Source organism: Protopterus annectens, chromosome 9.part0 (assembly GCF_019279795.1).
Source record: "Protopterus annectens isolate FY-2018-M chromosome 9.part0, PAN1.0, whole genome shotgun sequence".
NCBI classification, from domain to species: Eukaryota; Metazoa; Chordata; order Ceratodontiformes; family Protopteridae; genus Protopterus; species Protopterus annectens.
In genome coordinates this window covers 1,433,185,815-1,433,257,903 of record NC_056743.1, presented here as the reverse complement: position 1 = coordinate 1,433,257,903, position 72,089 = coordinate 1,433,185,815, and positions in this window count along the sequence as shown.

Sequence of the window (72,089 nt, the reverse complement as noted above, 5' to 3'; positions counted from 1 at the left end):
GTTCTAAATAAGACTGCAAAGGAAGGTAAAACACAAAGTGATAAGTCCATTTCTACTCATGATGTTTGCAAAGGCCACGCTGAAAAAGCAAGATCCAGTATCACACCTCAGTATTTCTTCAATACAGTGTGGACTAAACTTTGCCTTGTATGTTCAGTGGTTGCAAGCAAAGTAGCAGAGTTTGTGGCATTCACAGTCATCTACTTTGAATGAAAATCCATTAAAAATAAACATTTTCCAAGGAAATGACCAGTTTGTTCCACATATAGTTGAAGCTATGACTTTTCAGAATATTCCCATATATTTAAATGTGGATTCGGTGGTGATTTTCTATTTAATTAGCATGTGCCATATATCTTAATTGTTTTTCAAATTCTAAGCCATACCAGGGTACTAATCTTATGATCTGGCTAAGATTTTGTTCTAGATATTTCAAGATAAATTTGACATTACATTTTCAGTGTTATAAAATGATCTTGTCAAGGCACTTTGACTCTAGGCCAATACCACAGCACACATCGGTCTTGGACACTTAATGCAAGACTTATTAAATAATGAAGCATAAAATTGTTACTCACTTATTTTAGATTAGCCTTTCAACATGCATTTATGCATTTATAACAGAGTTACATCTTTGGCAGTCCATTATTTAACTTGCTAAGTACGTACTGGTACATTGTCTACAACACTTAATATTAATACTTGATCAGATATATCATCATCTTTGGCTTTTGTGGAACAGAAAACCTATTTAATGCATCAAGATTAGTGTAAGGAACTGCTCCGGATCTGAATGATAGGTCTGATGAATGCCAAATATAGTGGAATCTGCTGGAATGTGAATACTAGACTTCACAACTGGATGGAAAACCATGAATCCATGTCTTGTGCATGTGAAAATAATCTTCATACCAGGGGTTACTAATATGATTTAAGTACCGATGGGAGTGATGGCTAAGTTTCTTGATGGCCCATCTGCCATACACTTGGTATAAACCTATAAATCTGTTTCAAAAAAGCATGAAATTCATGTAATTAGTATCTTATTCAGGCTGGTTCTTATCCCATCCTCATCACTGTTATTTCTGACATGACTGCTGTGCATCGATGGGTTTCTCCACTACTAAATTATACATACACTGCTTCAGCTACTGTTGCTGTCTTCTTGAAGTTCATAGAGTCATAGGTGTTTACTAAGCTAATGATCACATGAGCCTTTTTAAGCCTAGCCATGCATCACAAATCTCTGTCAAGTTCTTGCACCCTTTATTAGCGTAAGCAGAGGATCTGAAATGAAACATTTAAAAGCACAGGCTGGGTTGATGAACCATTTACAGTCTGTGTCCATTAGAGACATGCATACCAAACCAGGGATGAATTTCCTGTCCCCCATCCAATTGTCCAAGTTACACTTGAATTGAGTTAGGGAGGAACTCTGCTTCACCTGGATCGGGAACCTGTTTCACAGAAGGGGTAGTCTCTGGGAGACATACCTGTCTCTACAGTAGGTCCTATTTATATCACAGGCAATGTTTATGTCTTTAGAACTGGTAATTATGGTGCTGTTTCTTTTGTGGATATGTAGGAGGTTCATCAGGGTGGGGTCTGACAATGCCTTATATGCAAGGCATAGCTCTCCCCTCAGCAGCCTGTAGGAGACAGAATATAGAGATAGAGCTTTGATGTTGTCTGCGTAGGAATGCATTCTTTTAGTGAGGAACCTCTGTGGATGTTCTAATTGTTAAATATTGCTGGTTAGGTACATACCAAAGGGGGCACTGTATTCAATGATAATTCTGATAAATGACAATACAGTGGAATAATGACTTCCTTGGACCTAGATGTCATATCTTTGTTTATAAGTTGCACAACACATAATTATTTTCTCACTACCATGGACATGTGATTGTCAAAGACTAGATTACTGTCTGTGTGTGTCCCCAAGTCCTTTACTACTGGGTCAACTCTTAGAGGTGTGTTGTCAGTATGATAGTTACTGGGATGGATGACTTCCTGAAGGATACTATTATGCATTTCTTACAGATTCATAGGTTCATAGGTGATTACTAGGCTAATGGCACAAGGGCCTTAACAAGCCTAGCCAATAATACCCAGGATATGACAATGTTATATCTTAATTCCCCAGGTATGGGATGGGGTATCAGGGTAGTGAGTCTTTGGATGTTGGAGCCCTGAGTCATTTTATAGACTGCCTCTGTCCATAAGGGACATGGGAAGTACATCAGAAGTGAATTTATGGTTTCCCATCCATTTATCCAAATTTTTTTTAAAGAGAGTTAGGGATGCACTTTGTTTTATGAAGATGGGAAGGTTATTCCATAGACGAGGTAGCCTTTGAGATATGAATCTGTTTTCCAGTAAGTTCTGTTAGAGTCACAAATAAGATTCAGTTCCATGGAACACATTACACTTGTATAATTTTTCTTCCGAATATGTAACATTTTCATAAGGGCTGGATCACAGAATGCCTCGTAGGTCAGGCATAAGTCCCCTCTCAATAAACAATATGAGACAGAGTAAAGGGATAGGGCCTTTAATCGGTCTGCATAGACATGTATCTTACACTTTGCATTTTTTTAGCGAGAGACCTCTGGGGCCACTCCAGTTGGTTTAAGTGCCTGGTTAGGTACATGCAGAAGGGAGCATTGTTCTCCTTTATAGGCCTGATGAGGGAACGATACAATGGCACTGTGATTTCCTTTGATCTTGATGCCATGCCTTTACTTATAAGTTGCACCACACAGAAGGATTTCTTCACTACTGTGGCTACCTGGTGGTCAAGGTTTAGGTTACTGTCTATCTATCTGTGTCCACAGGTTCCTCACCACCGGGTCTACTTTTAGGGGTATGCTATCAATATTATAATTTGAAGGGATATCTGATTTACTGAAAGGTATGATTATGCATTTTTTAGCATTTAATCTTAGACCATGCTTTTGACACCAGTTGTTTGTGATTTTTAGGCCTGTTTGTAGGATGTCAACATCATTTGGGGATTCAATGATTGCTCTCAGCTTACAGCTGTCAGGGAACTTGGTGAGCCAGAGGCTCCCAACACTGGTCTTCACCTCACCGAAGTATATACAAAGGAGGGGTCCCAACACTGAGCCCTGTGGGACACTGCTAGTAACAGGTTTCTTATCATTAGTGGATTCACCTATCCGGAAAACATGAGTCCTGTCAGTAAGCCAGTTGGCTATCCATCTGATAATGTAGAGATTTATGCCTAACTCAGTAAGTTTATCTATGATCTCTGAGTGGGGAATTGTCTCAAAAGCTTTGACCAGGTCTAGATAAGCAGTGTGCACTGTTTTACCCTCATCCCTGGCCCTGGTGACTTTCTCAAAGAAGTCCACCAGATTAAACAGGCAAGACCTCCCTTTGACAAAGCTAAACTAGGTCTGGTCCAGTTTTTAAAGAGTTCCTATGTCATTATTGATCAGGTCCATGATAATACTCTTCATGGCCTTGCAGATAAGACTGGTCATGCTTATGGTCTGTAGTCCCCTGGGTCAGTTAATGGGTCCACCATGTGCAGAGAGAAGACTGTTGCAGTTATCCACTCCTCTGGGACAAAGCCCGTTTGGAGGCTGTGGTTAAAGAGGATTTCTAGTGGCCCTGATAGATTCTGTTTTAAGCTATTTAAGAAGCATCCTGGAATGTTGCTGGGACCCATGGAGGCTGTGTTTTTGACTTTAGCGAACACAGTAAGGACCTATTCCCTTGTAATGACTGACAGGAGGATGGATGTGGGTATTTCTTTGGTGCGGTAGGAGGTGATGGGGGGAAGAAGTTTGAACTGAACTTGTCGGCCAGAAGGTTTGCTATAGTTTCAGGCTGGGTGTAAGTGTTGCCTTTCATGATTAACTCAGCACATTACTGAGTGTTTCCTCTGCGGTTATACACATAATTAAAAAAAAGCCTTATAGTTATCTATTAACCTGAGAGGCTATCTTTGCCAGATTTGACCAGCTCTCTGATTTGTTTGTTTAGACTGCTGAGTGTCTTTCTGCACTAATTTATCTGTTCCTTCTTGGCTTTGGAGATTATTTTTTTCTTTTGTTCATAGGTTCATAGGTTCATACTAGGCTATCTGCCCTAGGGCATTTATAAGCCTAGCCAGAGTGTGTTTGGCTTTCGCCACCCATTTTAAATTAATTTTGCTATGCCCTTTTTCGAGGTTAGTATACTGTGCCTCTGTCTAACAGTGACACAGAAGTGATACCCGGGGTAAACCTACGATCTCCCATCCACTCATCAAGATTCCTCTTGAAGAGAGTCAATGAGGGACTCTGCCTAACCTGGACTGGAAGTTTATTCCAGAGTGAAGGGAGTCTCTGGGTTATGAATCTGTCCCACCAGCATGTCCTATTTATTTCACTGCTGAGGTTCAAGTCTCTCAAGCGCGTAGCTCGATGGGATTTGGATTTTCTGAGGTGCAGCATGTCCATTAATTCCGGGTTGGACATGGCTTTATACGTCAGGCACAGATCACCTCTGAACAGGCGTTATGCCACTGAGTAGAGCTGGAGTTTCTTTAACCGGGCAGCATATGGCATCTGTTTGAGCCCTTTGATCCTCTTGGTGAGGTACTTTTGGGGTCTTTCCAGTTGCTGCAGGTGTCTGGTAAGGTACATCCCAAAAGGGGCATTGTACTCAATTATGGGCCTGATGAGGGATGAGTAAAGAGGCACGATGACCTCCCTGATCTAGATGTGAATCCCTTCATGATTAGGTGGGCTATATAAAATGTTTTTCTAACCACTTTGGCCACGTGGTTGTCAAATGAGAGATTGCTATCAACTTGGGTCCCCAGGTCCCTAATTACTTCTTCTGTACTTAATGGATTACCACCTATGTGGTAATTTGTGGCACTTTGTTTTTGCCAAAGGGGATGACTATACACTTTTTGGCATTTAGCTTGAGGCCATGGCTCTGGCACCAGTTGTCTGTTTCTATGAGGCCCTTTTGGAGGATGCTTGTGTCGGCTGGAGAGTTGATTATGGCGCCCAGTTTGCAGTCATCTGCGAACTTGGTCAGCCACAGTCCTTCCATGTTGGCCTGTACCTCCGAGAAATATATACCGAACAAGAGGGGTCCCAGGACTGAGCCTTATGGGACGCCACTTGTAACTGGTTTGGAGTCTGACATAGCTCCAGCAATTCTAACCATGTGGGTTCTGTCCTTGAGCCAGTTTGCAACCCATCTAGTGACATAGGGATTTATATTTAAGCTGGTGAGCTTATCTATAATGCCCGAGTGGGGTATTGTATCGAAGGCTTTTGCGAGGTCCAGGTAGGCTGTGTGGACCACCTTCCCCTCATCAATGGCCTTGGTGACTGTTTCAAAGAAATCGACCAGGTTTAAGAGGCAGGATCTGCCCTTAACAAAGCCGAACTGGGTAGGATCCAGTGTCTGCAGGTCCACAATATCTTTATTTATGAGGTCCATGATGATCCTTTCAGTAGCTTTGCAGACCAAGCTAGTCATGCTTATGATAGTTTCCAGGATCCGTTGAGGCACCACCTTTGTGGAAAGGGACCACTGTTGCTGTACACCACTCTTTGGGTACATATCCTGTAGTAAGACTGAGATTGAACAGTAGTTTTATGTTTGGGTTTAGCTCTTCTTGGAGTTCATGTAGGATGCAGCGCGGGACACCGTCTGGTCCCATTGATGCTGTGTTTTTTGCTTTGGAGAGGGCGGCTCTTACCTGAGCATCTGAGATGTCAGGGGGGCAGCACTCTGCTGGGATAGATATTTGCCCTTTTGGTGGGGAGGGGGGAGAAGTTTGCACTGAACCTGTCAGCTAGGATGTTGGCAATGTCTGTGAGTTCGGTGTATTTTTTGTCATTTTGGACTAATTCTGAGCATATCTGGAAATTCCCACCCAGGTTCCTAACATAACTAAAGAAAGCCTTGTGATTATCCTTAGTGTCCTGTGCAATTTTTCTCTTGAAGCTGGCCTTAGACGATTTTATGAGTGCCCATAGTTTTTTGCTAATACTGATCAGAGATGCCTTCCCTTTTTGGGATTTTGTTCTATCATGTAGTAGCTTCCTCCTTCTATTGTATAGTTTATTTATGGCTGGGGTCCACCAATCAGGACGTCTGCCTTTGGAGGATTGGGTCTTGGTTTTATTTGGGATTGCATGATCCATGCATTCCTGAAGGTGTTTATAGAATGCGTTTATAAAGGATTCTGCAGTCTGGGCCATATTTTCCACAGGCCCGGGGGCTTTGAAGGATTCCACCTTGGTTTTGAGGAGTGTAAAATTTGCTTTAGAGAAGTTTTTCACTGTGGTTTTCTGGGCAGGGGGTGGGGTCGGGATGTGAATATCCAGTGAGATTAGTTTATGGTCTGATCTTACCAGTGAGGGATACACTTCTGGTCTGGAGCATAGAGTCCCCATGTTGGTGTTGATCAGGTCCAGTATATTTTCCCCTCTTGTGGGAGTGGTAACAAGTTGTTCCATAGCATTTGCGTTTATAAATTCTAGGAACCTTTGGGCTAGGGTGTTGGAGGTAGAGTAATGCTCCCAGTCTATGTTTGGGTAGTTGAATTCGCCCAATATAATGGTGTTTGGAGAGACTTTCATATTTTCCAGTGTTCTTAGGAAGGCCGAGTGGGGTTCCTGGGTTTGGGAGGGTGGTCTGTAGCAGGCTATAAACTGGAAGGCAGTTTTACACACTGTTAGTTGTACATGGATAGTCTCTGATGCTTCGTGCTGTGCCACCAACCTGGAGGTGTGGGTATCTTTGACGAATATTGATACTCCCCCTCCTTTTGTGGTTTGGTCCAAGTTTTGGGGCCAAAAAGCATGGTATGAGGTATAACCTGGTAGTGCTGGGGTGCTCTCGGAAGCCTTGAACCAGGTTTCTGTTACTGCACAGATATCGATGTTCTCCATGCTAAGGATAGTTTTGAGTGCATGCATCTTGAGGTTTAGATGTCTGGCATTGAGTAGCATTACTCTTAGTTTCTTATCCCTTGTGATACCTATGGAGGTGGGTTTGTCTTTTGAGCCTTGCCTAAAAAAGGCACTATGGGGGTAGCAAGAGCCTTTGCCAATATCCGAAAGCCCAGGGGTTGTTGAGCAGCCAATTTATCCTAGGGGTCCAACAGTGTGGTTTATTTTTGTCAGTATCATAGGTTTGACTTGGACAGGTAACTCCTCCTCTGTGCAGCTATGAATGTGGCTGTACAGTGCTTTTGTATATAGGTCAGAGTTGGCCTCAGTGTCATCCAGGTTCAGAGGGGCTTAGAAGTTTAATTAGCTGTCACTTAGTTTAAGGTAATTGGCATTAGCTAATTTCTTAACAGGTTTTGGAGTTTGATTGGGGTTCTAGGTTAGTTTTAATATTAAAGGAGATCATTTTTAGGTCAGATCTTGCAAGGGAAGAATTAGTGCATGGGAGGGAATAGCACCACCTCATGTTTCTGAGTACTAGGTCTAAGATATTTGTACCTCTAGCCGGGGAACCAACCAGGGTGTTTGCATTGACGAATTAAAAAAAAAACCTCTGAGCAAGTGAACTGTGGGTCATATAAGTCTCCCAGTTTATGGAGGAGTAGTTGAAGTAACCCATAAGTATGATGTTAGGCTAAATGTTAAGAAATTTCAGTATGTTTAGATAGGAAGTGTGGTTTTCCAGACTCATATTAGGGGATCTGTAGCTAGCAAGGATATGATAGGGGGTCAGACCTATAGTTAGTTGAGCATGGAGCTGCTCAAGGAAGACATGTTGTTGTACCAGTCTAGCAGTGTACTTGTTCTTTATGAACACTGAGACACCTCCTCCCTTTGTTTTATCCTGAGCTGTGGGGGGACTGCACACTGAGACACCTCCTCCCTTTGTTTTATCCTGAGCAGAGGAGAATCGAAATGTATGATAGGCATTGTAGCCTTAGATAGCCAGGGTGCTTTCTATGGTTCTGAACCATGTTTCTGTGACTGCACATATGCCTGTATTCTCCAGGGTGAGGAGTGTTTCCTGGGAGTGCAGTTTTTTTTATTTAAACTCCTAGAATTCAGCAGCATTACCTTTAGTTAGTTTTGAGTGATTTTTATTATGTTGTATGGTTTAACAACTTTGCACGGCCTAAAAAAGATACTATGGGGATAGATAAAGTTCTTGACAGTATCCAGAAGCCAAATGGTGACAAGTGCAAACCATCTCTGGCAAAGCATTGTGGTTTGTCAATGACATTTCTCAAAGCTGACAGATTTTGGATCCCCTCATTGTGACACCAGAAAGTAAGCTGATTGTTGAAGTCAGTCACTTTTTGTTGGTACTGTGGCATCATCATAGGTGAAGGTAGAATTCTACTCAAGGCAAGATTCATACCCACCTTGGACACATATGCAGAGAGCTCCATCATGTCTCTCTTCAAATAGTGCAGTGAGATTAGGTTGTTTATGCCCACATGGACTATGACCATGCCATACTGGTACTTGTGGTTTAAAGACCTAAGTGCACGCGTGATCTGGCAGATCCTGGCTCCAAACATACAGCTCACTGTAATCTTCTCTTTGTTTAGTCTGGTAAAGGGGACATCAGTATGTCTTACAATGGAATCCCCAATAATTAGAATGTTTGGCTGTGTGGTGAGTTCCCTTATGGGCTTGGAAGTGGGGCTACTATGATTTTCAGAGTTATGTGTTTTGTGAGGTGTAATCTTTTTTTGAGTGTGTACAGGGCCACTGAGAGATGCTTTTAGGAGGACTTGGAGGTTTGGGTAGATTACAAGTGAGTACCTCTGCATATGTGTGTCTATGTGTTTGTTCCTTAGTGGCGGTAGTGAGTGTTTTGGGTGTAACGTTAACAACCTGATTTGCATTTTTCGTGTGAATGTGAGAGCTTTACCTCCAATGACACTGTGTATCTACACCTCTTGCAGACTGTCTTTGTCTGTTCTAAAATTAAATGGTTATCAGTGAATATGAGGCAGTTGCTACACTGCCTCAGGATGCCCATATCCACCAGGCCAGAAACAGAAATAACAGGGAAGTGCATAACCATTATACCAGATCCTTCATAGATGGGAAGGAGTGGAGGAGAGTCACTTAAAGGTCAATGAGAGAGTGTTTAGTAGTACACTATTAGATGACCTGCATTGGCACTGCCCTCCGCCCAAACTGGCAGCTCTTCAAGCAGCTGGGAACAGTGGGAGACTATGGAGAGCATTTCCTATATATGGATTTTAAACTGGAAAGATCTGCTTGTACACAAGGTACAGGTAACCATGTTTGTGCAGGCTTTTATACCAGCAGGGTGTGAATAGTGGGAGACTATGGAGAGCATTTCCTATAGAGGATTTTAAACTGGAGAGGTTTGCTTATCTACAAGGCACAGGTAACCATGCTTGTATGATACGCAAACTTGAGGCTTTTATACCAGTACAGTGAAATACTTTTACAAAGTTAAGCCCTCAGGCCAGTCAGATAAAAACACAATAAGCTTTCCACTAGCAGTTCCCAACTCATATGGGTTGAATCAGCCCTTAGCCCCTCCCACCAGAGTGCAGAATAAAACCCTCTTAATGTAAAACAAACTGGTTTTGAGTGCAAGTGCAGTAACAAATGGTTTACAATAAAAGGCAGACAAATGCTTTACAACAAAAGGCAGAACTCCTGCAGTATCGGGAATTCTTGGAAATAACTTCACAAACCCCATGAAATGCTCACAAATACATAAAAAAGTGCCCAAACATAGGAAAATTTCTACAAACACAGAAAAACTTTGCAAAACTTAGAAATATTTTTGCAAACTCGGGAGAACTTTGGCAAACTCAGATACTGTTAAAATAATCTAACAGCAGTACAGAAACAAACAGATGGCATTTCTTTAACAAGGGCAAACTGAAAAAATAGTGATAAGTTCAACCAAATTATTAAATGCAGCACAGAACTATTAAGTAGCACTGAGATAGTTACAGCATGTGAAAAAGGGAGTATTTATATCAGCTTTGCAGGTCCATAGATGACTTTAGAAGCAATTCTAGGTCTTGTAGTTACAGGTGTCCAAGCCAAACACAGGGAAGCTTTGAATAAATGAGCATAGTCTCACAAAAATGTAAGGCTTATACACCAGAATGATGTCAAACATTTACACAGTTAAACCCTCAGATCAATCAGATAAACACACAATAAGCCTTCCAACAGTAGTTCCTGACTCAGATAAGTTGATTCAGCCCTCTGCTTCTACCAGAGTGCAGAATAAGATTGTCTTAATGTAAAATGAACTGGTGTTGAGCTCGAGTGCAGTAAAAAATGCTTTACAACAAAAGCAGATCTCCTGCAGTATCAAGAATCCTTGGAAATAAGCACACAAACCCTGATAAATGTTCCCAAATACAAAAATACCAGTAAGATGAAATACTTTTACACAGTTAAGTCCTCAGGACAATCAGATAAACACATAATAAGCCTTCCACCAGCAGTTCCCAACTTAGATGGGTTGAATCATCCCTCTGTTTCCCCCAGAGTGCAGAATAAAACCCTATTAATGTAAGAGCTTTGGTGACCTTCTCAAAGAAGTCCACCAGCTTGACTAGGCATGACCTGCCCTTGACAAACCCAAACTGTTTTGGGTTCAGTGTCTGCAGGTTTCCTATGTCATTATTGATCATTTCTTTGATAATTCTTTTTATGGTATTGCATACAAGACTAGTGAGACTTATGGCTGTGTAGTTTCCAGGATCTGTAGATGGCCTACCTTTGTGCAGAGGGCTAACTGTTGTTGTTCTCCATTCATGAGACGCAAAGCCTGTTTGGAAGCTACAGTTAAATAGCACTTCCAGGGGGCCTGATACATCATGTTTCATGCTAATTAGAAAGGCATCCTGGGTAGTGTCTGCGCCCACTGATTCAATGTTCTTGGCCTTAAAGAAAGAGCATTAAGGACCTGTTCCTTGGATACTTATTAAAGCCACTAGTTATCTTACTTTTGATGCTTTGTTTCCACTACAAAAGTGGGTGCATAGGCATAGAGGCCAATGTCTATTTAATTTTACTTAGTATCATATCAAAGCATTCACTGCTGACTTACACATGTAAAAGATGTAATAATGCTTGAAAGGTGTGCATCCCTAGCTATGGTTGTAGCTGTTACCTGTGAAAGGCTCTGAAGTAATATGCAGGCATCATTTAAATGTCATTTTCCAGGCTTTACTTTGACTTAATCTAAGCAGGAGGCATTATATTACCTATATGAGGACATACAGCCTCCTCTGACAACCTTGGATTATAAGGAAGCAATGTACGTATTTTGTTCTCCTTTATGTTACTTTAACAATCATTTATACGGATAGTTTTGGGGCTAAAAATTGAGTTGTGTTATTTTTAAGTGATGTTTATAATAGTCTTCTTGCTTATACTGTGGTAACATTTTTCTCTTGCTTAACAAACAGAAAATACTGATGTGGTCCTAGTTTGACACTTAATTTGTAATTTCTTCTAACAGGTCTCTATCTAAACAGATACATGGTAGCAGATTACAGATATTCAGTCAACAGAATAGGAATTTTGTCACTCATTTACAGAATCACAACCAGCACATGCAACCATGGATATTCTGTACAACTGTATTCAATATGCTATATTCCTACATAGTGTCACCTAAACATGAACATAGGTTCATAGGCTGGTACTAGGCTATTGGCCCTAGGGCCTATACAAGCCTAGTCATAACAATTCCCTGGCTATTTCTTTCCACAGTATTTAATTCCCTGGACCCCTGTCTAGCAGGACGACTGGCATGATCCCCGGGGTGAATTTCTGATCTCCCATCCAATTGTCAAGGCTCCTTTTGAAGAGGGCCAAAGAGGTGCTCTGCTTGACATGTATGGGCAGTCTATTCCAGAGTCTGGGGAGACTCTGGGTCAGGAACCTATCCCTCCAGCATGTTTTGTTCATTGTGATGACAAGGTTTAGATCCCTGGAGCATGTGGCTCTGAGGGATTGGGATTTCTTTAAATGTAGCATGTCCAGCAGCTCTGGGTTTGCCATGACCTTGTATGTTAAGCAGAGATTGCCTCTGAGTACTCGATATGCGACAGAGTATAGCTGGCATTTTTTTAGATGGTCAGCATAGGGCATCTGCTTTAGGCCTGTGATTCTTTTAGTGAGGTATTTCTGCGGCCTTTCCAGTTGTTGCAGATGTCTTGAGAGGTACATACCAAACGGGGCGTTGTATTATATAATGGGTCTAATGAGGGATGAGTGCAGTGGGACAATAACCTCCCTTTTTCTGGATGAAAAACCCTTAGTGATGAGGTGTGCCACATAGAAGGATTTCCTGACTGTTGTGATGATGTGGTTATCGAAGGTGAGACCACTGTCCACCTGTGTCCCTAAGTCTCTTATCACAATTTCAGTGTTTAGTGTACTGCCACCTATGTGGTAATTCATGGGTACATGTTTTTTCCCAAAGGGGATAACTATACATTTCTTGGCACTGAGATTGAGCACATGGCTCTGGCACCAAGCATCTGTTTCTGTAAGGCCCTTTTGTAGAATAACACATCATTTGGGGATTCAATAATGGTTCCCAGTTTACAGTCATCTGTGAACTTTGTTAGCCAGAGTTCCTTAGTGTTGGCCTGTACTTCAGAGAAGTAGATACCAAACAAGAGCGGTCCCAGGACTCTACCCTGAGGTACTCCACTTATTATTTGTCTGGAGCTGGATTTGAAGTCGGCTACTTTTACAGTGTGGGTTCTGTCAGTAAGCCAGTTGGCAACCCATTGAGTGACGTAGGGATTAATGCCCAGCTTAGTAAGTTTATCTATGATTCCAGAGTGAGAGATGGTGTCAAAGGCCTTGGCGAGGTCCAGATAGGCTGTGTGGACTGCCATACCCTTGTCTACAGCTCTGGAGACTGATTCAAAGAAGTCAATCAGGTTCAAGAGACAATATCGGCCCTTCATGAACCCAAACTGGGTGGTGTCCAGTGTTTGAAGGTTGCTAATGTCTTTGTTTATAAGTTCCTTGATAATACGTTCCATGGCCTTGCAGATCAGGCTTGTCAGACTGATGGGGTGGTAGTTCCCAGGATCCAAGGTGGATCTCCCTTGTGGAGTGGGATAACTGTAGCTGTGTGCCATTCAGTGGGCATGAAGCCTGAGGTGAGGCTATGATTAAACATGACACGTAGGTGAGGTGCCAGTTCATATTGTAGTTCATGTAGTACACAGCCTGGGATGTCAACTAGTCCCATGGATGCTGTATTCTTAACTTTGGAGAGTGCAGTTTTTACCTGTGTGGCCATTATTACCATAATTTGGCAATCTTGGTATTGAGATGGGCCCTTTAGGGAGTGAGAATGGGGTGAAGTTAGCACTGAATCAATCTGCCAGAATAATGGCAATATCCTTGGGATCAGTATATTTAATGCCATTCTGTTGTAGCTCAGAGCAGATCTGAGCATTGCCATTTAGATTCTTGACATAGCTATAGAATGCCTTGTGGTTGGTTTTGGAATCTTTGGCAATTTTATTTTCGTAACTAGCTTTTGAGGATTTTATGAGGGATCTCAGCTTCTTACTGAGGCTTGTAAGGGAGTATTTTTGCATCCTGGGATTTTCCTCTTTTGTGCAACAGTTTCTTCCTTTTGTTGTAAAGTTTGTTTATGGCAGGGGGCCAGCAGATTGGCTTCCTATTTTTTGGAGGAGAGCGCCTCGGTTCTATTTGGGATGGCACGATTCATACACGAGTGGATGTGCTTGTACAGTGCCTTAATCTAGGATTCAGCAGTCGAACCTTTAGTTCCCGACTGCATGGGTGTAATGAAGTTTGTCACTTCTGACTTGAGTAGCATGAAGTTGGCTTTGGAGAAGTTTTTTACAGAGGTTTCCTTACTGGGGGTGGGGGCAGGATGTGGATGCTAAGGGTGATTAGCTTATGGTCAGACCTGACCAATGAGGGGGTGACCATAGGTGTGGAGCATCGATTTCCCATGTTGGTAATGGCCAGGTCTAGGATATTGGAGACCCTGGTGGGACTATGGATTATTTGATCCAGGGCATTGGAATTTATGAATTCCAAGAACAGTTGGGCAAAGGTGTTGGTACACGACTAGTTTTTCCAGTTAATGGCAGGGTAGTTGAAATCACCCAGTATTAGGGTGTTTGGTTGTATCTTAATATTTTCCAGTATGTTTAGAAAGGTGTAGTGAGAATCTTGGAGCATGGTGGAGGAGCTGTAGCAAGCTACAATTTGGATTATAGGTTCATAGGTTCATACTAGGCTATCTGCCCTAGGGCATTTATAAGCCTAGCCAGAATGTGTTTGGCTTTCGCCACCCATTTTAAATTTATTTTGCTATGCCCTTTTTCGAGGTTAGTATACTGTGCCTCTGTCTAACAGTGACACAGAAGTGATACCCGGGGTAAACCTATGATCTCCCATCCACTCATCAAGATTCCTCTTGAAGAGAGTCAATGAGGGACTCTGCCTAACCTGGACTGGGATTTTATTCCAGAGTGAAGGAGCCTCTGGGTTATGAATCTGTCCCTCCAGCATGTCCTATTTATTTCAGTGCTGAGGTTCAAGTCTCTTGAGCGTAGCTCGATGGGATTTGGATTTTCTGAGGTGCAGCATGTCCATTAATTCCAGGTTGGACATGGCTTTATACATCAGGCACAGATCACCTCTGAACAGGCGGTATGCCACTGAGTAGAGCTGGAGTTTCTTTAACCGGGCAGCATATGGCATCTGTTTGAGCCCTTTGATCCTCTTGGTGAGGTACTTTTGGGGTCTTTCCAGTTGCTGCAGGTGTCTGGTAAGGTACATCCCAAAGGGGCATTGTACTCAATTATGGGCCTGATGAGGGATGAGTAAAGAGGCATGATGACCTCCTGATCTAGATGTGAATCCCTTCATGATTAGGTGGGCTATATAAAATGTTTTTCTAACCACTTTAGCCACGTGGTTGTCAAATGAGAGATTGCTATCAACTTGGGTCCCCAGGTCCCTAATTACTTCTTCTGTACTTAATGGATTACCACCTATGTGGTAATTTGTGGCACTTTGTTTTGCCAAAGGGATGACTATACACTTTTTGCATTTAGCTTGAGGCCATGGCTCTGGCACCAGTTGTCTGTTTCTATGAGGCCCTTTTGGAGGATGCTTGTGTCGACTGGAGAGTCGATTATGGCGCCAGTTTGCAGTCATCTGCGAACTTGGTCAGCCACAGTCCTTCCGTGTTGGCCTGTACCTCCGAGAAATATATACCGAACAAGAGAGGTCCCAGGACTGAGCCTTGTGGGACACCACTTGTAACTGGTTTGGAGTCTGACATGGCTCCAGCAATTCTAACCATGTGGGTTCTGTCCTTGAGCCAGTTTGCAATCCATCTAGTGACATAGGGGTTTATATTTAAGCTGGTGAGCTTATCTATAATGCCCGAGTGGGGTATTGTATCGAAGGCTTTTGCGAGGTCCAGGTGGGCTGTGTGGACCACCTTCCCCTCATCAATGGCCTTGGTGACTGTTTCAAAGAAATCAACCAGGTTTAAGAGGCAGGATCTGCCCTTAACAAAGCCGAACTGGGTAGGATCCAGTGTTTGTAGGTCCCCAATATCTTTATTTATGAGGTCCATGATGATCCTTTCCATAGCTTTGCAGACCAAGCTAGTCAGGCTTATGGGGCGATAGTTTCCAGGATCCGTTGAGGCACCACCTTTATGGAGAGGGACCGCTGTTGCTGTACGCCTCTTTTTGGGCACATATCCTGTAGTAAGGCTGAGATTGAACAGTAGTTTTATGTTTGGGTTTAGCTCTTCTTGGAGTTCATGTAGGATGCAGCCCGGGACACCATCTGGTCCCATTGATGCTGTGTTTTTTGCTTTGGAGAGGGCGGCTCTTACCTGAGCATCTGAGATGTCAGGGGGGCAGCACTCTGCTGGGATAGATATTTGTCCTTTTGGTGGGGAGGGGGGGGGGGAGAAGTTTGCGCTGAACCTGTCAGCTAGGATGTTGGCAATGTCTGTGGATTCGGTGTATTTTTTGTCATTTTGGACTAATTCTGAGCATATCTGGGAATTACCACCCAGGTTCCTAACATAACTAAAGAAAGCCTTGTGATTATCCTTAGTGTCCTGTGCAAGTTTTCTCTCGAAGCTGGGCTTAGACAATTTTATGTGTGCCCGTAGTTTTTTGCTAATACTGATCAGTGATGCCTTCCCTTTTTGGGATTTTGCTCTATCATTTAGTAGCTTCCTCCTTCTATTGTATAGTTTGTTTATGGCTGGATGCAGTCTTACTTAGTGTTAGTTGCACCTGGAGAATTTCAGACACATTGTGTTGGGCAACTAGCCTGGTGGTGTGAATATCCTTGGTGAATATGGACACTCCTCCACCTTTATTGTTTCGGTCCTGGCTTGGAGGCTGAAAAGTGTGGTAAGAGTTGTAGCCTGGTATTGCAAGGGTGCTCTCTGGAGCCTTGAACCAGGTCTCATTTACTGCACAAAAATTGATGCTCTCCATTTTTAGGAGTGCCTTGAGAGAGTGCATTTTGAGGTTTAGAATTCTAGCATTGAGTAGAATTACCTTCAGATTTTGCATGCTTGTACCTATTACGTTAGAGGTTTTGTCCTTTGAACTTTGGCTAAAAAATGCACTATAGGGGTGGCAAGAGCTTTAGTCAGTAACCTGAATCACAGGGGCGACAGGTGCAGACCATCTCTGGCAAAGCATTGTGGTCTGTCGATCGTGTCTTCCGAGGCAGACAGATACTGGATCCCCATTGAATGACACCAGAAGCTTAGCCAATTGTTGAAGTCAATCATTTTGTCCTTATACTGCGGTATAATTCTGGGAGAAGGCAGGATGCTACTCAGGGCTAGGGTCATACCTGCCTGAGCCACATAATCAAAGAGCTCTTCCATGTCTCTTTTCATATAGTCCAGTGAGGTACATCTCAAGTCATTCACTCAAACATGGACAATGACAGAGTCATATTTGTACTTGTTGTGGTGTGACTTGAGTGCATGAGTTATGTGGTGGATCCTGGCACCCGACAGGCAGCTGACTGTAATTTTCTCCTTGTTCAGCCTGGTGAGTGGGACATCAGTGTGCCTGACTATAGAGTCACTACAGTCTTGGGTACGCTGTCTTGCCTTAGGGGCTGTTGTTGGGTGGCACACTGGTGTTGTGAGCTATGTGACACTTTGATTGTGACTGGTGTTTGTTTGCATTTCAGCTTCAGAGGTCCTTGCTGCTTGGACAGGTTACAGTTAAGGGCCTCCACATATGAGGGTTTAGTGTTGCTATGTGAGGGTGTTGGTGGTGTGGGTTTAGAAGGGCTATGTGTTGCTTGAGGTGTAGTGTGGGTGTTAACCTTCTCCTCTTGACTGTCTAGCACAATTTTGGGTGGAGAGAGCTTTGCTTCCAGTTTGGCTATGTAAGTACATCTCTCGCAGGTTGTAGTGTTGGGTGGTAGGAGGAGAGGGTTGTCTGTGTACATAAGGCAATTGCTGCATTGCCCCAGTATGCCCAGATTCACCAGGTGGACAGGAGAAATCAGCGGAAGTTGACTCTTGGACATGCCTGGTTTGGTGCTTTTTCTGTAAAGTACAAGAGCTGTTTGCCCTTACCTTAGCAAGGTACTTTCCAATTATAGGCTGTTTAGTGCCTACGATTAATTTCACCTAATTAACATTGAGAGTTGAGTGTTTGTATCAGTTTAAGACTTCCTAGTGCTTTCCAGCAGGTTTTAGAGCAAGTGCTAGTCTAAGGGATGCTTAAAGGTAAGATGAAAAATGGTTTATCCTAAACACTGCAGTGTGCACTAGAGGAGTTAGATATGAAAGTAGCTAACTTAAGTTTTACCTGTCTAAAAAGTTAAGTTTTAGTGGAGAGTCACTATTTTTAAAACAGCAAGATAGATTGAAAGGGAGTGGTCATTTTTGTATTCTGGTACTATGGAATACAGTAGGATGGCCAATAAATTTAAATAGTTGAAGGGGAGTGATTTCATAAAATGATAATTTTGCTCTTATTCACACAAGACAGTAAATGCAGAGAGGAAATGAGATATATGGTCAAATTAACATAAGGGGCAGGCAACTAGAAAGACAGTGGTGTTTAAGAACACAACAGTGACATATTCATGCCATCAGAAATGCAGTCAATAAGAATTGGAATATCCTTATGGCTAATCATGAATTATCCAGTTTCCTGACAGATGAGTGCAAATTTTCATATCACAGAGGTAGGACATTAGGATCTTACCTCAATCACTACAAATCCAGGGCAGAACGACAAACCATGGAAGAACAATTAACTATCACAGGAGATAAATTGGTGGGATCGTTCTCCTGTGAACATTGTTCCTTTTGTAAATATATGCCAAAATCCAAGGAGTTTTCTAGTAGGAACACCAAATTGGTGTATAGTATAAAATATTTTGCTAATTGTGGAAAGGACTGGGTGGTCTATTTGGCCACCTGCTTCTGTTCCTCATTTTATGTTGGGTAGACCTCCAGGCCATTCAGAATAAGGATGTCTGAGCACTTAGGTGACATTAGGAACAGACATATGACTAATGTATTGTACAGACATGTATGTGTTCATAAAACAGCCACATTTCAATTTTGTATTATTGACAAAATATGGGGAGATAGATCACACAAATTAGGGTGGCACAGTATACTAAATGATAAAGAGAAAAGCTGGATAGTTAAGCTAGGGGCATTATTTTCCCCAGGTCTTAATGACCATTTGTAACCTTTTGTTTTACATATATTTTTTGTTATCTTCTTGATGTACCTCTTTGGAAAGTATATAGTTATTTAATCATTGTCCCTTTAAATGTTTGATTGACAATGAAGATGGATGTATAAACTGAACAATCTTTGAGATGGATGACAATCACTGATGAAGGCAAAGATTGCCGAAACCGGTCTGATTTTTTACTATTTGCATTAAACCGAGTTATCACTCTTAAGGTGCTGGCCTTCATTCTTTGACTTTATATCCAACCAAACATTCTCCACCTTAGCAGCTAAACTAATATGGTAACCCCATCCTACAACTCAGGAATAATGACCATTCAGCTTCCTTACTACTTGTCCCAAAATTGCACTGATCACTGCTTCTCTATTCTCAGCCCAGCCTCTGAGAATATCTTGCTCTCTTTCTCAAAGAAATATGATCCACAGTCTTATGGACAAACTAAAAACTCTTCTTCTGAAACTTGCCAAATGCTAGTGTTATGCCCCTGTCCACATCACTTAAGCACACTATATTCTTTTGGTATCTAATAACTTTCTTACACTCTGTATCCCTCTAACTGTATATCACATTTATCTTAAGATTTGACTCTAATGTATATGACATATATTACTTTTCCATAATGCATAAGCTCATTTCAATGTCAATCAGCTGTATAATGTAAATATTTACCTTATGGTTGCATTAATCTAACCTTGTTGTCCACATTATATTACATTGACACTCTATGTCAATTGTATAAATTAATTTTATTATTGTACTTTTCCCCAAGCTAAGACTTGGTGATCAATGCCCTACCCTGGTTAATAAATGCAAATAAATAAATAAATAAACAAATAAAGTACCACTGTAGAAGAAAAGTAGTCTGATACAATACGACAATTTCTTATGCATCCAGAGTCCAAAAATCTCGAAAGTCTAAGATACAACTGTTATTCATTAGTAGCTATTTAAAATAATAATAAATACAGAAAACATTTAAAATATAAGCCTCAATGTACAAACATTCAGCTTTATGCATGGAGGTAAACCAAATGTGGCAGTCAGGCATTTTGATGTGAAAAGAAATGCCACACTTGTTTAACACCAGTAACTTACCCATGAGCAATAGAACTAAGTGAACCTTATGTAGCAAGATGGAAACTGAGAAGAGGCACACAACATGACTTTGCATGGCTTCCTGCCACAATACAACTGGAAGCAGTATGCAATGATCATGAACAACCAAGGATACCATTATAGAAAAGCACTTGCTCCATGCCACATGAAGTGGTGTTTGCACCTACATATCTTCCTTGTTAGGAACAAATTACAGCCACCAACAAGCAAACAAACCAACTGTTCTGTTTTCCAATAACCTGATAAATGTGTGTGCGTGTGTGTGTGTGTGTGTGTGTGTGTGTGTGTGGGGGTTGTGGTGTCTGACAGTAAACAATGTATTACGTCTGTCACTCCAAAACTGACAGGACTTCCTCACTTGCCTTTGCATGTTCTCCCTGTGTTTGCGTGGGTTTCCTCCAGGTACTCCGGTTTCCTCCCACAATCCAAAGACATGCGTCTGGAGCATTTCTCCCCGGGCTTCCACTGAAAATAGACTCTGTACTAGTTGACATTCCCAGTCAACAAAAATGATAAATAAATAAATAATGCTGGGCTCTAATTGATTACTGATATCCCAAGACCGTTATGTTAATATACTTGTTAACATACCAATTTTATAAAACAGCAAAATAATATCATGACATTACAAAGCTTATAATACTCCTTAAAAATAATCACAGACATTTTTTTTTATCTCAGAGGCCATTTATCCAACTCCTCTAGTGACTCCATGAACAGTCACTGTTATTCACAGAGTTTATTACACAAGTGGAGAATGAAAGTCGATCTATGGCCTTTCTTCCCTATTTCTCACACACAGACACAGAAAATTTAGAGACAGCAGTTTACATACCAAAAGAAATGAGTATATCGAGAAAACTCATGCTGACACAGGGAGGACCTGCAGACTCTGCAAATAATCATCATCATAATCACCCCTGTACTTCACATTTTTACACGTGGTTGAGCGTTGTTTCAACTGTCACAACTCCTCTTTATTCATAGTTACTTTTTTATCTCCTTCAACAGTTGAGCCTGCTTGTGTTAGTCTTTTTTATCTAACCCACCTATCACTAGTCTCCTCTTGTTTTCTTCCTATCTCTTCCAGATCTGCTTTACCAAATCACCTTTTGCTTTTCCACACATACGACTGAACCACAGTAGTCAGAAAATCCTTCTACGTGCCACACCTCATCACAAAAGGTTTCTCATCCAGGAAAAAAGAGGTCATTGTTCCCCTCTACTCATCACTCATTAGACCCATTATAGAGTACAACACCCCTTTTGGTATGTACCTCACAAGACATCTACAACAACTGGAAAGGCCACAGAAATATCTCACAAAGAGAATTACCAGCCTCAAACAGATGCCCTATGCAGACCGTCTCAAAAAACTCCAGCTTTACTCTGTCGCATATCGCCTACTCAGAGGCGATCTCTGCCTAACATACAAAGCTATGTCAAACCCAGAGCTGTTGGACATGCTCCACGTAAAGAAATTCCAATCCCTCCAAGCTACACGCTCTAGGGACCTAATCCTTGTCACCACAATAAACAGAACATGCTGGAGGGATAGATTCCTGTCCCAGCGACTTCCCATACTCTGGAACAAACTACCTATCTATATCAAACAAAGCTCCTCATTAGCACTCTTCAAGAAAAATCTTGATGATTGGATGGAAGATAGGAAATTCACCCCGGGGATCACTTCTGTGGCTCTGCTTGACAAGGGCACAGGAAAATAATTTGCTTGGGTGGCAAAAGCCAGGGTACCGTTTGGCTAGGCTTATATAGGCCCTAGGGCCAATAGCCTAGTACCTACCTATGAACCACACTAATATATTCTCATTGATCTTCTTTGTAATTGGAGCTACTTGGGCTTCTGCTCTGATGTCCTCACTTCTTCATCTTTCCCACAGTGTACATCATACTAGTCAACTCAAGCACTTCATCTCTATCACACCAAGCGTCTTTAACTTTATCTTCATTGCCCATGTTCCTGTGCCACACAGAAATACTGATCACACTACTCTTTTGTACACCATACCTTTCAACTTTTTTGGATTTCCTCTGCAACAAACTACCCCTTACACTTTGAGCTAATTGGCTGCAGCGCCTCTGGATCTTGCTCAGACCTCCTCATTCAGACTTTGGTTTTCCACAATCACACCCCCAGATACTAGAAACTGTAAACCTGTACTGTTCTCCCTTCTATGTCAAATGTAAACTTCTTCTGATCCGCCATTTACTGCCATGACCACTGTCTTGTCTGTACTCAGTTTCATCCCAAGCAACTTCAGTTTTGCATTCCTGTTCAGTATCATTTGCTGAAGTTCCTTTTTAGTGTTTGCATGTAATGGTAAGCATTCAACAGCTTTGCTGATGTAATATATCACCTGTATGAACAGTAGTGGGTTCAGAGCCCTGATACAAACCCATTTCCACTGGGATCTGAGTTGTGAGTCTAAACACCATTTGTTCTTTTGACATTGGGTTCTTATACATAACCTGCACTAATTCCACCAATGTTTCCAAGACTTCAAATCTTCATAGGACTGCCTAAACTAGTTTTCTTGGGACCTTGTCATATCCTTTTTCCATTTCAAGGAATCCTCAACTGGAGTTTTTCCTCATCTCCAGCTTCTTCTCCACTACCAGTCTCACTGCAGTTGAGGTCACTTGTACTGTATCTTTATCTAAATCCAAAAGTACAGTTGTGTAAGGAAACGTACCAAAACAGTAGATGTTCGAATGACCACTGTTACAGTAGTTTTAGTCATATGGGTTATATGTTGCCAAGGATGTAACAGCCGGCCAGCTTCCAAATCTTCAGGACATCTTTCATGTCCCAGACTGTCTGGCAGCCTGAGCCAAGCTGACTAAAAGACATTTATACACCAAACCCTTCACAGCTTTCCTGCCAACAGAGAAAGGGAAGCTGAGTCCTCAAAGGACAATGCTAGGAAGAACAAAAAATAAATAACCACACCCTGACATAAACAACACAACAAAAAACAAGGAGGATGGAGGCAGGGACCAGCTGTTGCATCAGTGATCATTCAAACATCTACTGTTAGGGTAAGTTTACGTTCACAACTGTTCTAACTCACCATATTGATCACTGCTACAGTGGCTATAGCTATATGGGTAGGTTACCCTAGCTTACTACCTTTGGGATGTGGAAAGAGAAGAGTCCAGGAGCCCCTGGAGAATGGTCATAGCAAAGCCTGATCTAGACCCAAAGAGGGAATCGTGCTTATAATAATTTGTAAAAGTATGTACAGAGGACCAAGTTGTAGCTACTAGAATATTTCTAGTATCAAACCCTTTCCAAAAAGCCATAGAGGAAGTCAAGGCCCTGGTACAGTGGGTCTTGACCATGCCTGGAATAGTTTTGTTGTGGTGAATATAACAAGAGGCAATAACCTTAGACAACAATTTGGAAATAGTCTGTTTTGACACCGGTTGTCCCTTCTTTTATCTTTTTAAGAAATGAACAATTTATCCGAAGATCTGAAAGATTTAGTTTTGTCAACATAGTACCTAAGCTGTCTTTGGACTTCCAAGATATGGAGTATCCTTTCTCCCTCATTTTTGGGTTCAGGGAAAAAATAGGGGGAGTGGATAGTTTAGCCTTAAGTAAACACATATACCACTTTAGACACAGAAGGATTAGTTCTCAAAAAAATCGGGTCCCTGTGAAAATGAGATACTGTTGGCTCACCACAGGAGCTTGCAACTCAAGTACCATTCTTCAAGACATCAGAGCAATCAGTAAACTGTTTCCAGTGTTAAGCACCTCAAGTCAGCCAGGTTAGCTGGTTCAAATGAAACAACTGCTAGCTTCTCTACCACAAAATTAAGATCCCAAGGAAGGGACATCTGTTTTCTTGGAGGCTTCTTATGCAAAACTGCTTTCAAAAAATATTTTGACATAAGAATGCATTGAAAGAGAAGGATCCATAGACAGACATGCTGAAATGGCTGAAAAAGGAACCATGACAGAGGAGTAAGAAAGGCCATAGGATAATAACTCACTCAGTTGTAAAACCAGAGAGAATAACTAGCTTTAAATATGTACTGGTTATGTTGTGGAACCACCTAGAAAACCTTTTTCATCTGCTAATATATGATCTTCTATTAGTAGGCTTTCTTGTTTCCATTAGTACCTGCTGCACGTCCTCAGAAAACAGGTGCTTAAAGGAAATTAAACCCTATCATCCAGACAGTCAACTGAAGTTGATTGGTGTCAGGGTGTATAAAAATCCCTATTCTTATGTGAGTAGATCCAGTCTGTGAGGAAGTTTGTGGTAATTGCCCATCATTTCCAAAAGAAGGGAGAACTGCGGTTGCCTGGGCCAAAAGGGAGTCACCATAATGATTATGGGAGATTCCTTCTGAATCTTCAGAATCACCCTGGATATTTGTGGAGAGGGTGGAAAAGCATACAGAAACATTCCTGTCCAAGGAAAAGAAAAGAAAAGAAAAGAAAAAAACATCTGTCTTCCAGGCCTTCTTCCATGGAGTTCTGGAAGAGAATCTTTCCAGATGATTGTTCAGAGAGGAGGCAAAGACGTCTACTTGAGGAATTCTCCACAGATGAATGAAAGCTTGGAAGACTACTTGATCTAGTTTTCATTTATGGGGGTCTGCCCTCGTCCTTCACAGCTTGTCTGCCACACACTTTTGTTCTGAGTATGTAGGACGCCTGTAGGAGTGAGACTGTGCTGTGAAGCTATATCCCAAGCTAACATGGATTGTCTGCAGAGGGGATATGACATGGTTCCCCCTTGCTTGTTGATGTATCACATGACTGTGATACAGTCTGTAACAACCTGAAAATGTCCCAAGGACCAAAGATGATTCAGAGAGTTGATTGCCTTGACCAGGCCAAGCATCTCTTTTATATGTATGTGCTTGCATCTGTCCTTTGGTGTCCTACACACCTTGTACTTTTCTCTCTCCTGAAACTGTTCCCCAAGCAAAGTCCAAGGTATTGTTGGTGAATGACTGCTTTGGAACAGGGGGAGAAGGGGAGACCTGGATTTAGGGACATCTGTAGTCTCCACCAAGGGGTTTCCCTTCTGACAAACCCTAGCAGTGAGATATGAAAAGACAAGATGTGTTGGGACCAAAGAGACTGCAATTACCACTGTGTCTTTTTCATGTGGTCTTTCCAGAGGTATCATGAGAAAAATAGAAGCCATAAGACCCAAAATCTTAAGGTATTCCCTTGCAGTAACCAAAGTCTGAGTGGAAAACCCCAGAAATAGATCTAGATATAGATCTATTTTTTTCCTGTGGACAAAAAAGCTTTTTGAATCATGGTGTGTAGTTAACATCCTAACAATCCTGTGAGAACAAGTCAAGAAAGATTTTTGAATGCTCTCTTGGGATCCCAGCTTGTGTAACAGGTCTCTCACTCAAGACAGAGAGATCTCTCACCCAAGGCAGAGATTCCTGACACTTTGAAAAATGCTCTGCAAAGATCACTAAGTCATCTAAATATGGAAAAATGTGGATGCCGTGTAGCCTGCTATAACTGGAGCTAGATACTTTGCGAACACTCTTGGTGCAGTGGATAGTCCAAAGGGTAAGGCAGTGAACTGATAATGCAATCCAGACACACAAAACCTAAAGAAACAAATAACATCTGGATGAATAAGAATGTGATGATAAGAATCTTTTAGATTTAAGGTTAACAGGAAATTTGAATGAGGAAGAAGTAACAGGTTGTGAAGTGAAATCATTTTGAATTTGGGCACTATCACAAACAGGTTTAGGGAAAAAAAAGATCCACAACTGGTCTCCAAGTATTTTATTTCTTTGATACTAGAAACAACCTTGAATAAACCCCTTCCCATCTGAGAAGGGGGACTGGTTCTATCACTCCCTGGGGTGACATCTGATAAAGGACAGGTGGAAACAAAAGACTGGTCTGGATGATGAAGAATTACCTCCTAGAAAGGAGGAATTTCCTCCCACTGCCATATGTAACCTTGATGAATTGTTTGTGTCTTTCGGCTTTTCTCGGTTAGGGGTCACCAAAGCAGAACTCCGGTCACCTAATGATTGGCAGTAGATTTTTACATACTGGCTTGCCGGGCCTAATGCACAACCTTCAACGAAGGAACGCCCATTCACGCATGTCGCTACACAGAAGACGCTCTAACTGAGAATCGAATGGGCAACGTCTAACTGTGAGGCGACAACGCATGATCTTCAGAATCTATTTGTCTCAAACTATCTGTTGCCAAAGAGAAACGTGGAGATTTAAACTTTCTGAAAGAAAAAAAAAATGTCTGCTCGGGTTGGAAGGGGAACAAAGTTTTTTAAATAGTCATTCTGACTTACTGGACTGTCCATGGTTTTGGGGGTTTCCAGAAATCTTCTTGAAACCCCCTTGTCATTTCGTCTTAAATGTGTATTTGCCTGTATTTTGTCGACACTATTTATTTTGTTTCTTACCAAAACTGGATTAGAAGACAGGGAATCTTTTGGAAAACTTGGAAGGGGGGGGGGGGTTGAAAAATCTTATGAATTCCCTGGATCACCTCAACCCTTTCATCAAAAGTTTTTATCACCTCTGCAGCACAGAACCAAAAAAAACTAAAGCTCTCTCCAAAGTAGAGTTTAAAATCTCATTTTTAACATCATCTGGGAGTTTCTGAGAATGCAGCTATGCAAGCCTCCTCAAAACAGTGCCAGTGGCCATAGCCCTTGAAGAAGTATCAGTAGTCATGGACATACTGTAAACAATGAGTACTGACTTGAACAATAGAAAAAAGTAAATTATTTAAAGCAGTTTTTTTCCTCACTAGAAGAAGCTGCAGATAAAACATTTCTCATACTTTCACAATTAGTGAGAACAAACCTTAACATATGAGCCTGACAATTCTGAAAATCAGAGTTGCAGACATATTCACTTTTTCCCATACTTGCCAATAATCTTCCCATCCATATCTGAGAGAGAGAATAGGACTGGACTTAACTAAGTGTTTAGCAGTAGAAGGATTAACTAAATCTATAGCTGTTGGATCAGGTTTGGGAAGAGTGTATAAAAGCTTATAATACTGAAGAACTTTATACATCCTATCTGCCTTTTTAGAGGCAGCTGGATGACTATCAGGAAAACCGCAGGCAGTAACACACATGTCCTTCAAAGCTGACATAACTGGAGGAATTGGTGCAGGTTCTAGAAATTTCTTCTGCAACAGCTCATAGTGTTTTCTGAGGGACTGAGAAAGCTCAGTGTTCTCCCACTGAAAACACTGGCACATTCTAAAAATAGTCTCAGAGAAAGAGAACTCCCCACAGGGAGAGTCAGAAAGTGAGCTCTCCTGATTCTGAATCTGAGGAGAAAACCCTGTATCTGTTCCTTCATCCTCCTGCGCAGATTTTGAATCTTGAATCTCTTCAGGTAAAAAGGTAATTCTCTTTCTTTCCCAGAAACTACTTTACAAGAAGGATCGATAGCCTAAATTAAACCCTGAGCCAGACCTAGTAAACTACCCCTGTGTAAGAAAATTTGAGGCGGAGTAGATACATGCTAAGTGTTCTGTTTCTTTGACAGGAAAACTGGGGCCAACAGTGTTATTAATGGCAGCAACAGCTTACCCTGGGATGGACACAACATTTTGAGAAAACTGGGAAGGCTTCCCTGTTCCCTTTCAAAGGACTGACAAGAGTGGCTCTCAAGTGTCCACTGAGGGGACCCCAACAGCTGCAAAAGATGTGACTAAAACCTATCCCATAGTGACTGTAGGTGCTACACCAGAAGGATCCATGGTAAAAGAGTGGTCTGAGGTACAAGTAATGACCATAGCAGAGTCACCCACCTGCAGCTGAGGCAAATTGCTAGCCTGCTGTGATGGCAAAGGTTGTTTGCTTAACTTTTTCTGTTTGTTGCTGGATGAAGGACCAACTGTGGACCAACAGACTGCTCCATGGGCATGCCAAAAATGGGAAAACAAGTAGAAAATGCCAGTAAAAACTAAAAGTCATTTTTTTTCACACACAAACAAACCCGGTAAAAAAACACTTTAAAAGACTTTGCTAGCACCACTAATAAAATAAACACAATTTTCCACAGAAAAAAGAGGTTTTAAGTTACTTTAAACAACTTTTAAACCAAAGGGAAAAAATAGCACTCCCATTTAAAAGTACAGTGCAGTCTGGGGACAGTTCATTCAAACTCTTAGCTTTAAAATAACATTCCTGAAGAGGAAAATATTAATAATAAACAAAAAATATTGAATGAAAGTTTTTTTTATCCAGAGGGAATTTAGCTGCCCAGCAACGGAACAGCACAAGCCCACCACCAATCCTCAAAAACCTCAGAGGATTTTATACCTCGGCGGCAGTAAAGCTCAAAAGGGATTGGTTCATAGGGTCATAGGTTGGTACTAGGCTATCGGCCCTAGGGCCTATACAAGCCTAGCCATACAAATTTCCTGGATATTTCTTCCCGCAATATTTACTTCCCTGGACCCCTGTCTAGCAGGGTGACTGACATGATCCCCGGGGTGAATTTCCTATCTCCCATCCAATCATCAAGGTTCCTTTTGAAGAGGACCAAGGAGGCGCTCTGCTTGACATGTATGGGCAGTCTATTCCAGAGTATGGGGAGTCTCTGGGTCAGGAACCTATCCCTCCAGCATGTTTTGTTCATTGTGATGACAAGGTTTAGATCCCTGGAGCGTGTGGCTCTGAGGGATTTCTTTAAGTGGAGCATGTCCAACAGCTCAGGGTTTGACATGGCCTTGTATGTTAAGCATAGATCACCTCTGAGTAGACGATATGCCACAGAGTATATAGCTGGAGTTGTTTTATATGATCAGCATATGGCATCTGCTTTAGGCCTTCGATTCTTTTAGTGAGGTATTTCTGTGGCCTTTCCAGTTGTTGCAGATGTCTTGTGAGGTACATGCCAAACGGGCATTATACTCTATAATGGGTCTAATGAGGGATGAGTACAGTGGGACAATGACCTCCTTTTTTCTGGATGAAAAGCCCTTAGTGATGAGGTGTGCCACATAGAAGGATTTCCTGACTGTTGTGGCAATGTGGTTATCGAAGGTGAGACCACTGTCCACCTGTGTCCCTAAGTCTCTCACCACGCTTTTGATGTTTAGTGTACTGCCACCTATGTGGTAATTCATGGGTACATGTTTTTTTCCAAAGGGGATAATAAGAAGTTATTTACTCACCATAACGTTCCATCTGAGTAGGTAAACTTCATTTGTCAGCAACCTTTGGGAATCGGATCCAACCTTGGATCCGAGCCGGCAGTTTTCAACAGCTTTAGATCCGAGCTCCAAGCTCCTCTCCCTACCCATAATCCCCTGCCAACCCTGACTGACTTCAGATCAAGTTTGCCCAACAGCAGAAAACTGCTAGCAATGATTAATCCCAAGATAAGTGGGTAAAACCCATGGACCTGAGTATGAGAGCATTCGCAAGTGAGGGGGCAGGAGGGAGGAACGGTTGCTGACAAATGAAGTTTACCTACTCAGATGGAACGTTATGGTGAGTACATAACTTCTTAATCTGAAGTAGTTAACTTAATTTGTGCAGCAACCTTTGGGACAGAGTCCCCAACTACCTGAACCTTGGGCGGCCTTCATGGAAGGATGTTCCAGAGCACTGCAGAGCCAAAGGATGCTCTCCCTCTGGAGATAATGTCCAATTTGTAGTGATTGATAAAAGTATGAGATGAAGCCCAAGTGGCAGCCGAGCAAATATCATCCAAAGAAACTCTAGCTCTAAAAGCCGCAGAGGTAGACATAGATCAAGTAGAGTGGGCATGGACTCCCTGAGGTGCGGTCCTGCCCGAACTGTCGTATGCTAAAAGGATACACTGTGAAATCCATCTAGAAAGTGTGACTTTAGATACAGATTTACCCAAGTTAAATTTGGCAAAGGAGATGAACAACTGGTTGGATTTCCTATGACCAGATGTCCTGTGGATGTAGAAGCGAAGTTGTCTATGCACATCTAATGAGTGTAATTTGTATTCCCCTTTGTTATGGTAGTTAGGAAAAAAGACCAGTAAGTTGATGGACTGGTTAATATTTGACTCAGAGGCAACCTTGGGAAGAAAGGAGGGATTGGTCCTGAGGTAAACTCTATCCTTGTGGAAGGTCAAGTATGTGGGTTTTACACATAGGGCCTGTAGTTCAGAGACCCTTCGAGCCGAGGTGATAGCGACAAGAAAGGCCATTTTCCATGATAAGAATTTAAGATCTATGGAAGCTGCAGGCTCAAATGGGGGAGCTGTCAAGGCCTGAAGCACCAACGTTAAATCCCAAAGAGGGACTACATCCTTCACTGGGGGTCTGAGCAGAAAGGTGCCCTTCAAAAAGGTCTTACACAATTTTGTGGTGATCAAAGGGCCCAATTCATTTCCAACATGATAATGAGAGATAGCTGCTAGTTGGACCTTGACTGCGGAGGAACTAGCTCCCTGATGAAACAGTCCTGACAGAAAGTCTAATACAGTGGGCAGAGGAGCTGTAAAAGGATCCAAATTTTTGCGTTCCGCCCAAATGGAGAAATGTTTCCATTTGCTGCTATAGATCTTTCTAGTAGAAGGCTTGTGCGCAGTTACTAGAATGGTTTTAACTGGGGAAGAGATACCGGGAGTCCTAGCTATGAGTGGAACTGGAGCAGCCAAGCTGTGAGCTTGAGGTTGTCCAGGTTCGGGACTGGGAGATCTAGGGTTTGGGATGTTAGATCCGGATGAGGATCCAGAATCCAAGGAGGATTCATGAGATGAGACCAAAGGTAAGGGAAACAGGTTTGACGAGGCCAAAACGGGGCAATGAGGATTATCCTGCTCCCCAACCGACTGGCTTTCTGAAGAAACGTCCACATTAGAGGAAGAGGAGGGTAAGCATAAAGAAGACCGGGAGGCCAAGCATGCACCAGAGCATCTCTCGGGGGTTCCTCGGAGGGGGAAATGAGAGCGAAGTAGTCATAACATTTTGTGTTCGAGGGAGAGGCAAAGAGATCGCAACAGGGTTGACCCCATTTGGCGAAGATCCGATTCTCTATCTCGGGATTCAGAGACCACTCGTATGGTAACAGGATGGTGCGACTTAGTTTGTCCGCTAGGATGTTGGACCGTCCCAGAATGTGCGTTGCTATGAGAAAGCAGTTGATGGAGATCGCCCACTCCCACACCCTCATGGCCTCTCGACAGAGTGGGTAAGACCTGGTTCCCCCGTTTGTTGATGTACCAGACAACCGACATGTCTGACTGAATCACAATCGTTCCTACGAGAAGAAGGTGCTGAAGTGCCTGCAATGCTAACAGCACTGCCCTCATCTCTAGGACATTGATATGCAGTGAGGCCTTGGACTGTCCTGCCCTAACAATGCCCCCCCCACCCAAGGCAGGAGGCATCCGTGATCACCGTGGCTAGTGGAGAGGTCACAGAAAAGGGGCGTCCTTACTGAAGGTCTGGAGATCGGAGCCACCATAGGAGGGCCCTCTTGCAGGCCCTGCTGAGGGGAACGGGATGGCTCAGAGGGTAGTGAAGAAGGGACCACTGGACCTGGAGGGTCCATTGTAAGACCCTCATGTTCAAACGTGCCATTGGCAATAGGTTGATCACTGCCGCTATCGAGACAAGAGCCCTCAGGACCAATTCCGCTGGGGGAGCTGGAGATTGTAGAATGGCCTGCACATGTAGCCTAAGGGATAGTAGCCGGTCTGTGGTCAAGAAAGCTAGGAGCTTGTTTTTGTCCAATCTGGCCCCTATGAAGTCTATAGTCTGAGTCAGAGTAAGAGACGACTTCTCTATGTTGATAGTGATCCCCAGCCGGGGAGCTAGATGGAGAAAGTAGTTTCTGGCTGTACAGAGTAGATGCCTTGTTGGGGCGGTCAGGAGTCAGTCGTCCAGGTACGGGAAGACCTGAATTCCCTGGAGCCTCAGGTGGGCCGCTATCACTGCTAACACTTTGGTGAACACCCTGGGGGCTGTGGTGAGACCAAAGGGGAGGACCCTGAATTGGAAATGACTGGATCCCAGCCAGAAGCAGTGGAACCTCCTGGATCGCCTGTCCATCAGAATATGGTAGTACGCATCCTTGAGGTCTATAGAGCACATCCAATCATTCTCCCGCAAAAGGGGGAGAATGGATTGAAGAGTGACCATGCAGAACTTTTCTTTGGTTACTAACAGGTTCAGGGAAGAGAGGTCGAGGATCGGTCTTAAGTCCCCCATCTTTTTTGGCACCAAGAAGAACCTGGAGTAAAACCCGGATCCGCACTGGTCTGGGGGGACGTGTTGGATGGCTCTTTTTTCCAGCAAATGTTGGATCTCCATTGCTGCGGCCTCCCTGGGCTCGAGTGGGACATCGGGGAGGTATCTGGGGCTGCGTGGATAATGAGAAAAGGGAATTTGGTATCCTCTGGATATGATGCGAAGCACCCAGCGGTCTGTCGTGATGGACTCCCAAGCTGCTGGGTGCTTCGAGAAATGCCCCCCCGACTGCCTCCAGAGTGGAGCAGTCGGGCAACCCCTCAGGGGTGTTGCATGGGTTGGTCCGAGAAGGGTTCTCTGGATCCAACATTCCGCGGGCCCCCTCTGCCTCTAGGGCGGCGTCCACCCTGCCCTCCTCTGCCGCGGAAGGGCTGGGAGTCCGGAGCGGGACAGGACTGTTGCGACTTCCAGAACCACATCTTCTTCTGTCCCTTTTGGTTCTTAGAAAAGGACCTCTGGGGAGCAGAGAAGCGGACTCCGAAGGCAGACAACGTCTTCCCATCCTTTTCGCTCTGGACCAAGGTATCTCGCACGGTTTTGCCGAAGAGGGCAGAACCATCAAAAGGGGCATTAGCGAATGATGCCTTGAAGGGTATCGCAAAATCACAGTGTCGGAGCCAGGCCTGACGTCTCATAACGAGGCCCGCTCCGCCAGCTCAAGCGGCTCCTTCCATGGCATGAGACAGAAGCCGCATAGAGGTGTTAGATATGGATCGTAGAGTGGCCATCCGGGTGGAGTGCAATTGTTTGTCCTCTGCCGACATGGACTCGGGGAGTGACGCAGCGTACTCTTTAATAAGGTCCCGCTGCAGTCGCAGCACGTGTGCCATTTAGTTCAGTGACCTCACCGAGAAGGTCGCTGAACTAAACACCCGCTTCCCTAGGCGGTCCATCAACCGAGACTCCTTGCTCGGGGGATGAACCGAGTGACTCTCCTGAGCAAGTTCCCTCTTGGTGGCCGCCGCCACCAACATGGCATCTACAGGGGGACCCTTACTCCAGTGGGACTTGTCAGAGGGTAGGCTAAGGATCTTGTCCGGGCACTTGGGGACTGGCTCCACAGTGTCCGGTTCCTTCCACGTCCTGGTAGTGATCAAATCTACCAGGGGGTCGGCCGGAGGGGACACCCAAGAGGTAGACGGGCCTGCTTCAAACGCCTCCAGGAACACGTATTCGTCCGAGGTAGGCTTTGGGGCAGACCACCCCCCCCTTTATTCTGAGCATCTCCATGATATCACCAAATGAGACATCTTCGCGGGGTGATCTTGGGGAGCATTCCCCTTCCTCCAAATCCGTGTCCTCAGTCAAGGACTCGGGGGAGTCCAGGTGCCTCCTCTTGCACCTTCGCTTGTGAGGGACCTCCTCGGGGGGGGCTGTCCAAGGAGGTCTCACCAGCAACATCTTGTTCTACTGGAACTACCTGTGACGTCAAAGCAGGCTGTCCCTGGGGCCGGGTGATGGAAGCCGGGCCCAACTGAGAAGGAGTGCAGGGTGGAGCCATGGCAAGGGTCGGGGGCCTGGAATCCCTCGACAGAACCCTCTCCACCACGTCGAATGCCGAGGGAGAGCTGCTCTCTCTGGGATCCGAAAGCAGACTCTCCCTCGGATCCGACGGACATATCGGGGCCGGCGCCAAAGCGATCGGATCCGACAGACCAGCATGCTCCGACCTGGACGGAGCCGAAGGCATACAGATACCACCAGATCTGAAGCTCAGCCCTCGGCTCCGAGAGCTGGGATCTGAAGAAAATGGACCCGACAGACCCGAGGGAAGTGTCGGCGCCGAAATACCCGAGACTATCGGTGCCGACACCCCCCCGGCTCCAAGGCTGCCCGGCTCCGAAGACTCTGAACCCGGGAAACGGGACGGAGAAGGAGCTATCGGGGCAAAGAAGGGGGTCGAGCTCCCCCCGGAGGGGGGGGGCAGGCGCACTCCCATCTGCAGTTGGGCCTGGAGGAATCTTCTCATCATCCGGTCCAAATCTGCATCTGTGAGACTTCTCGTAGATCTCGACGAGGCCACCGAGGTGGGGCGGGAGTGTCACCTCGATGACCTCGAAGGAGATCGGGTCTCCTCCTCCTCAGGACCCGGTGAAATGCACGGGAACTGGATCCGAGAAGGAGGAGAACTGGAAGACCTGGAGGGAGAAGACTGCTTAGCCGGGGGGGCCGAAGCGGAGGCCTCGGCCCGCCGCTTGTGGTGCTTCTCCCTCTTCCTTTCTTTCCTAGCCTCCCTCTCCTCCAGGCCTAAGGCGGGACGTTGAGTCCCGGCCGGGGGGGAGGGAAGCAGGAGTGGCAGCCGCTGCAGCCGCTGCGGGAGCCATGGAAGGACCGGAGGTAGAAGCCAAATCCGGGGGCAGAAGACCCACCAGAATCAACTTAGACCTCCGGTCCTTAAGTGCCCTGGGGTTGAACACTGCACAAATGGTATAACCAGAGGACAGGTGTTCAACCCCAAGGCACAATACTCACCGAGTGTGGCCATCCGCTGGGGACAGCTTATGGCCACACTCGGTGCACTTAGAAAACATTAACTTTGGGGCCTCAGACATACTCAGAAAGTAACTCACACACACAAGGCCCCAAACACACACACACAACACTGACAGAACCACAAAGGTAGGGGAAGGATAACTAGAATTAAAATAAACTAAGAGAGTTTAGACTAAAAAGGGGGCTAAACACACTCTCACACCAAAGATTAAAGAAAAGATTTAAAAAGTTAAATTTTTCCTCACAAAGAGAACGAGAATGCCAGGAGACTCAGGATCAAGCTGCTGAACGAAACCGCGGCAAACTAGATCTGAGGTCAGTCAGGGTTGGCAGGGGATTAAGGGTAGGGGGAGGAGCTTGGAGCTCGGATCTAAAGCTGGTCCACACAGCTTACCTGGACCTCGCAAAAGCCTTCGATACAATACCCCACTCGGGCATTATAGATAAGCTCACCAGCTTAAATACAAACCCCTATGTCACTAAATGGGTTGCAAACTGGCTCAAGGACAGAACCCACATGGTTAGAATTGCTGGAGCCATGTCAGACTCCAAACCAGTTACAAGTGGCGTCCCACAAGGCTCAGTCCTGGGACCTCTCTTGTTCGGTATATATTTCTCGGCAGTACAGGCCAACACGGAAGGACTGTGGCTGACCAAGTTCGCAGATGACTGCAAACTGGGCTCCATAATCAACTCTCCAGCCGACACAAGCATCCTCCAAAAGGGCCTCATAGAAACAGACAACTGGTGCCAGAGCCATGGCCTCAAGCTAAATGCCAAAAAGTGTATAGTCATCCCCTTTGGCAAAAACAAAGTGCCCACAAATTACCACATAGGTGGTAATCCATTAAGTACAGAAGAAGTCATTAGGGACCTGGGGACCCAAGTTGATAGCAATCTCTCATTTGACAGCCACGCGGCAAAAGTGGTTAGAAAAACATTTTATATAGCCCACCTAATCATGAAGGGATTCACATCTAGATCAGGAGAGGTCATCGTGCCTCTTTACTCATCCCTCATCAGGCCCATAATTGAGTACAATGCCCCTTTTGGGATGTACCTTACCAGACACCTGCAGCAACTGGAAAGACCCCAAAAGTACCTCACCAAGAGGATCAAAGGGCTCAAACAGATGCCATATGCTGCCCAGTTAAAGAAACTCCAGCTCTACTCAGTGGCATACCGCCTGCTCAGAGGCGATCTGTGCCTGACGTATAAAGCCATGTCCAACCCGGAATTAATGGACATGCTGCACCTCAGAAAATCCAAATCCCATCGAGCTACGCTGAGAGACTTGAACCTCAGCACTGAAATAAATAGGACATGCTGGAGGGACAGATTCATAACCCAGAGGCTCCCTTCACTCTGGAATAAAATCCCAGTCCAGGTTAGGCAGAGTCCCACAATGACTCTCTTCAAGAGGAATCTTGATGAGTGGATGGGAGATCGTAGGTTTACCCCGGCTATCACCTCTGTGTCACTGTTAGACAGAGGCACAGTATACTAACCTCGAAAAAAGGCATAGCAAACTTAATTTAAAATGGGTGGCGAAAGCCAAACACACTCTGGCTAGGCTTATAAATGCCCTAGGGCAGATAGCCTAGTATGAACCTATGAACCTATGAACCTATAAACTACTATTTCACATTGATCAAAGCCATTCAAAGCATAACGAGAGTTGTTTGAAGTATCCGAGAGCGTGCAAAGTGTTTGCAGAGTGTGTGGTTTATTATGGTGCAATTATTTCAAAGAGTTTGCTGTGTGTAAAGTACAGTTATTTTGCAAAGTACAGTCAAAGTATAGCCATTTCGAAAAAGTTTGTTGCGCTGTGTACATTTATTCACAGAGTGACACCATTTCAAAGTGTTTCTTACACTATACAGAGTTATTTAGCATAGTACAGCCATTTTGAAATGTTCCTGTGCTTTGTACAATTTATTTGCAAAGTGTATTCACTTTGAAGTGTTTCTTACTCTGAGCTTTTTCTGCTGTGTACAGTTTGCTTGCAAAGTGCAGTTATTCAAACTATTTCTTACACCAATAAGGAGTGATTTCACAAAGTACAGTGATTTTAAAGTGTTCTTTTGCTATGGAGACTTATTTGGCAAAGTGCAGTTATTTCAAAGAGTCTGCCATGCTACTGAGCATAATTACAAGTTCTGGCATAAAATTCTGGCATATATTTGTGTATGTTTGTACATAATTCCAACATCTTCACTACTGTGTGTTGCTATGGCAGAGGCATTTCACAGACCCAGTCCACTTGTGTTTGATCATAATATTGCAGAGAATTGGAGAGTATTTGAGCAGGAATATGATATTTTCATATAAGCTTTTTCTGACAAAGATGCACATACAAGGGCATTCATTTTGCTTAACTTAGTTGGGTCAGAGGCCAATGAAAGACAGCGTTCATTTGTGTATGCACCAGCAGTATATGCAGGAGAGGGGGAAAACTTCCATATTGTTGTACTGACTGAATCAAGGGAAGATCCTGAGTGCTTGAAACGTAAATTTAGAGAAATGTGCAATCCCCAGACAAATGTTACATTACAGAGGTACCTATTTTATACAAGAGACCAAAAGCCAGGTGAAACTTTTGCAGCCTATATCACTGACTTGAGAAATAAGGCTAAGATGTGTAGATTTTGAGATTTGAAAGATGAGTTAATAAGGGACAGGCTAGTGTGTGGCATTAGTGCTGCAGTGAGAAAGATTTTGCTTTGTGACAGTGATTTAATATTTAGCAAAGCCATAGAGATTTGTCAAATCCATGAGCTCACAGAAAGGCACACAAGTATGCTTACAAGTGACGACAGCATAGTTTCAGCAGCCTCTAGAGCAAGCATAGACAACATGCAGCATGTGACAAGCAGAAGCAGGCCTAAACACATGGCAGTTGCAACCCCTGTAGGATTCCCAGAAAGGAGCTGCAACTTTCTAGCAAGTTCCAAGCCTAGCTCAGCAAAACGGGCATGCTCAGTGCAGTATAAGGATGTCATCAAAATCCAAGTCGAGTCTTATTGTTAACTGATGTAATTGTGGTGCCAATCATGAGTCTAGAGGACAGCAGTTCTTATCATTTGGTCAGCAATGCTATAAGACTAAAAAATGGAACCACTTTCAAAAGTTTTGTAAATCAAGCAAGCCTCATTCAGTTATTAAGAAAGGTCAATCAAAAAAGCAAGTTGATCATGTGGAAAGCTGCAACGCTACTTTCTATGTAGATGGTGTATCAGTGGTTGGTGAAAAGGTTAATGCAGCAGATTTATTGGCAAAGAATTAAGTATTTTCTAATGCCCTGATCAATGGTAAACCCATGGAGCTCAAAGTAGACACTGCTTCAAAGTGTAATATAATGTCAGCAGACACATTTGCTAGACTGAGAGCTGGTGAGCAACTTAATTTGGTTAATTGTGCAAAGCTTGTTGATTATGGAGGTGAAGAGATTCAAACCAGAGGCTCAGTAGTGCATTCATGCATTTCAGCTGGGAACAGTTACAGCTTGCAATTTTATGTAGTCAGAAGACCTGTGCAGTCATTATTAGGCCTCAGAGACAATTTAAGAATTAAGCTGCTTTCTTTTACCAAAGAAGTACATAATGAAAGCACATGTCCCAGTTCCAGCTTCATTGATGCTATTTTCTCAGAGTATGCTGATGTTTTCAACGACAAGTTAGGCAAACATCTAGTTGTGTACTCCATGAAAGTAGAACCAGAGGTCAGTCCAGTGAGGAGAGTTCCAACAGCTATGCACGACAAAGTCAAGGTCCATTTAGATAAAATGGTGCAGTGAGGTGTGATTTGTCCAGTCACAGAACCAACTGAGTGGGTGGCTTCCATGGTAGCTGTTCATAAGAAAACTTCAGATGAAATCAGAATATGCACTGACCCAAGAGACTTGAACAAGGCATTAAAGAGACCTCATCATCCTATGAATACAGTCGAGGAGGTTGCCGTCCTCATGCCAAATGCCACTGTTTTTTCTGTCTTAGATGCAAAGAGTTCATTTTGGCAAGTAATGCTTGATCGCAAATCTTCACTACTGACTACATTCAGCACACCATTTGGTAAATACAGATTCCTCAGGATGCATTTTGGAATAAATTCTGTCAGTGAAGTCTTTCAGCATGCAATGGAGCAATTTTTTTTCAGGTTATCCATGTGCTATAACAGTTGATAATTTACTGGTTGAAGGTAATGGTGAAGCAGAGCAAGACAGAAACCTCAGGAAAGTTCTGGACAGAGCATGTGAAGTGAACTTGAAACTTAACCCTTTGAAGTATAAATTCAGACTACCAGAGGTTACTTATGTAGGTCATTTATTTACCAGTACAGGCTTATGACCAGTACAGGCTTATGACCAGCCCCTTCCAAATAATCAGCCATTCTTCAGATGCTGGCTCCAGACACTGTCCAATCTCTACAGCATTTTGTTGGTATGGTTAAATATTTGGGCAAATGTATCCTTGACTTTAGTGAGTTATTAGTGCCTTTACGAGAGCTGACATGCAAAAATGTTGCCTGGCTATGGTTGGAGCAACACCAGACAGCATTTGATAACCTCAAAAAGCAAACTGCCAACCCGACTACATTAAGATAATATGATGTCCACAAACCAGTAGTTGTTTCCTGTGATGCTTCAAAGTTCGGTCTTGGTGCAGTCATTCTTCAAGAAAGCAGACCTGTTGCCTATGCATCTAGAACTCTTACCCAAACTGAGATGCAGTATGCTCAAATTGAGAAGGAACTTTTGGCAATTGTGTTTGTATGTTCGAAGTTCCATGATTATATTTATGGCTGAGCTATCCAAGTCGAAACTGATCATCAACCTCTAGTCACTATTTTAAAGAAGCCAATGCATATGGCTCCAGCAAGACTACAAAGAATGATGCAAGATTACAAAAGTATAATTTCAAAATGGTCTACACAAAATGCAAACTTCTTTATCTAGCTGATACCTTATCCAGATCGCTCATAAATACCACAGAACAGCTTGATGCAGAGAATTTCGACTTTGATGTCACGGAAGTGCGTAATTTTTCTACCACGAGACTTGATTAGCTAAGTGATCATACAAAGACTGATCCAATTTTGCAGAAGCCCAATAACTTCATAAATGCTGGATGGCCGTCAAAGCAATCTTGTGTACCACCAGAAGTACAACCTTGTTTTCCATACAGAGATGAGATGCTGATGGAAGATGGCATCATTTTCAATGGTCCAAAAGTTATTGCTCCTATTTCCTTACAACATGAGTGCATTCAGATTTTGCATCGTGGCCACCCAGGTTCCAAATCTACCAAAAGAAGGGAGAGGACTAGTATTTTGGCCTTCTCTGTCAAAGGACATTGATGAAGTGCCTTTTTCTTGTTCAGTATACAACAGTACTAAACTGCACTTGCAAAAAGAGCCACTTCATTTAAGCCAGATTCCTGAACTACCTTGGTCAACAGTAGCTACTGACATATTTGAGTGGGACAATCAGCATTACTTAGTGTTACTAGGCTCTTATTCAAACTGGTTTGAAATCGATTTGCTACCTAACCTAACATCCAGTGCTGTTATTACTTCGATGAAATATCATTTCTCAGTCCACGGTAGTCCACATAAAGTTATTTCTGTCAACGGTACCCAGTTTACCAGTCAATTGTTTCAGAAATTTGCAAAAGAGTGGGACTTTATCCATGTTACTAGTAGTCTGGAATACCCACAGTTGAACGGCCTTGCTGAATGTGCAGTACAGAGTGCAAAGCAATTACTAGAGCAGTCAAAGCATGACAATACCGATATCTGCTTGGATTTATTTAATCTCAGAAATATACCCTGTGACAACTTACTTGGCTTGCCTGCTCAGAGACGTCTATCTAGGCAAACCAGAACAACCTTGCCTATCAGTTCTACTTTGCTGGTGCCTAATGCTAAAAACACCACAGCAATCAAAGCCAATTCTTTAAGAAGAGTTCCTTTCAGAAGCCCAGCTATGATAAAACTAGCAGATTTCTTCATCCGTTAAAAGAAGAAGAGACAGAGGATGCAAATGGTGAAAGGCTTTGATCGAATTAGTCAAGTGAGAAGCATATTTGCTGAGCTGAGATCCTACTTAGTGGAATCTGAGGGTACAGAATAGGCATCTTCTTCCTGTGTCTGAAATGATATTGTAGCATCATACCTGTGATACACATTGTAGATCTCAGAGCAACCCTGACAATCTTCATATTGAAGTACATGTTTCAGTATTTATTCCCGTTCTTGATGATGTTCCAGATGTCCCCAGAGTTGAACATTCCTTAAAGACAGTTCCAATTGCTAAAACCAATTCTGATTTTTATGTTACACGATCAGGTCGTATTTCTAGACCCAGTGTAAAATAAACTGCAACCAGGACATGATTGTTTTATATTTGTCTAATTTTGTATGATTGCATGTCAAAGAATTAGTTCTGCATAACTGCATGCCAAAAGATCATTTCTGTGTAATTGCATGTTGATGAATACTGTCATTGGTATATGATCTATTTCTCAAACAGGAAGGATGTAGAGCAGAGCGTGTCTGTGTAACTTTAAGAAGCATTTCCAGATGTAGGCACATGCATATAAATGGTGAGCACGTGCAGGCAGCAGTGCCATTTTGAGAGAACAGCCAGACTGTTAATGTGTATGAGCGTAGTAGTCAGTCTGTTTATAAGTTTATATAAGTTTAAGTTACTAAGCCTCATATCTGATGTGTTTGTGTGTAATAAAGCTGCTTGAATCGAACCCACAACTGTTCATCTGTTTTATTCGGACCAGACGAGCGAGACTCTGCCCTTTCATCAATGTACAGCAATCTTGGAGTAGATATATATAATTAGCAGGGACTGTGAGGGGGTATGGGGGAAGGGCTTGTCCCCCTGCAAAAAGCACTATTTTTATTATTTATTTATTTATTGCAGTTTTCAAGTGAAGATTGGGGAGTTTTCCACAATCATATGAGTTTCACATTTATGAGTATAGTACCAAGTGTCATATACTCACATATATTCATATATATATATATATATATATAGATATAGATATACATACAGCTAGAGATTGATATAGCTATAGTTATTGATATATAGATAAAGATAAACCTATATGTGTTGGTATATGATTCAGCAGTATAGCACAGAAGGAAGAAGTTCTAACTGCAGCCCAAATAAACTAAGACAGAGTAACAACACAGGCACAGGAGGAGCTATTGATGGAGGATGGCAGAAAGCAGTCAATACTGACTTGTCAATTCAGTGGTGAGGGAGGCAGCCTGGTCTTGTGTTTTGACACCCAGCAGAGGCTGGGTGTATAGCAGGTACACCAGCAGCAAGTCGACCATGACAGGGACGTGCACACCAGGCAGCATACTCTGTAGCCAGTGCTTGGCATACAACATAAAATATATGAATGGAATGCTGGAATTGCAGACTGAACCTGCTAGTTGGTGCAGGGATTTGGGGATTAAAGCTTAAATAGAAAACCATAATGGTTGTGTGGATGATATCCTTCCAGATCTTGCCCTCTAGGAAACAAAAGAATGAATACACAAACTATGTCAATGCAGGGTCGATGATTGACAAATTATGTATATAGAGACACCATATATTTCACTGAATGCAAGCTGACTGGAATACAAATCACTGAAAACATTTCAATGAAAACACATTTCACTTAAAACACATTTTTTGAATCACAATTTGTAGAATCCTGTAGAAGTCTATAGGCAGCAATTGTTAGTGAGGTTTAGGATCCCAGAAATTATTAGGGGAGTGAGTCAAGTCGAATATTTGTGGACTGGCAATGGCCAATATTATGTTGTGCCCTCATATCCCTAGAAGTTTGTGTTTGTGTACAAGGAGTGATTCACTATGTGTGGTATATTTTCTTTTCTCCACAGCTGTGTAATCATGTATTTAATATATTTAAGTAAAGGGGTGTGGGGGTGCAGGGTGGCTCTCCTCCCAGAAAAAAATCTTATAAAGGTATATTTATTATACACTAAATTTTCTACAAATTGTGATTCTACAAAATTAGTTTTTAGTGATTTTGTTTCATCAATTTTTTCAGTGAAATTGTCATTCAGTGAAATGAAATAAATCAATATATATATCATTTATACACATATATGGATCCAGTTTTACTATTTTATGCAACATCAGTCTGTTAGTGTTTTTGTTGTCCACATAATCAGCACTTCATCAGACTGGCACAGTAACCTTTACTCAAACTTTAACTAATTCTAAATTAAAATAATTTTATTCAGAACATCCATTGAACTTCTCAACTGGTTAAAACATTAAAATGTACATAAATAATGATGTCAAGTTAAATAAAAGCTCATGTAAAACACAACTGAAACATACTTGAAATCTAAGACTTTTGTTTTTCATTCCAGGTTTAATACTTACTAATGCATTTCAACCAGGAGGAAAATATACCCTAGTCTAATTTGCCATCTCCTTTCCTTTCTCTCAAGTTTTTCTTAATCTCTCCCAGTCTGTCATCTAACTGTACTTTCCCTAGCACATAACAAATATCTTTCCTATTGCCTACATAGTTCTATATGTCTGAGCAATACATTATATTTGTTGTTCCTTTTTACTGCATATGAGTAGTCGCTGACCCTCAGCAAAAGCTATATTTTTTCCTATATAGAAAGTTGGTCACAAATCACACTTTGCTGCAAATACATCTCCTTCTGTATTACAATTGTAGGAACCATCTGTAGTAAATGTTTTATCGAACCTTTCATGCCTGAAATGAGGAATGTCACCATTTATCAATACTACTCACACATGCCACATATATTCCACGGTGGTGCATTGGTTAGCATTGTTGCCTCACAGCAAGAGGTTCTCCTGTTCGATTCTCGGCTGGAGTGCCTTCTGTGGGGAGTCTGCACGTCCTCCTCACGGCTGAGTGATGTCTAAAGACATGCAGGTAGGTGCGTGCGTTAATGGGTGTGCCTTCTTTGAAGGTTGCGTGTTGGGCTGGCAACTCGGCACCATAAAAATCCACTGCCAATCATTAGCGGACCGGAGTTCTGCTGTGGCGAACCCTAAAGGGAAAAAGTCGAAAGACTTACACATGCCACATACATATGTTCCTTTCACTCTTAATGTTTATCTTTTGATTGCATTACAAACATAACTTTAAATTATTACCTTTTTTATATTCAAACAAGTCCAATCAAATTGTATGAAATAGAGTGGGAGAATACCCTAAGTTTGCTTTTACCTACTCCCAAATGTTTTTTTCGCTCATCAATTTTGACTAACCTAAGATCCTCAAGTTATCCGAACTGGAGGAATCTTATAATAAAATTGCAAAATTTGCAAGTAACCACATTAACCAAACACATCACTGTCTTGTGCTTCATTCTCTTAACTGACCATAGATACTTCATCTATTAAACTACACTCACATTAAGACTGTCCATAACATCCTCTATAACCCAGGCAGAGAGCTGAGTTCACTAAACCAACACTTAGGGCTGTCACAGTTATAATTTTCAGATTTTTGAGCATGCACTAAGTGTATGCACTAACCCTGCCTATGCAAATGAATATCTTTTAAAGCTTTTCTTCTCATGCATCCACTGAACAGGGACTTTGCCCAGTCAGACATTCTCAGAAAACAAAGGCAAATAAATAAATGAATAAACAAACAAACCTATGAAAACATACAAAGGTAACCACCTAGCTAAATGCATCAGATAACAACAATACATGAAGGACCAGAGGGAGCATTTGGCAAAAGTTCAAGAGTTTCTCCCTAATGGCTTAAATTGGAAATTATGCTTCTTTAGCTAGAAGACAGACATAGATAGCAGAACTGCTAACCACTGTAATACATTTGTATAACACTCAAAACATGTTTATTTACTAAATTCTATTTTCAGAAAACCATGATATGCATATTATATACATAAAGTCTCAAATTCTCACTTGCAAATAAACTGCTGTAGCTTTTAGATTTGTGCAAAAATACATACTCGCTACTCAGCATGTCTCTATTACCATGAACGTGGTGCGATAAGCAGTAATTGTATTAAATTTCTGTGCATGTTTCTGTGTGAACCAAAGCTGTTTGATGTAAATATGGCTAGTTTACAGTTATGCAGTATAGTAAGTCTTACCTTCATTACAGACAAGCAGAAAAGGTATGTTTTTTAGTGTGTATGTGTGTATGTTGAATTTTGGATTTTAATGTAATTTATTCACTTGCACCCACTGTATCCTATTCATGGTTGTAAAACAGTCAGAGCTTATCCCACGCAAAAGGAAGAAAACCAATCCTGGATAGCATGGTAGTCTTTCACAAGACACATACACAAGCGCGCACACACACACACACACACACACACACACACACACACACACGCGCAAACACAAATTAACTTGCTAGATGTGCTCTAATGAGTAATTTAGAGCATTACATTTCACCTAACAATGTGCCTTTAGGATGAAGGAGGAAACTGTAGCTCCTAGCAAAAAGCCATACAGACACAGAGAGTGTAGCTCCTAGCAAAAAGACATACAGACACAGAGGGGACATACACACCACATGCTGAAGGCACCCCAGCCTAGCTAAACCAAGAACTCTGTGCAGTAATGCTAACTGCTGCACCATTGTTCTGCATTTGAATGCAGTGTGCCTATAAAACTTGTTCTCTACAGCAATATGAATCTGAACCAAATTGAAACATTAGGCTACTCTTAAGAAAAAAAAAATTTGTAATTCAAACTACATTTTTTCAGGGCAAACACTGTTCTGAGTCAGAAAAGTGGCTTAAAAATGGGAACCTGTTAGAATTTTATATGTCTGTTTAGAATAGATATGTTTACTGCAGCCATATTTGCAGAAATGTGTTATGTTCCTATGAAGTACCAATATCTGAGCTTTTGTTTGCTTTAACTATGCCTCTGTAACATTTTACGTTTCTTGCACAACTGATGGTAAATATGCCTTGAAATGTAATTGCCATGTGTTTTGCTTGTGCCAGGAATATTTCTTCATACACTTGTTGCAAAGGAAAGGCCAACTGTTTTTACTAAAACAAAGAATTTACAGCATGACTGTGTCATTTACAATAAAGAGAGCACTGCAGAGGCTTACTAATTCTCTTAATTGCATGCCTCTGGTGAGAAACTGCCTACAGCAAGTCCCTTCCTCAGATAACGTCAGACTGCTAAATTTTGCAACATGACATGTGAATTTCAGTAGTAACCAGTATATTAAAGAGGTTGCTTTGTGGGAAATGTTATAAACCACCAAAGTCTTAGCAAAGTTTCAGCTCTTATTATTTACTAAGCAGAAGCTGTTAGATGTTGACAAATGCAAGGCCTGGTAAGGCCAGCAGTATTAAGAAAGAAATGGAGGTTTTGAGGTGGTGACTGCAGAAGTGTGAAACAGAGTTGATGTCTATATACTGGTTCAACAATATTATTGTTAAAATCTCTCTCACTGGGTAGGTAATCACCACTGGCATTTGTACACAGATCAAAAGAGAGAAAACCATAAGACAGTCTCACATACAATTCTGAACATGTGAGCTACTCTGTTTTTTTATTTCTTTAATTAAATAACAAATTCCTGGTTTCACAGTCACTTGATAACTTGTCAGCTTATAGCTTCTGAAACAGGATCAGTTTTATTGAGTGAATCATAATTGCACAGATTTACACAGGAATTATATCCTAGCTCCTGCCACCACCAGTGAAAGACAATGCTCTGTATTTACATACCAGCAGTGATGGGATACAAAGTTAAAACTGGAGTGTTTATAATCATGACTTAATTTAACCCTGTTCTGACACTGCTAGATTTAATAATTTGATGGGTAAATGCACAGAATTAAGGCTAGGAACTACTAACAAATCTCACCAGGTAGTCGTGGGTTTCATTCTCTAACAGGGCCAGCCTTAGAGGGAATGGTGCCAATGATGGGTGCCTATTATTTGATCCGCAGCACTTTTATCTCGTGCTGAGTGATCAAACATAAACAAATGAAATGCCTGTTTACCAACAGTGAAGTGTCCTTTGTTTTCCAGTGTTGTGAAACCTCGGAGTAGATGTACTTAAATTCAGCAGTTTTTGTGTTGGGGGTGCTTCCTGTGGTTTGGCAAAAGTTTCATTTGCTTGTTTGTTTTCTCAGCACTCGATGAAAGTGCTCTCGATCAATCAACATGTAGCCACCCTAGATGAAGGTGCATGGCACTATCATGCTGCTCACTGCTCCCTCTGTGTACATCCCCTTGGTTCCCCACTTTCTCCCCCATCTTGACCATCCCCGCACCATCCACGTTAGTTTTTTCTTCCTTTTCTCACATTTTGTTTTACTCAACAGTTTTTCCTTGTACCCCTTCAAAACAATCAAACTGGCCAAGACTACAGTATAATAAATATGGAATAAACAATTTAAATTGGGGATCTGGGGGTCACTAGTCCCCCAAAAGCCATGGAGTTTTAGATGCTCTTATGTGTATTTTACAGCATTTTAACAACTTTTTCATCCAATGATGGATGGATGTGTGACCACAAATTCACTCTTGGGGTGGTGTTGATGTCCCTCCTGGCCAGAGTAAGTCAGTATTGACTACCATAGACCCTTACCTCTGGGAACTTCACTCACCTAACCACCAACAGTTGGGGTAAACTGGGATAAATATGGCTAGGCTTGTAAGGGCTCGAGGGCAGTTAGCCTATGAACCTATAATCAAAACCCATGACTAAGAAAAGAAACTTACACTTACACTTTACTTTTTTATGCATCCTTTCAGACAAACTTTAGTGGTGTAAAAAGTAAACAATTTAAACATGGAGTTTGGGCGCAGCTAGGCCCCTAGAAGCCACAAAGTTGTATATGCTCCAAGGTGTATTTTAGTATTTTTGTAATGTTTTAATCCAATATTGCCATGAACAGAAATGTTTAATGAAAGAAACTGAGTCTTACTTTTTTCTTTCAAGGAATAACTAAGTTGTGTACAAGGCTTAATGTTCAAAGCACACAAAATATCAGTTCACAATAGACTGAGAAGACAAATGTTTGTGAGAAAACATAAATCATATATGAGAAAAGTGTCTGGCTACCTACCCCCCCCCCCCAGAAAAAAAGATAGTCACCTTCTATGTTACACAAAAATGAAAGTAAAAGAACATCATAAAACTGGTCTAACAGCTTTTGTGTTATTTGATTGCTTCAAGGCTTGCTGATTTAAAAATTGGTTCTGTTTATAAATTCCTGTATACACTGTTAGAAACTTCTGGTGTTCTGGCTGAAGTGTGATTCTCAAACAATCTGGAAATATATTGCTGATTGATAAGTATATTTCTTGGCATTTTAACCTTTCAGAGTTCTGCACTGACTTAATTTTGCCTGACTGAATTATTTTATATATTTTTTGGCATCTGTATCTCATCTGTCCTGAAACTGTTTTTTCTCCTCCCTCGCACCCTATTCTTGTGATGTTGTTATAGTTGTTAGCTTTGCAGTTGCCCGCCCCTACTGTAATTTTGATCTGGGACACACCTCCCAGTCTGGTGTTCACTCTACTTAATACAGAGAGAACATCTGAGAAGGCCAACCCACTTATGTTCTTAACCCTGAAAATTTCTTCTGCTCCTCCTTCCTCTCTCCTTGCACTTTACTAAAAAAAATTGCACTTTATTTTGCTTTTGCCTCTTCTTAAAAGTACTCAGTTGTATTTATTCTGCTGCATTTATTACTGCTTGGTAGTAGCCTGATTAAACTGTAACTGTTATTCTAAGTCTTTTGGTTTAAGCACTTGGGCTTCAGACCAGTTGTTTTACATTAAGAAGGTTTGTGGTTTGCACTGTTGTGGCAGGACAGGTAGCTTACATCTTTCTAAGCTGGGAATTGCTGATTGAAGGCTCAGTGTCTGTTATTCTAAAAGTGTATTAGTTCTGGTTTAAGCACTTGGGCTTCAGGACATTTATTTTTCATTAACAAGGTTTGTGGTCTGCACTCTTGTGGGAGGAGAGGCTAGATTCTGCCCTTCTGAGCTAAGAATTTCTGGTTAAAGGCTTATTGTGCATGCTTATTTCAACTGTTTCTTTCTGAAATTGATCCACCTTGTTTGCTGTAGCATAGACTAGATTCAGGCATGCTGAATCTAGCTTTGTTTGTATAACTTGAGCACTAATCCATGCCATCTTTTTTGGAGAAGGTTCCCCTGCACCCTAGTGGCAGGAGTGTACAGTTAGAACTTGTCTGATTGAAGACTGCTGGAACAGGGCTCAGTTTTTAGTTTTTGTACTGGTTAATTGGGTAATTTGTTTAAATCAGTTTGCTCGTTTTCTAATGTTATATAAAAAAATGCACTTTATTCATCTGCTTTTACTGTATTTGTATTTCTTCCTACTTTATTTTGCTTTTGCTGCTTGTCATTAAAAGTACTTAATTGCATTTATTCTGCTGCATTTATTACTGCTTGTTAGTAGCCTGATTAAATTGTAACTGTTATTCTAAGCCTTTGGTTGAAGCACTTGGGCTTCAGACCAGTTGTTTTACATTAAGAAGGTTTGTAATCTGCACTGTTGTGGCAGGACAGGTAGCTTACATCCTTCTAAGTTGGGAGATGCTGATTGAAGGCTTAGTGTCTGTTATTCTAAAAGTGTATTAGTTCTGGTTTAAGCACTTGGGCTTTTGGCCAGTTATTTTACATTAAGAAGGTGTGTCTGCACTCTTGTGGGAGGAGAGGGTAGATTCTGCCCTTCTTTGCTGGGAGTTTCTGGTTAAAGGCTTATTGTGCCTGCTTATTTGAACTGTTTCTGTCTGAAATTGGTACGCCTTGTTTGCTGTAGCATAGACTAAATTCAGACCTGCTGAATCTAGCTTTGTTTGTATAACTTGAGCACTAATCCAGACCATCTTTTTTGGAGAAGGTTCCCCTGCACCTTAGTGGCAGTGGTGTGCAGTTTGAACTTGTCTGATCGAAGACTGCTGGAACGGGGCTTAGTTTTTAGCTTTTTATTGGTTAATTTGTTTAAATCAGTTTTCTCATTTGCTACTGTTATGTTAAAAAAAAAACACTTTATGCATTGCCGCTTAGCTAGGGTTAAACTATTCCTGATGCCATAAAGTCTGCTCTTCAAATTTTCCCTTAGAACTAGCCACTTTTTTAGTTTTAGCACTCAAATCTGTTTCTTTGAGCTCAGCACTTGTTCAGAACTCATTGTAATCACTAAATAAGCTACAAATTACTACAGCACTCAACTTTCCTCACTTGTCTAGAGGAAAACAGTTTTTAGTACTTAATAAATAAGCACCTATCCAGGCATGTCTAAGAGTCAGCTCCCAGTGTTTTCTCCTGTCTACCTGATGAATCTGGGCATCTTGGGCCAATGCAGCAATTGCCTCATGTACACAGACAACCCTCTCCTCCTACCACCCAACACTACAACCTGTGAGAGATGCACTTATATAGCCAAATTGGAAGCAAAGCTCTCTTCACCCAAGACTGGACTAGACAGTCAAGCGGAGAAGATAAACACTTGTACCACACCACACTCATCACATAGTCCCTCCAAACCTACACTACCAAAACACACACATAGAAACACATAACACACACCTACATTTATGAAGGATCTCAATAAATATATGCTCAAGCAACAGAGACCTCCAATGTAGAAACACAAGCAACCTCCACCCCCCCAACACAACCCAAATGACACATAGCCCACAAACTCAGTGTGCCACTCAACCACAGCCCATAAGGCATAACAATGAACCCAACACTCTAGTCATAGGTGGCCCTATAGTCAGGCACACTGATGTTCCACTCACGAGGCTAAACAAAGAGAAAATTTCTGTCAGCTGCCTGTCGGGTGCCTGGATCTGCCACATAATGCACACACTCAGATCACTGCACAACAAGTACAAATATGACTCTATCATTGTCCATGTTGGTGTGAATGACATGAGATGAACCTCCCTGGACTACATGGAAACAGACATGGAGGAGCTCTCTGATCTTGTAGCCCAGGCAGGTATGACCCTAGCCCTGAGTAGCATCCTGCCATCACCCAGAATGATACCACAGTACAAGGACAAAATGATTGACTTCAACAATTGGCTAAGCTTCTGGTGTCATTCTAAGGGGATCCAGTACCTGTCTGCCTGGGATGACATGATCGACAGACCACGATGCTTTGCCAGAGATGGTCTGCACCTGTCGCCCTTGGGATTCCGGATATTGGCTAAGGCTCTTGCCACCCCTATAGTGCCTTTTTTAGGCAAGTTTCAAATGACAAATTCACCACCGTAATAGGTACAAGCAAGCAAAATCTGAAGGTAATGCTACTCAGTGCTAGAAGTCTAAACCTCAAAATGCACTCACTCGAGGCACTCCTTAAAATGGAGAACATCGACATCTGTGCAGTGACAGAGACCTGGTTCATAGCCCTAGAGAGCACCCCTGCATTACCAGGCTGTAATTCATACCACACCTTTTGGCCACCTAACCTGGACCGAAACACTAAAGGTGGATGCGTGTCCATATTCATTAAGGATATCCACACCTCCAGGCTAGTTGCTCAGCATAATGCATCTGAGATTATCCAAGTGCAACTAACTCTCGGCAAGACCGCAATCCAAATTGTAACTTGCTACAGATCTCCCACCATGCCCCAGAATTCCCACTCCTCATTTCTTGATGCACAGGAAAATGTTAGGGTACAACCCAACACCCTAATAATGGGCAATTTCAACTACCCCACCATTAACTGAGAAAACTACTCATGTACCAACTCTTTTGCTCAACGTTTTCTGGAATTCATAAATTCCAACACCTTAGATCAACTTATCTACATCCCCACCAGGGGCAACAATATCCTAGACCTGGCCATTACCAGCATGGGTGACCGGTTTTTCACACCAGAGGTCAATTCCTCGTTGGGCAGATCCGACCATAAGCTAATCACCCTAGACATCCGCTTCCCACCCCCACCCCCATTAGGGAAACTACCGTAAAAAATTTCTCCAAAGCCAACTTCACACTTCTTAAGATAGAAGTGGCAAACTTCACGACACCCATGCAGATGGAAAATAGAGGTATGACTGCTGAATCCTACACAAATGCACTTTATAAGCACTTACACGAGTGCATGGATCGTGCTATCCCTAACAGAACCAAGATGCTATTCTCCAAAAAAAGGAAGCCGATCTGGTGGTCCCCTGCCATAAACAAACTCTACAACAGAAGAAAGAAACTGTTGCAAAAAAAGAGTAAAATCCCATGATTGGAGGAACTCCCTGGTCAGCCTCAGTAAGAAGCTGAGATCCCTCATAAAATCCTCCAAAGCTAGTTACGAAAACAAAATTGCTACTGATTATAAAGACAACCACAAAGCATTCTATAGCTATGGCAAGAATCTCAGTGGCAACACTCAGATCTGCTCTGAGTTACAGCACAATGGCACTAAATATACAGAACCAACTGATATTACCAACATCCTGACAGATAGGTTCAGTGCTAACTTTACCCCTCTCTCACTCCCTAAAGGGCCCATCTCTATACCAGAACAATGCAAAGTTCCTGTAATCACGGCTGCACAGGTCAAAACCACACTCTCCAAAGCCAAGAACACAGCATCCATGGGATCTGACAACATCCCAGGCTGTATTCTACACAAATCACAGAATGAACTCGCACCCCACCTAAGCACCATGTTCAATCATAGCCTCACCTCAGGCTTTGTGCCCACTGAATGGTGCACAGTGACAGTTATCCCACTCCACAAAGGGGGAGCCACCACAAACCCCAGGAACTACCACCCCATTAGCCTCAGCCTGGTTTGTAAGGCCATGGGATGTATCATCATGGAACTTATAAACAAAGACATTGGTAATCTCCGAACTCTGGACCCCACCCAGTTCGGGTTTGTAAAAGGCAGATCATGTCTCCTAAACCTAATAGACTTCTTTGAAGCAGTCACCAAAGCCGTAGACGAGGGTAAGGTGGTACACCCAGCCTATCTAGATCTCGCCAAGGCTTTTGACACCATCCCCCACTCTGAAATTATTGATAAACTCACTAAACTAGGTATAAATCCCTGTCACAAGATGGGTTGCCAACTGGCTCACTGACAGAACCCACACTGTGAAAGTAGCAAGACTCCAAATCAGACTTCAGACCAGTTCAAGTGGAGTACTGCAGGGTTCAGTCCTGGGTCCTCTCCTGTTTGGTATCTACTTTTCTGAAGTACAGGCTAACACAGAAGGTCTTTGGCTAATGAAGTTCACAGATGACTGCAAACTAGGAGCCATAATCGAAACTCCTAACTGACATCCTACAAAAGGGCCTCACTGAGACAGATGCCTGGTGTCAAAGCCATGGCTTCAAGCTCAATGCCAAAAAGTGCATTGTCATCCCCTTTGGTAAAAACTCTGTACCCATGAGCTAACCACATAGGTGGTAGTCTACTTAACACCGAAAGTGTGATAAGAGACCTTGGGACACAGGCAGACAGTAGTCTCTCCTTTGATAATCACATCGCCACAGTAATTAGGAAATCCTTCTATGTGGCACACCTCATTACTAAAGGTTTCTCATCCAGGAAAAAAGAGGTCATTGTTCCCCTCTACTCGTCACTCATTAGACCCATTATAGAGTACAATGCCCCTTTTGGTATGCACCTCATAAGACATCTACAACAACTGGAAAGGCCGCAGAAATACCTCAAAAAGAGGATTACCAGCCTCAAACAGATGCCCCATGCAGACTGTCTAAAAAAACTCCAGCTTTACTCCGTCGCATATCGCCTACTCAGAGATGTTCTTTGCCTAACACACAAAGCTATGTCAAACCCAGAGCTGTTGGACATGCTCCACTTAAAGAAATCCCGATCCCTCTGAGCTACCCGCTCTAGGGACCTAAACCTTGTCACCACAATAAACAGAACATGCTGGGAGGGATAGATTCCTGTCCCAGCGACTTCCCATACTCTGGAACAAACTACCTATCTATATGAAACAAAGCTCCTCATTAGCACTCTTCAAGAAAAATCTTGATGATTAGAAGAGAAATAGGAAATTCACCATGGGGATCACCTCTGTGGCTCTGCTCGACAGGGGCACAGGAAAATGATGTTCTTGGGTGGCAAAAGCCAGGTTAACATTTTATCTAGGCTTATATAGGCCCTAGGGTCAATAGCCTAGTACCTACCAATGAACAACTGACCATAGTTGTATATTTCAAGTGGTTGTTATCATACATATATATATAGTATGCCTATTCACCCCTACTGCTAAAAGACAGACACCTTCTCTGCACCCCTCTAATGTCAGACTGAAATGATACAAAAAAAAAAAAATCAAACAGAAAACAGTCAGATATTTGAACCTGTTGGTATCAGAGAAATATAAACAGCATGCCTCTTTACCACTATCATAAAAAGATAGGCAGCTATATTTGACTGATGTTTGATTCTGATGAAAATGAAGGGAAAAAAACAATCAGAGCAATGTATTATGACTTGCTGCTCCTAGACAGTGCACTGCCCCTAGACAAGCTATAGTGACCTTCTGTGCACACCTTTGAGGTTTATGAGGGAAGCTAAAGAAATAATTTCCATATTGTCTTTAGCAACACAAAGAATCTGTGGCAGCCTTCTCTGTACATCTGTGAGGTTTGATTGTGATGAAAATGACAAAAATATTGACCACATTGTCCCCAATATCCCACACAAGCTACAGCAACCTCTTTGCACAGAGCAGGGCCAGATTTAGACTAGGTGAATACTACACCTGTTTCAAAATTTGTTTATACAGCTTAGATTATGAATCTGCCAGACCTCCAGAAACTCTGAGGGTCTGCATTTTATGCCTTATTTTTAAAAGATGACTTGCAAACATGTTTTTTACTACTATCCAGATGAGTTGCATGTGCACCTGGCAGTACTTTTTGAGTCCACAGATAAAAATCAGTGATATTATTTTTACAAACACAGATGTGTACACACACACACATACATACATACACACACACACACACACACACACACACACACACACACACACACACACACACACACACACACACACACACACACACACACACACAGTACCCATTACAAGCCAGGACTATCACACAATGCTCTGATTTTTCACACGTACACATATATTGCCACTACCCCAAAAAGCCAGGTCTATCATAATATGCACAGACACACACACACACACACACACATGCCACACACACTTATCTACAGCAAATTAGAGGAATATCATTTCACCTAGGCCATGTCTTTAGGATGTTAGGGGAAATGACAACACATGGATAAACCCACACAGAAATGGGGAGAATGTGCAATCACAAAAAAAAAAAACAAAGCCAGCAGACAATGGAAAAACTGTAAATTTTAATAGGACTCCCATACAGTACATAGGTAGTCCATAAAAACAGACCAGTTTCGGCTGAAACTAAACTTAGCCTTCTTCAGTGTTAAATAAATGAATCATAATGAACACATTTAAATATTATTCATATTGAAAAAAGTAGGGCAACCATTGGTCGCTCACAAATGCTCATTTAATCCAGGTGAAAATAATGCACCTAATTTGATGATCCATTTCTTTTCCTTTGAGTTTAAAAGGCCATGCCATCTGGCTTTATTAGCCCTATTTCCCATGATTCTGTCAATAACTGTAAACCTGAATACAGCATTGGGATGTTTGTTAGTATGTTTAAATAAAGCATTGCTAGATTTTTTTATTCCTGATTTCGCTTAGATGTTCTGAAATTTGAATCCTCAGTGGTCTAGAGGTCTGACCTACATAGAATGCAGAGCAAGTACAAGTGGCTAGGTAAACCAGCCAGTCGGTCCCAAGTTAGCAAGAACACAAATATTATAGACATTGCCCGTATTGTAGCTAGAAAAATCCTTTGTTTTGCTGACATTCCTACAATGAGTGCAGTGGCCACAGGGTACACAACCTACTAGTGGGTCCCCGGTCAGTGTCCTTTGACTTGAATTATCTGGACCTCTAGAAATATGCTTATAATGACTCAACTGGGAACCAATATTTCTACCCTTATGAAATGAAAACAAGCACCTGTCCCCCAAAATGTTAGAAAAATAATAATCAGCTTGTAGTATATTCCAAAGTCTCTGCACGCTATTAAGTAAAAGATCTGTATTTCTGCCATAAGTGGTCACCAAACGAATGACTGCTTGGTTGTTCACTGATTTCTGTTTGTACTGTAAGGTATCCTGCCTGTCCAATGCAGACACAGTATTGGTAGTGCTCAGGATGTGCCCCGTTGCATAACCCCTATTTTTTAATCTAGAAATAAGATCCTCCATATAGAGTTCATATGTGTTAGTCTCTGAGCAGATACGTTTGATCCTGAGAAACTGGGACTTAGGTATATTCCTGCAGATGTGGGGTGGATGAAAGTTGGAGGCATGGAGAAGGGAATTATATTGGGGATACTTACAGTAAACCTGTGTCTCCAGAGTATGATCATCATTCCTCGTAATTAATACATCCAAAAAGGTAATAATCTGGGAATGATAATTAGCTGTAAATTTAATACCCCACTTATTATCATTTAGGTAACGTACAAATTCCCTTAGATATATTTCATCCAATCTCCATACCATCCAGCAGTCATCCACAAATCTTCTCCAGATGTCGATTTCATCCAAATATATATTATGTATATTATCATAGATCAAAAACTCATCCACATAGGCCATGAACAAATCAGCATAGATTGGGGCAAATGATGTCCCCATGGCCGTCCCTTGAGTTTGCCAATAACATTTGTCTTGATAGTAAAAGACATTCTTAGTCAATACATGTTCAGCAAGCTCAATAAGGAGAGTATTAAATCCTGGGGGATAGGATTCCGACCTATGTAGCCAATATTCTAGGGCACCCAAACCTGCCCAATGTGGGATATTGGTATATAGGGCAGAGACATCCAGAGTGAAAAGTAGCCAGCCTGGTTCTAACTGGGTGTCAGGAATGATTTGGAGAAATTCTGTGGTGTCTTGAAGTCTAGATCGTATCTATCTAAGTAAAGGTTGTAAGTGTTTAGTTAGAAATTGGGATAAGGGTTCTGTTAGGGAGCCCCTACCCGAGACAAGGACCTGAACCACCCACCAGGTAGGCCTATTATGTATTTTGGGAAGAAAATATATGTATTGATTAGTAGGATCCATAACCGTTAAATGATAAAGATCATGATCAGAGATGATACCTTCTTCCTTAGCTGAATTCAAAAAGTGATCAATTTCTTTTCTGAACCTAAAGGTGGGATCTAAGGGCATACAAGTATAATGACATCCATCCCTTAGTTGACTCAACGCCTCCTCATTATACTTTGTCCAGTTCATGACTACCACAGCTCCCCCTTTTATCTGCAGGCAAAATAACTAAGTTCCTGTTCTCAATCAATTCTTGTAAAGCTGCTGTTTCGATCTTTGAGAAAGTGTTAGCTTTACACATATGTTCCCTAAAGTTGTAATGTAAGTCCTTCAACACAGACGTTTGAAACATAAGCACTTGGGGGTGCATAGGGGGTATAAATTTGGATCTGTGATATTGAAATATATCACTAGATGCAACATTATCAAAATCCTTGAAAAACATTCTTAAGTTTAGCAATCCGCAAAAGGCAGTAGGGGTCCAGGGAAGTGTGGGAAGAAATAGCCAGGGAATTGTTATGGCTAGGCTTGTATAGGCCCTAGGGCTGATAGCCTAGTACCAACCTATGAACCTATGAACCTGAGCTAGCTTGTCTTCTGACACAAAGAAACCAGGAATAAAACTTAGTTTAGTGGAAACGACAAGGTTAGAGTGATGAAGCCAGATAAGGGTGGGGGGGTGGTACTAATGGATAAATGGGAATATAATAGGAAAATGTTGGATATCTTAGACAAGGAGAACCAATATGAGATTGTATCAAAAAATGAGATTAATATTTCTTATAAGAAAATTGACCTTATAATGGAGGATAACCTCCTTCAGGGTTTGATTGATAGAGACTTGTACAATTTTTTAAAGGTTCCTAAACCAGTAATACCTATTATTTTTGGAATTCCAAAGGTGCATAAATCAATTGTAGATCCCCCTATGCGGCCAATTGTGTCTTCCCAGGGCTCAAAAACCCAACCTCTAGCTGTATATGTTGACTACAAACTCAAGCATATTCTTAAAAATTTTGAGCATATTCTTATAGATTCATGGGATTTTTTAAAGAAAATAGTGAATTGTCCATATGATGATGAGTATATATTCCTAACAGTCGATGTCAAAGATCTGTTTTCAGTTATTCCCCAGGATGAGGGGTTAAAATGGTTTGAGGAGATTATAACAGGAATGGATGGCCTTACAAACGATGAATACAGAGTGATTCTTGAAAACATGGAACTTGTTTTAAAATACAATTATCTATACTTTCAGGGGGGGTATTACCATCAAAAGGAAGGTGTGGCCATGGGGTCGGCTTGCGCACCAATATACGCTAACATTGTTATGTTGTACTGGGAGATGAATTTTATTTTTTCTTCCTTACATAAAAACCATATTATAAAATATTTTAGGTTTTTGGATGACATTTTTATTGTATGGGAGGGATCAGAGAACACAATAGATGAATTTATAAGATATATAAGTCATACTACTAACTTTCTAGAATTTACTTTTAAAATTGGGAAGGATGTTATCCATTTTTTAGATGTTCAACTAGAAAAAGACTATCACAATGGGTGTTATAAATCTAATATTTACCGTAAAAAACATTTTTCTAATGCCTATCTACATTATAGTAGTGATTACCCCCAGTTCTTAAAAAAGAATATTGTTAAAGGGCAAATGATTAGAATGGCAAGAATGATCTCAAGTGACAGTGATTTCATCATAGAAATTAGAAATGTAGAACAGATGTTTCAAGAGAGAGGTTATCCATCAAGAATTATTGATAATATAACAGAGTATGTTCTTAAAGGTAGAAATGAAAATAGATATGTACCACTCCTTGCTATAAAAAAGAGGGGTTTATTGGATGTATTGGAAGAAAATGGTATTTCTAAAACTAATGATATACAAATAAATGGACAGGGGATTAATAAGAACAGTAACATAAATGATGGTTTACCCTTCCTTACATTAACCTACCATAAAGGTATGGGGTGGTTGAGAAAATGTATAGATGAGACATGGGGGATGTTTGGTGAAATATATGGTAAAACAAACACATTTCAGAAGAACATAAAATATAGTTATAGGAGGAATAGGAATATAAAGAACATCCTGGAATATTATAAGACCAATAAAACTAATACAACCATAGGTGCAAATAGAAAACATGGAACTTTTAAATGTGGACGGTGTGCCCAGTGTTCCTTCATTGCAGAACAAAAGGATTTGGCATTACCAAGTATAGGAATTACTTTGAAAGCTAAAAATTATAGTAGTTGCTATACTCAGGGTGTGGTTTATTTGGCCTTTTGTAAGGCATGTTCAAAATATTATGTGGGTAAAACTGAGAGACATCTAAGATCCAGGATATATGAACATGTAAGGGACATCAATAAGCAAAATGTGAATAATGCATTATACAGGCATTTGATGAACTGCAAGGAGGCTAATTTTAAATTCTGGGTATTAGAAGAAGTTGGACACCCGGACAGGGGCGGTGATTGGGAAACAAAGCTAGAATATAAGGAAATGATGTGGCAATTGTGTTTGGATGCAATTGGAGGGAAAGGCCTTAATGACCACATATCTATTTCTCCTGTTTTAAAAATCTTCGCTGCTGACCCTAAGAGGGCTGTTAAAAGTTAGGATTATACTTACTATTTTTAATGAAGATACATATATGTATATATAAATATATAAATATATAAAAATACACATTTTTAGAAAGGTGGAGATATCACATTATATTAAATTATTGAATTATTAAAATATTAAATTATTAAATTATCAAATGAATATGAAGTTTTATTAAGAATTTATTCATATATATAATTTTTTATACACTTTTTATGGTTTATACAGATGTGTATTTATTCTTTTGATATTTATTGATATTTACATTTATGGATGTTTGCACACATATATACATATGTACACATGTGTGCATATACTTATGTGTGTATACATATACACATGTATACATATTTGAAAACCACACTAAATTTCGGACTGAACCGAAAAACTGATTAAATTGACCAAAAAAACAGTGAAAAGTAGAGTTGTCCACAATAGAGGCAATAATGACTAGCGCTTTCTTCCACTTTTATTTTTCGTGAACTTCTTCAGAAAAAGACAACAAGCCCCCTCATGCTTGTGTCTTATATAGAATACATACAGGATATGATGTCATTAATTAATTCTTCCGTTCAACAATACAAAGATTTTTTTACAGAATATTAATCCACTTGAATGTTATAAGTGTTATTATCCCATTACTGTATATAATTTATACGCAACCATCTTTTTGTTGTGTTCCCATCATAACAATAAAGTTGAAAGAAGTACCAAACATTTTTCAAATGACATTTAAATAAAAACATCACTCGCAGGCACCAAAACAATGATTGTGAATCAATCAACAATTGACTATTATTATAAAAATTCAATGCAATTTCATATAATTTGATGTAAACTACTAAAATGATGTCTTAGTCCACAAAATCAACAACTGAATTCTGGTGAGGAGGATAAAAACTTGGTCGACACTATCACGAAGATAGTGGAGAATTGTTTAAAGAATATAGTACCAGTCCCTACAAGGGCTTGTGCTGCCGAACAAACTTCAAAACTGGAATCGGAACGAACATGTAACGTTGAGAGACCACCCGATGACGTCGTTTCTACGCGACAGACTACTGAGAACGAGGATGGAAACGCTATGGTGGAAAGCAACATTTGGGGATATGTATGTAAAGAGAACACCAATCCATTTAAGAACATTATCGATAATGGACTAAGTAACAGGAGAAGTGAGTACAATGACGACTTTAATAACTGTAAAAAGTCTATTTTTGAACTAGAGAAATTGGTGTTTAGACACGTAACTTTGTGTCTTGAGATTCAGTATTTCACTGAATGCATACAACGTGAAATAGTTCCGCAAGGCTTAAGAACAGCCAAATTCCCGAATTGTGTTACACCAGGTGACTCTCTAAGGAAAACATTGATTAAACTATACAATGATACAGGCCTAGCTATGATGAGAATTCTGGTAAAGCATTACGAAATGGAAATTGCTAACCTTAGGCAACAAATTAAAAAAGTGGATGATAGTATAAAAAATGCTAGTAGTTTTAAGCATTTGATGTCCCTCTATAATGGTATAGAAGCTAAAGCGGACAGGCATCAAGCTACTATAATTAATAGGAAACAAAACAAACTTAGAAGGGATGTCAGAGCTTACAATAACAATGTAGCATATATAAGTTCTGAGATTTCTGAGGTGGAATCAACACCAAAAATTACAGGAAATGGGGAAGAATCACCATCAGTATTGTGTGTTGAACAGCATGAAATTAGAGGTGAATCAAGCTCACATTCAGCTTCAGCAATTAATGTACAATCTAATGCAAACAAAACCAATGGAACTGTTCCTACAAAAAAGACTGACAATGTTGGGCTGACTGTAGTGAATTCTAGTTATGCGGAAGTGGTGAATCAGGGAAACGAACAAGAAAATGTCCCTTTTCACCAACAGAAACCACAATGGAAAAGGACTACCAGGTGGTTCAACTCCACACAGAAAAAAGGAGGGAAACAGAAAAACAAAAGGAGGTGGTGATGCCACAAAACTTGGACAATGAATACACATTGAATATTGTGAATGTTAGTGATGTAAATTTGTCTGAGGAAGTGTATAACATTTTGACAAAAGGTTTTACGTTTATTCCCTCTAACAAAGTAGAGTTGGGTAGATTACTTGTAGATTTCAGGTTATTTCTACGCAAGTTAAACCTGAAGTATATTTTAAAGGATATTAACCAAGGAAACAAACAAGTAAGAAACCTATCTAGTAGACCTAGTACTTGTAATCCTCCATTGGTTAACACATTATATGTATTTCAACAAATCTGTGAAACGGAATTTAAAAAAATGAAAGTTAACACAGAATATAATTTGACTGAAGCTGAGAGTAAGGCACTAACAAAACTTGCACACACCCTAGAAGTTAGGGTAATGAAGGCGGACAAAGGTGGTAAAATTATAGTCATGAATACTTGTGACTATGAGTGTGCCATACTAGAAATGTTGAGTGACACGAACAATTATCGAAAGGTTACTGCTGAACTGATAAAGATCAGTTTTAGAAGAATTGACACCTTACTGTTCGATATGTTTTGTCAAGAAGAAATAGAGAAGACTGACTATGATTATTTACTAACTGACCATCCAAAAATGGCAAAGTTTTTTGGTATACCTAAGTTACAAACAAATACTGAAGATATAACTTTTAGACCTATTATATCAGCTAGGCATTACAAGACTGAAAACATTTCCATCTGGTTAGACAGTGTGTTAAATCCTATTGCTCAAAGGGCTGAATTCTTCTTGAGAGATTCTTGGCACCTGTTAGAGATAATAGGTAAGCTAAAATTGACATGGGAAGAAGTCAATTTTGCAACTTTGGATGTACGAAGTCTATACACTTCAATCAATCAGGAAGAAGGTATAGAATACATGAGGGATTATTTGACACAAAAAACAAATATTGAGGCTGTCAAAGTTAACACATTGTGCTCCCTGATGGAAATAGTTCTTGATAACAACTTTTTTTCTTTTAATAGAACTTTTTACAAACAAACATCAAGAGTGGCAATGGGGGCCAGAGTGGCACCAGCCTTTGCAAATATAGTAATGGCAAATTGGGAGCAAAATTACTTAAAAAGTCATCCCAGTTTTAACAAGGTCAGACTATATTTAAGATACATAGATGATTTGTTCTTTGTTTGGGCTGGTGAGAAAAGTGAGTTTTTGGATATGACCAATGATTTGAATAACACCACAAATTTTTTGTTTTTTAAACATAGTGGTTATGGTAAAGAAATCAATTATTTGGATTTAAACTTAAGGATAAATTCTATCAGTGGTCAAATTGAAAGCAAGATCTTTAGGAAAGCCTGCTTTGCCAACCAATATTTGCACAAGGATAGCCTCCATCCACAACATATGAAGAAGAGTGTCATCAAGGGCCAGATGATCAGGTTGAGCAGGTTGACATCAGATGATAGTGTTTATAAAGAAGAACTTATGATTTTGAGGAAGTTATTTTTGGAAAGGGGTTATAAAAACAATAAGTTGAAAAAGTTGGAGTATGAAGTCATGAAGTTAAGGGACAATGTAGCCAAACCTATATTGTCTTCCGTAGATTTGGTAGTTGGTCCACCTACTATTATGAAAGATACTACTGGTTCTAACAAAAATTTGAGTGACTTTTGTACAGCATTTCCATTACCTATTACTAACAAAATTTGGTGTATCAAGAACATCATTGAAAGAAACTGGAATATCATTTTAGGAAATAGGGATCTTACAGAAACATTAGGGATTAGACCCAAGTTTACATATAAGATGGTTACCAACATCAAACAAGTTTTGGAAGCTACAAATTGGAAGGCAGAGAAACAAGCTAGGGGTATTAGTTCCAAGAGAGGAAGTTTTTCATGTAAAGATTGCAGGCAATGTAGGTTCATTAGTAACACTTCATTTGTCACCTTAAAACATATGAAAAGAACCTTATGGGCACACAGTTACTTCAACTGTCACAGTGATTATGTTGTTTATTTAGCAACATGCTCATCATGTGACAGTTTCTACGTTGGCAAAACCATTAGGGTTTTGAAACGTAGAATTTATGAACACACATTGGCCATCAGAAACAAGGACAAAAACAATTCCTTAGCAAGACATGCATTGGTCTGTGAGGAATTTAAGAAGTTTGAATTTTTTGTACTAGATCAAGTTGAGAAAGGTATATTTAAGGGTGACCTCAACAATAGATTAGAGCAAAAAGAGACATTGTGGCAACTGATTCTAGGAGCGGATTATCCACCAGGTTTAAATGAATCCATTAATATGAAATGTTTTCTGTTATATAGATAGGTAATATATGAAAGTTTTAGGAAGATCATCAGTATGAGAGTCATATCTTGAGAGGTACTGTACATCTGTATGGTTCACCAAGTTTAGTGTGAGTTATCGTGCCGTGGGACACCCACTTTCCGTGCGTGGGTATACGTGTGGGCGTGTGTGTGTGTGTGTGTGTGTGTGTGGGGGGGGTGTGTGTGTGTGTGTGTGTGTGTGTGTGTGTGTGTGTGTGTGTGTGTGTGTGTGTGTGTGTGTGCATTGGTTTCAGTGGTTGTGAGGCAAGAGCAGTTGAATTTACACACGCACAGGCAAGTGGGCACACAGACACCACCAGCAAGATACAAGGTGAGAGGTCACAGGATGCGTGTGTGCGAGTGTGTGTGTGTGTGTGTGTGTGTTGTGTGTGTGTGTGTGTGTGTGTGTGTGTGTGTGTGTGTGTGTGCGTGTGTGTGCGTGTGTGTGTGGGTGCTCCCGCGTGTGTATGGGAACTCACATGGGCCAGAGATTGCATCAGACACTTTAGTGAGAGAGAGTGCACATGCGGGTGCATTCGTGCACACTGAGGTTAGGGAGTTTGCTTTTTTGTAAGATTGGGAGGTTTTATATATTATTTTTTAGATAATATAAGTGAATATTTATTCATTGTTGACTTGCGGCATTTAACAACAATATTTTTGTGCCGTTTCAATAATGATTTGTATTGCATATATGACAAAATACATCCTACAATGATTTTGTGGACTAAGACATCATTTTAGTAGTTTACATCAAATTATATGAAATTGCATTGAATTTTTATAATAATAGTCAATTGTTGATTGATTCACAATCATTGTTTTGGTGCCTGCGAGTGATGTTTTTATTTAAATGTCATTTGAAAAATGTTTGGTACTTCTTTCAACTTTATTGTTATGATGGGAACACAACAAAAAGATGGTTGTGTATAAATTATATACAGTAATGGGATAATAACACTTATAACATTCAAGTGGATTAATATTCTGTAAAAAAATCTTTGTATTGTTGAACGGAAGAATTAATTAATGACATCATATCCTGTATGTATTCTATATAAGACACAAGCATGAGGGGGCTTGTTGTCTTTTTCTGAAGAAGTTCACGAAAAATAAAAGTAGAAGAAAGCGCTAGTCATTATTGCCTCTATTGTGGACAACTCTACTTTTCACTGTTTGTTTGGTCAATGTATACATATTTAATTCTCAGAAGAGTTGGCATTATTGTTTATTATTATTTTGTTATTAGTTTTTTATTTTTAATGGTTTGACATGATATACTGTTTCTTTCTTCTTTTCATAATATAATGTGACATATTAATTGCAATCTACAATTTCTTTATTTATATTTTTAATATATTGCAACATATTTTAACACATCCATATTTATTCCAACTTTTATACAGCCGTTTTTATAGTTTTTTGATTTTAGTGGCTGTATTCACTGTTCTCCGAATAGAAAACTGTTTATTTACACACAATAGAAAACAGTGTGTATATTACTTTTAGAAGGAAATGAAGGAAATGTGCGTACCAATTAATTCATTGACCAGCCCACTAGTTGATGTATATAAATTGATGTGTTTTGTGGTTCTAATCCATCTCTGAAGAAGTCTCCGAAGGGAGACGAAAGCGCTTATATTTTTATTTGTGTGGTGTGAAATAAATCAACTTATTAATATTTTCGCTGGTGGATTCTATTTTTCTGGACGTGCGTGGGGAGGACGACCTTTATTGTTCTTGGAACAGGTTTTTTGCAATTTGTTGTGACATTTTTTCGTGTTCTGTGGTTAAGAAAATATATGTATTGATTAGTAGGATCCATAACCGTTAAATGAGAAAGATCATGATCAGAGATGATACCTTCTTCCTTAGCTGAATTCAAAAAGTGATCAATTTCTTTTCTGAACCTAAAGGTGGGATCTAAGGGCATACAAGTATAGTGACATCCATCCCTTAGTTGACTCAACGCTTCCTCATTATACTGTGTCCAGTTCATGACTACCACAGCTCCCCCCTTTATCTGCAGGCAAAATAACTAAGTTCCTGTTCTCAATCAATTCTTGTAAAGCTACTGTTTCGATCTTTGAGAAATTGTTAGCTTTACACATATGTTCCCTAAAGTTGTAATGTAAGTCCTTCAACACAGATGTTTGAAACATAAGCACATGGGGGTGCATAGGGGGTATAAATTTGGATCTGTGATATTGAAATATATCACTAGATGCAACATTACCAAAATCCTTGAAAAACAGCAGTAACAACAGGGGTCCAGGGAAGTAAATAGTGTGGGAAGAAATAGCCAGGGAATTGTTATGGCTAGGCTTGTATAGGTCCTAGGGCTGATAGCCTAGTACCAACCTATGAACCTATGAACCTGAGCTAGCTTGTCTTCTGACACAAAGAAACCAGGAATAAAACTTAGTCGCTTGCTTAATACTTTTATTTGTATATCAGGCAGCGATACATTTGAGATGTTAAGAACATTATTCTGGTTTGCTATGTCTGTGCCATTAATTCCAGTAGGCCATCCATATTTTCTATTCTTTTCATGTTTTCTACCCCCACCGCAACCTGCTGTTATCTAAAGGGATGGCTATTTTGGATCTGGGGGAATCTCCATAGTGCTGCGTGTCAGGGTCTGTTGCAGATCATGATTCATCCCCAGAGGTTTCATAATTAGAAATGGAGTATGTAGTTCTTTTCAAAATCAATCTGGGTCTCTTGCATTTACCCCCTTTTTTAACCGTATCATTGAACCTGACCTGTTTACTCATATTACTAAACTGGGTTCCCTTGTCGTAATCTGCTAGATCCCTCTGAAATTTTCTCATCTTTTTGGACTTGAGATATTGCTCTAACTTAACCAAGTCCTTACTTAATTTGTTAAGACAAGTCTGGTATACTGGCAGTCCCTCATATGTTTTGGTGATCTCACATAACCTAGTAAGCTCTACCGTGTCTGTTTCAATGGTCCTATCATAATAAGCTAATAGGATTTTAACAAAACCCATTGATGCTTGTTGTTGGGGAACTGCCCATTGTTCAGTTAGTTCTGTATCAATCTTGCCCACCAAAGGCTGAAGGCGGACCCTCAAACCCCGTGGAGCCATGTCCTTCACCAAATAGGCCTTAAATAATTTTGCATGCCAAACATTAGTTTTTAGGAACCTCATTTGTTTGGTTAAATTCTGAAAATGTGCTTCACAAGAAGCCTCCAAAGTTATAGGAGTGGAATTATTATGTGTATTAGTATCCATGCCCAGGCCAAAAACACCCAAGTCATCTTTATCGGTTGACAATCCTTTCAAAATGCCAGTCAAATCCATGGCAATGGGTGTTGCAACAGAAATTTCCTATGGATTAAATCAATATACCAATTTGTTAATAAGCAAAGTTCCAGATCTGCTGTCCCTGGTGGGAAATAAGGTTGGATCACAGCAAAAAGGGGAAATATTAATTTTGGTGTTTTCCGACCAGCCGTGCAACCTCACCTTACTGCAAGAATAAGAGACAATGGGGGGAAATTGTGGATAGATTTTAAATACTTCTATTACATATTCAGAAAGTTGCTAAAACAACAACTTATGCTTCTTCTGAAGGCAATAAGGAAGTGTATACCTTAATTGGCTTCTTTTTAGACAGGGGATACCCATTAAAGTTGTTGTTAAAAAACAAGAAACAAAGTTTTGGGAAAAAGGAGGAGTAGATATCAACCCATTCTAAGGGGTAACTACACAGAAATGGTGGAGAAGGACAACACCTTTAAAGGCAAGGCATTAATTTTGAGATACAATAGTCAAACGTCAGGTGTTGTTGAAGTGGTGAACAAAATATGGGACACAATATTTAATGAAACTTTGAGGAATGATTTAGGAAGTTTCCCCAAAATAATATACTCAAGGGGGAAGAACATCAAAGAAATCTTGGAAGGAAATAGAATTATATACAAATGTTCCAGGATGTACAAGTGTGGAACTTGTAAATTTTGTAGGTTCATTAATGAAGGACCTTATGTAGTGGTGACTAACTATTTTAAGAGCATTGGGTGCCCTGGTAGGTGCAGTTGCAACACACAGAATTTGGTATACATTGCCACCTGTGTTAGCTGCAATGCATTCTATGTGAGCAAAACTGTCTGTAGGTTAAAGGACAGGATTGCAGACCATCTGAGGACCATTAAAAATCATGACATACACAATGCATTGTATATGCATAGTACACACTGTATGGACTTTAAGAAATTTATTTTCTTTGTGATCGATAGAGTAGGAAGTCTTGAAAGGGGTGGTGATGTCAGGTTGAGGTTGGAATTATTGGAATATAGATGGCAAATAACATTGGATGCTACTACTCCACCAGGCCTGAATGAACACATCTCCTTAAAGCCTGTTTTGAAGGATAGGGCCAACAGAATTTAGTTTCAATAGGTGAACATTATGTATTTTCTACACACTTGTTTCATTAAGTTGTTTACAATTTCAACATAATTATTTTAAAAACTTTTTTATTAGCATTTTATTTAAAAGTTTTTCTAGTAGATTTTTGAGAGATATCATTATAATTATAGACAGGATGCTTTTCTAACTATTTTTTTGTTAGGGTATGTATAACATATTTTTTCTACTGTGCGTGGACACATTCAGTTGTTTAAACTTTTGTAATTATTGTATAATTGCTCAATAATGTTTCTCATTGGATGATTGAATGATCGGTTGAGTATTTAATGTAAGGTATGGATGCTTTTCACTCACTCTGAAGAAGCCATTTGTTATGGTGAAAGCACTTAGTTGGTGAATTTGGATGCATTTGGATTAAACGTTTCTGCCTAGAGCCTCGGACTTGGTTCCTTTTGTTTCTTACTAGTTTTGTACCCAGTGGGTATTTTTCTTTTTGTGACAAATATATATTAGCCAGAGCCACTCAGTCATGAAGACAGTTAATTTATTTGCTCAGTAAACAGGGAGAAAACCAAAACAATGTCAGGATAATGGTCAAAATCAGGGACAATTTTCTAAATGCTAATGTAATTAATTTAGCAAGTTAATAGAACAACACATACATTTCCTGAAGAATAAAAGGTATGGAATGCTAATGCGTGGCAATACTGACAGACTGTAATCCTCAGTGATTTACCAGAAGATCAAAAACATGTACAAGGGATTGGGGAAAAAAAAGACAAAATCAGGGACAGTTGAGAGATGTGCCAAGCCATCAACTGCTTATAACATCTAGTTGCCCATGAGGGGAAAAATCAATTTACCTGATACAATCCAGCCCATGCTTTTCAGATGCTAATTTACTCCTTAACACAGCAATACTATTAGCCCACGTTTCAAAAATATCCTGGTTTTCAACTTGATCCCACCCATGACGTACACAAATAAGGGTCTATATTATGATATCGCACACTCAGAAGAGCGAACAACACATAATTGACCCCATGTAAGCGAAAGCTTACAACGTCGAAACTTCAGAACAGCGATTTTTTTTCCAAGGGAAAAAAAATCACTGTTCCGAAATAAAAAAAAAAACTGTAAAACATTATATAATGTGGGGGGCTTCACCCCCCCAGGCTATACCCACCACACACCCCCTACTTAAATATACCAACTTGGAGATGCCACTACAGTGCCGAAAATGGTAAAGTAGCGGAAGCGGCCAAGCAATTTCTTTCCCAGGGAAAGAATTCGCTGAAAAGCCACTTCGCTATTTTGCCTTTTCACGCTTTTCATTTCGACAAAGACGCATTCGACAACCTGCATCTGCAACAGCATAATAGGGAGCCCAGAAATAATGCTGATTTATTTTGCAGAATGTGGGTAGAATCACAATGAAACTTAGATATCATGTCATCTTGAAGAAAGGTACTGTAGGAGCAGCAAAATTTTTTCTCTCTCTGCCAGGAAACAAAAAACATAAATATAGGTAAGCCAGTAAAGTGCCCAGGGCTGAACGGCACTCTAGGCAACTTCCCAGTTTGCCTGTGTATAAGCCTGGCCATAGTCTTCAGCTGTCTGCTATGTGACTCTGAAAGAGTCACAAAGTGAGACACTACTCCTGGGTCACCCCTGAAAAGGAATAGTTGTGACTAGATGTCATGCCATTTAACAAATAATAAAATCAAATCAAAGATTAAGCCAAAAAAGGAAGGAAATGAAGCCATGGTTATTAATGTAAAGCATGAACATGGGCAAACATGCATTAAATCATTGACTTTTACACTGGTATTCACTTTTCACCTGAGGAACAATATACTAATTTTGAATTTCAAAGCACAAGAATAACTTTTAGATATATTATTATTATTGTTATTATTATTATTACTGTTTAAGTTTGATCTCTAGCCTTGAATTTTCCCATGGTTAGGGTGACACTAGATAGTGCTCAGAGAAAATTACTCAATATAAAGTAAAACAGGCATTCACTACAAGAAATTAATAGAACTCTTATTATAAAATTATATTTTTAAAAGTAAGCTCATTCTCCATTACAAAATAAGGGACAGTGCACACAACTTATAAGACTTCTGACTACCAAATCGGTATAAACTGTTCAATTCAGGCATTGTCCACTTTAACTACAGAATAACACAAGCCTATTCAAAAAGTGTACCATCATTCAGAGCTGTTTGTCATGTACTTCTATAATATAGCACACTGTATGTTTGATTTTAAGGAAACGGGTTACTATTTCTTGAATTGTTTAGTGAGCTATATTAAAAATGTACACAAATAAACTTCCGCAGGCTTCACTGAAAAAAAAATCATAAGGTTACTTAGTGAATTTTACAGCAGATATTAAAAGTGCAAATAAACAGCTATACACCGTGATCTTATAGTGGGGTGCTCAGCTCCCACAAATTAAAAAATGGGACATCTCAGTCTTTTAAAATTCTGTTGCAGGCCACATCCTCAGAACAGTAATTACAGACGGGTTGCACCACTCTGAAGTAGAAGTTCTGTTTGTTAGTTTACATGATAGGTTAATTTAGTTGCACAGTCATTTCTTGTTGACTTAAGGTAGCCATTTGCTCAGTCCAAAAAACAGCAATTCTGTTTTTAAGTGTCAGATACATTTTCTCTTCTGTCATCTACTGCCAAACTGCCTTGGCCTCTGAGTAGGTTATCTACAGCAGAAGGTGAAGATTTAGTCTAAATTTATAGTTGTTAATCAGAGACTGATTAGTACTTTAGCAGTACAGATGAACATTGCTAACTGGTACAGCACTATCCATTACATAAGGCATTTCTATGTTGCTTAAAGTGTAGTGATTTGATTTCGCAGTTAAAAGCCATTCTCTGTTATAAGCAGTCGCCCAAATTGATGGTAAAGGTCCACTATGAATAATCATATCGCATTTAATCAAAATGTGATTATTTGAGTCAAAGTACATAAATCCTTGGGAGGATTGCTAGTCAAGACAGTGACACTCTCCCAGGTTGCAAAACTCAATTTTTTTCCAAGGGGCAATCCCACTTCAGACCCAACTTAGGGGAAAGACAAACACAGACACACATATATAAATGTTTATACTTCAATCTGTCAAATAGTTTGTAAAATTCTTGAAAAATTCATCAAAAGCATTCCTTTTTAAGTGCTGCAGATGTTGACAGAAGGAAGATCAAATGCATGTGGTTAATGTTAGTGTGAGTTTGAATTTTTAATGCCAGCAAGAGTGCGCATGTTAGTTTTTGTGGGTTAGGGTTAAAGAAAGAGCTAGTGAAAGTGACAGATTTACTGTTGTTCAGGTGTCCTAACTTATGTGATGTGTGATGGTCTCCTGTAGTGACAGTGTTACAGAAAGGGTTCTTCCTAAGGTAAGGTGCAGTGCTGGAGTTAGGTGCAGGGTTAAGGTTAAAGTTAACACATGTTAATGAAGTAGTGACCCTGTACCCAAGTTCAAGAAACCATAAAAGTCAATAGAACTTGTTTGGGTTATTTCTCTAATCACACAACTGAAACAGTCGTTTTAGTAGCATTACCAATAGGATGCTCTTGAATATCACCTACTGTATAAGATCTACACTAATTAGAATAGAAATATCAGTAAATGCATTCAAACTATGTGGATTTAGATGTTTACTTTAAAAGTTGATTACTTTTCTTTCTCTCACAGTATAGCATGCAAAAAGCTTGTCTAAGGACCTTTTATCAATTTCATGAAGTCCTATAGTCCTGTTACTGTGTGTGACTCCCCACCACTGAACCAGTAATCAAGAAGACTCAATCCTTACCACTGGCACCTGTGGGGGACATACATTGGGGGGATGACAGGCACACGCACACAGTATTTCCAGATGCAATTCTCTGCATCAAGTGTAATTTCCGTTAAGAGCACAC